At 36.1% G+C, this 60,948-nt stretch overlaps 2 protein-coding genes across 2 annotated transcripts; both read right to left on the bottom strand.

Moving 5' to 3' along the window:
- Window positions 1-2,677: 2,677 nt before the first annotated feature.
- Window positions 2,678-22,170, bottom strand: LOC127877525 (junction-mediating and -regulatory protein-like). The gene is given in 12 exon segments (XM_052423470.1): window positions 2,678-3,706; window positions 4,019-4,229; window positions 4,231-4,695; window positions 4,917-5,012; window positions 6,793-6,879; window positions 7,180-7,355; window positions 8,522-8,687; window positions 9,503-9,593; window positions 9,866-9,947; window positions 11,418-12,124; window positions 15,689-15,884; window positions 22,055-22,170. Coding segments are annotated over 11 exon segments (2,463 nt in total). The 5' UTR covers window positions 15,844-15,884; window positions 22,055-22,170; the 3' UTR covers window positions 2,678-3,479.
- Window positions 22,171-30,372: 8,202 nt separating this feature from the next.
- Window positions 30,373-54,466, bottom strand: LOC127877533 (tetraspanin-3-like). The gene is made up of 7 exons (XM_052423489.1): window positions 54,281-54,466; window positions 43,950-44,141; window positions 43,390-43,464; window positions 35,978-36,085; window positions 35,449-35,577; window positions 33,980-34,063; window positions 30,373-32,272 (listed from the first exon to the last, which is right to left on the bottom strand). Exons 1-7 carry the CDS (start codon window positions 54,341-54,343, stop codon window positions 32,177-32,179), a joined length of 747 nt encoding a protein of 248 aa, XP_052279449.1. The 5' UTR covers window positions 54,344-54,466; the 3' UTR covers window positions 30,373-32,176.
- Between the last annotated feature and the right edge of the window lie 6,482 nt (window positions 54,467-60,948).

Here is a 60,948-nt window from a genome sequence, read left to right as displayed (position 1 = left end):
CGCATAACGGGTGCCAATGCTCGGCTGCGGGTGCAGTTTTGAATAAATGAAAGCTTGTCAGAATTATTTTATTTTTAGAGGTCACAGTGACCTTGAACTTTGACCTAGTGACCCAAAAATGGGTGTGGCATGTAGAACTCATCAAGGTGCATCTACATATGAAGTTTCAAAGTTCTAGGTGGAAGCACTTTGATATTTGAGCAAAATGTCAAGGTTTTATCACCACGCGGACGGCGGACGACGCGCTGGCTATGACAATACCTCGGGTTTTCTCCGAAAACAGCCGAGCTAAAATTAACTGAAAGTTTTCATTGTGGTAAAAGGTCTTATTTGGCAATGTTTTTTCTGAATTAAAAAGAAAACCACAAAATATGAAACTGTGAATCCTTCAGTATACTGAAATACGCCAACATGAATCCAAGAAGAAAAGCCAAAACTGTTTGAATAGATTTATAGTTTACCAAAATTAAGTAGCTGGTATAAATTAAAATATAATGATCAGTTTTCCAGCTACATTATTTAACAATTGAATTATGCTAAATCAAGTACACAAAATTATATAAATTAACCAGGTAATCAACTAGATTTGAACGGTAAGTGCTTTAAGAATAAATATAAGTAATACCTTGTAATAATATTATACATATTGACACTTTACGCTTGCTATGAATATATGTGGAAATAAAAACATTTTCGAACATCAAAATGGTCACTTTAATACATTGTACTCATATAAATAAATAAACATATAACATTACAAAAAATGCACAAATAATCATTTTGAACCTTATAAATTATTACATGAAAATCTGAGTGAACAAAATGTTGTTGGTTTTTTCAACAACACAGAAAAACAACATAGAAGTATTACAGGGCATTCAATAGATAAACAAGGGACAAAATTGTCACAAAACCAGGTTTTCATTGTGAAAAAAAAATCTGATAAAGGGAGAAAACTCAAACTGAACTTTTGAAATGACCAAAAAAAATTAACCCCCTTTGTAAGTTTTTTTTTTTTTTAAATCTATTTTTAGTCGTGGCGACCTTGACATTGGAGATATTGACGTGATTCTTTCGTGCGACACACCGTCCCATGATGGTGAACAAATGTGCCAAATGATTTTAAAATCTCACAATGAATGACATAGTTATGGCCAGGACAAGCTCATTTATGGCCATTTTTGACCTTTGAACTCAAAGTGTGACCTTGACCTTGGAGATATCGACGTAATTATTTCGCGCGACACACCGTCCAATGATGGTGAACAAATGTGCCAAATGATTTTAAAATCTGACGATGAACGACATAGTTATGGCTCGGACAAGCTCATTTATGGCCATTTTTGACCTTTGAACTCAAAGTGTGACCTTGACCTTGGAGATATCGACGTAATTATTTCGCGCGACACACCGTCCAATGATGGTGAACAAATGTGCCAAATGATTTTAAAATCTGACAATGAACGACATAGTTATGGCCCGGACAAGCTTATTCCGCCAGCCCGCCAGCCAGCCAGCCAGCCCGCCAGCCCGCCCGCCAGCCCGCCCGCATTCGCCAATCTAATAACCAGTTTTTTCCTTCGGAAAACCTGGTTAAAAAGGACCAAATAAACTGATAAGGCGTGTACACACACATATTACAAACACACACAGTTATGGAAAAATCAGAAAAAACGGATATTAATTTTTGAAGTTCTTTGGGTGTCTGCATAAATATTCAATACTTTGACAATCACTGTTAAAAAGCACAAAGGAATTTTAGCACACACTTCAAGCTACATAAAATCTTATACAGACACAAATATATTTTAGAAACAAATATGATATGTTGAATTCAGACAGGCATTGCATTTGCATTGTTAATGAAATGGATTCACATATGCCTAACAATAACATATATTAAAGGATTGGATACCAGTTGTCAGTATTCACCATACTTACAAGGTCAGCAAGAACAGTCTCCAATGCTTTAAATTGACCAAATAAAACAAAGTATTTTACCAAAACATCATATTTCTGATTTGACCTTAGGTTATTTTGGGGATGTCATTGCAAAAAATTAATGTTACCCGATCGGTAAGACAAACAATATTTAGCGAAGACAAACTCCAAAAATTATCTAACACTTTGTGTAACATAAAAATATTCGAAATAGTTGGGTAACATGGACATCAAGGTAAACCTTGTTATAAACACACAAGCTCCATTAACAGACGATTGAATGAACAAGAATAATGCTGTCACGATGATCTTAATGATAAATTATTTATTTTATTCACCCTTCATGTTTTGCCAATGGTTTGGTCAAGTTTATTGATAACCCATTCCGCCAATTCATTAGATCAAACAAGGGCTGTTTGTAAAACATGCATGCCCCCCATATGGGCTGTCCGTTGTAGTGGCAGCCATTGTGTGAATACGTTTTTTGTCACTGTGACCTTGACCTTTGACCTAGCGACCTGAAAATCAATAGGGGTCATCTGCAAGTCACGATCAATGTACCTATGAAGTGTCATGATCCTAGGCCAAAGCGTTCCTGAGTTATCATCCGAAAAATCATTTTACTATTTCGGGTCACCATGACCTTGACCTTTGACCTAGTGATCTCAAAATCAATAGGGGTCATCTGCGAGTCATGATCAATCTACCTGTGAAGTTTCATGATCCTAGGTATATGCGTTCTTGAGTTATCATCCGAAAACCATTTTAATATTTCGGGTCACTGTGACCTTGATCTTTGACCTAGTGACCTCAAAATCAATAGGGGTCATCTGCGAGTCATGATCAATCTACCCATGAAGTTTCATGATCCTAGGCGTATGCATTCTTGAGTTATCATCCGGAAACCATTTTACTATTTTGGGTCACCGTGACCTTTGATCTAGTGACCTCAAAATCAATAGGGGTCATCTGCAAGTCATGATCAATCTACCCATGAAGTTTCATGATCCTAGGCGTATGGGTTCTTGAGTTATCATTCAAAAACCATTTTACTATTTTGGGTCACCGTGACCTTGACCTTTGACCTAGTGACCTCAAAATCAATAGGGGTCATCTGCGAGTCATGATCAATGCACCTATGAAGTTTCATGATCCTAGGCCCAAGCGTTCTTGAGTTATCGTCTGACAACCACCTGTTGGACGGACCGACCGACAGACCGACATGAGCAAAGCAATATACCCCCTCTTCTTCGAAGGGGGGCATAAATATACATATTCAAGATATTATTATTTTTTATAAACACTGTTTAGACACAAATGTTTTCTCAATAGTATGTTTCTTCAGTATTATTGACGTTGTTGCCCAAGCAAATGAGAATGCATTTGAACACGATTGCCTTTATTCAGATTTCATGCACTCCATACAAAAAGCTACAGAAACCTTTTCAAATATGCCATAGTCGAGCCTATATGAAACAAGTTGAAGAATCTGCTAAACTTTTTTCATGCAAAGGTTGAGTTGAAATACTGCAGTGGTCTCAGTCATCAAATTCTCCATTGTCGCTATCGCTGTCCGGTGAGCTCTCGCGGGTGAACACACTGATCCTGTTGAGACTCTCCACGAGCAGTTTCATGTGGTCCTCACTGGGTGTATGCAGTGTGTCGTGCCGGGGGGCATCGTCAATGTGGCGCTCTCTCATTGGACGCAACTTCACACCCTTCTTAATCAGGTTCACCATCTCAGCCATTGGGTCTGCTGAAGACACTGAAAAAGAACAACAATTCTGTTTTCTCAAACCTGCCTAAAAATGAAAACACTTTTAAGCAAGTATTACCTTTTTCTTAACATTTCTTCAAGTAACTCTGATGAATAACAGTTTGTTTGTTGTTGATTTGTTTAAGAGTAGTTCAGCCAACATGGAGATCAGTTAACCTACTAACACTTTAATGGGTTTGCTGGTTTACCAGAAATAAAAGGACATACTAATGCCAGTTACTGAAAACTCCTGTACCTGAATTAGATTAGTAGAAGGACTTATAAGGACTACATGTCTACATACTAGTAACATGTACAAACCTTTAGGTTGCTGCTGCTGAGGTCTATCTGTGGCGGGTTTGAGTCCCTTAAGGCCTTGTTGTATTGACTGAAGATCAGGGCGCTGTACCTCTACGTCAGATTGCTTCTTTTGATGAGCCCCCAAGCTGTTCACCTCTGACCTTTTCTTCAGTACTAGTGGCTGTGCAGGGCTAGGAGCATCTATAGGTGGGGGTGGTGGGGGTGGTGGGGGGAGGAGGAGGTGGGGGTGGGGCCATGAGGGGTGGAGGGGGTGGGGGTGGAATTGCAGGGGCACTTGTTGGACTTGGACTTGCAACAGATCCAGGACTGCCTGTACCCTGGAGGTTCTCAGGTAACATACTGTAAGGGGAGTCCTGAGAGTCAATATCACCATCATGGGAGGCCTCTGTCTCATATATAGGTGGTTGCGGGGATCCACTCACGTAAATTGTTACTGGGATATTGTCACCTGCAGAGTCCACACTGTCTCCACTGCCTTTTGATCCCTTGGAACGAGATATAGTTCTTTTCTTGTCTTTTATACTTAAAGCATCACTTTGGTCCTTGGGTGACTTTGATGCTCTAGTATGTTTGGCACTAATGCTTGAAAGACCTTGGGTAGTTTGAACACTGCCAGAACGTTTCTGACTGGGTGGTTGATAGCGTGGAGGCTTGATAGTGGCCGGGGTGGGGTACTTCTACAAGTAAAAAATGCAACTAAACTGACAGGATAAATGGTAATGACTGAAACAAAATTATGACCAGCAATAATGTTTCGTTATCATCAGATGAATGCAAAAAAAAACATTCAAAAAACGGCTGATATCTCTTTTTGAAAAGACAGACTAAACCTTTTGTATGTGTGCAAGTTAAATTGCTGACTTAAAACCCCATATTAATAATGTTACTTATATGTTACCACTCTAAATGTTTTCAGCCTGTCAATTGTACGCCTCCGTTCTTCCTCTATGAAGTCCAGCTTCTGCTCAACTTCCTCCTTCTGTCTCTCACGTTTCTATGGATACATTTACTTAAGCAAATTAACAATGTAGTTGTAAACAACATTTATATTATTTGAACAGATGAGATACTCAGCCTATGATACAGATAGATAAATTGAACAAAGTTACGCATGAAAATTATTGTATATATAATTGCTATTAGACTACTCCATTAATACATCAAATTATAGTCATAGTTTTTAAAATGTATACCTAAAATACTAATAAAACTAGAGCTTTGTCACAGACGTGACGAATACCACCACATTCCGCATTGACACAGAATATTTTGCAAGTTGTCTTCACAAAAAACAACGGACACCATGCTTAATGTTTAAAACACACTAAGTGACCCCGTGACCTAGTTTTTGACCCGGCATGGCCCATGTTCAAACTTGACCTACACATCATCTAGATACAACTTCTAACCAAGTTTGGTGAAGCTCTGATGAAAACTACTTGAATTAGAGAGCGGACACCATGCTCATTGTTTAAAACGCACTAAGTGACCCCGTGACCTAGTTTTTGACCCCGCATGGCCCATGTTCGAACATGACCTACATATCATCTAGATACAACTTCTGACCAAGTTTGGTGAAGCTCTGATGAAAACTACTTGAATTAGAGAGCGGACACCATGCTCAATGTTTAAAACGCACTAAGTGACCCCGTGACCTCATTTTTGACCTGGCATGACCCATATTCGAAATGTACCTTGACATCATCTAGATACAACATCTGACCAAGTTTGGTGAAGATCGGATGAAAACAACTTGAACAAGGGCTGTTTGTAAAACATGCATGCCCCCCATATGGGCTGTCCGTTGTAGTGGCAGCCATTGTGTGAATACGTTTTTTGTCACTGTGACCTTGACCTTTGACCTAGTGACCTGAAAATCAATAGGGGTCATCTGCGTGTCACGATCAATGTACCTATGAAGTGTCATGATCCTAGGCAAAAGCGTTCTTGAGTTATCATCCAAAAATCATTTTACTATTTCGGGTCACCGTGACCTTGACCTTTGACCTTGTGACCTCAAAATCAATAGGAGTCATCTGCGTGTCATGATCAATCTACCTGTGAAGTTTCATGATCCTAGGCATATGCGTTCTTGAGTTATCATCCGAAAACCATTTTACTATTTCGGGTCACCGTGACCTTGACCTTTGACCTAGTGACCTCAAAATCTATAGGGGTCATCTGCGAGTTATGATCAATCTACCCATGAAGTTTCATGATCCTAGGCGTATGCATTCTTGAGTTATCATCCAGAAACATTTTACTATTTCGGGTCACCGTGACCTTGACCTTTGACCTAGTGACCTCAAAATCAATAGGGGTCATCTGGGAGTCATGATAAATCTACCCATGAAGTTTCATGATCCTAGGCCCAAGCATTCTTGAGTTATCGTCTGACAACCACCTGGTGGACGGACCGACCGACAGACAGACCGACCGACCGACCGACATGAGCAAAGCAATATACCCCCTCTTCTTCGAAGGGGGGCATAATTAGAGAGCGGACACTTAATACGGACTGACAGACCGACCGACAGACAAGCTAACTCCTATATACCCCCCTAAACTTCGTTTGTGGGGGTATAATGATGAATAACAATAATTAATTTCCCATGTGTTAAAACACCAGAACTACAAGCCATTACATGTATTTTATAATTGTATAGGTTACTAGTATCTCATGAATTGGTGATACATTAAAATATTCATTTTATATTAACAGATTAATATAATTAAAATATTGTTATAAAAGATATTTAAACATGTTTATCTACCTTTTGAATTCTGTGGTGGTGATGGAATCGCTCTATTTCTTCGCGTTTCTGATTCTCTTTGAAATGCATCTTGGACTTTAAATTAGCCTAAAATACAAACAGTTGTGGAAAATGCTACACAAAGTCACTTCTACCTTCAGTATTTCACATTGTATAAGTGTGAACAATGATAACAATGAAGGATTAGCAAATTGCCTTTATCTAAATGTTAAAATATAACCTTCTGTAAACTATCTAATCCATGGGTCAGGCTATTTTTTATTGCTTTTGCCTCACTTTTGATACTCATTTATAAATTAGAAACTATTTTATTCTTTTCATTAGAGGTAAACAAAATTAGTTTCAAAAATGCCAAAATCGTAGGCACAACATCACAAAATAACTCACCTTTTTGGTTCGAAGTTTTGCTCTCTTAGTATTGATGACCTTCAACTTTTGATTTATGACCTTGAGCCTAGGATCAGAGGTCATCATGGATGGAAGGTCAAAGTCGTCTTCTACTTCTAACTCAATATCATCCACATTCTCGACCGCATCATAAAATATCACCTGTTCAGCTTTATCTGTTTATGTACAAAAAAATCTTTTTGAACTATTTATTCAAAATATGTTTTATATAAGGAATATTACAAAACTCTGGTGCAGGCTGTTGGAATATAACATGATCACAAAATTAGCTAAAGTGGTACAAACCAATCGGTCACACCAACCATGCAATAGTCAAATCATTATATACCTACTTAAAATTATAATATAAACAACACAAAATTAAAAAGTATTTACATGTCACAATGACATCATTATTATGTCTACAAGAAGCTTGTATTTCAAAGGCTTGGTTTTCTCAGACAGTAAATATAAATAGATTTCACACTGCAGAAAATTGAATACCTATCCTGTAACATATATTTTATAGCATAAATACCTCATAACTTGAAAAAATTTATCTAAAGGTATATAATAAAAATTACTATATTAGAAAACATTTAGACATTCCATCCTCAAACACTTTTACAGTGACTTCACCTTAATGATACATAGTACATTTTCAACAGTATGACAATTTTAAGTATAAGTTTTATATTTAACATTTTAGTTTAGTTAATTTTTCAATTATTAAACAACATTTATTACCACCATGGCCACCACAACATTCCATTGCAAGTAAAAACATTTGTTGAAAAAAATCAGTATTATTTTAGGATAAGGTAATCAGAATAAGTTCAAATATGTAGATCAGTGGGTGAAGGGGGAAACCATACATTAAACTCAATCGATGTCCTTTTTTAATAATAGATAATAGCATGGGTAAAATAAGATAATACTGCACTCATATTTCCTGATACAGCTCATTTATGACAAATAGTATACAAAATATTGAAAACTTATATACATAACATTTTCACCCATATAATAATAGTTCATGAAAAAAATAACCCCAGAATATCCCGATTACTTACCCTATTAAAAAGGGGGCAACCCCTCCCTTAACCCTTTCTCGCTCAGAAGTAAAGTAAAAAAAGTCTATACGCAACAAGCATTAAACCAGAACAGCCTGCGAGTAACTCTTAGTCTGTTTATGTGTTATGTTGTTTGGTGCTCATCAGTATATTAAGAGTTGGAAATGAAGTCTTTACAACTTGAATCTAGAATCAAAGGTCTTAGATTTTTTAAGAGAGTACAGATGTGTCTAAGTGAGTATCTGAGAGGTAAAGGGTTAACTACCAACCTTCTATAACCCTAGTAATGGCCTCCTTCTGAGTCTTGGCCAATCTCTCCTCCTCCCCAAAGATATCAAGGTGAAGGTCGTAGATTTTGATCTGCCACTCAAACACCTCGTTTTCCAGTCGTAAAAGGTCATTCTGCAGTCTTGGGGATGCATCCATACTAGCAATCTGAAGTGCAGGCAATAAGATGATGACAAACAACTAATTGGGAGTTCAAAATATTCTGTTTTCTGGAGTCTCATTTTAATGATTTCACTTGCAAGGAAAATGTATAAACTTAAAGTGATGCTGGATTTCAAAAACAAAAGCTTTGACATGAAAGTGATCCATAACACTGGATGAATATATAGCCTTCATATTTTTTTGTTACAAAGACAATGTTTAGGATACTTAAAAGCTCACCTGAAAAACTGGAGTTCAGTGGTGTAATACTTCCGGTTTGGGGCCAATTTTGACAACAGTAATATAGTTTGAACACATCTCAGGGGTTTTCAGCCTTATATATCAGGGGCCAATTAAAGGCCACTTCCCAATTGAAAATTTCTTTAAAATCATGCAGTTTTCCCAAAAATCCTAACTTACACCAGCTTTTTCATTTCCCAAAGCAGTACTTTTAGCGAGAATTCTTTCAAAAATGAGCAATTTCTTCCCAAAATCCATAGGCTAGGGCCTCTTCCCAATGAAGCGAGGAAAACCCCTGTATCTTACTATGTAACACTATATAAAACATTTTATTCAACCTCATAGGTGTGGCCAATTTTGACGCCAGAGGCATGAAACTTTGTAAAGGAACTCAAGATGATGCTTCATGCCGGAAATGAAACCTATGGTCTTTGCGGCATCATACAAGTGGATTTTTAAAGGTTTTCCATGTATTAGTCCATATAGTTAATGAAGATTCAAACTGTATGACACTACATATATTTTTTAGGAAGTCTTTAAAAACTGAGGAAAAAGGGAAAAAAAGATTGTATGCTGGATACCATTTCCTTGACTTTGTCTCGTTCCTGGACATATTTCTTCTTTTTATTGTGCAAAAACTGTAGATTTTCTAGAAAATAGTCTTCTTTAACTCTGTAAGCAAGAATCAGTTGATAATTAATGAAATAAATAAATCTACATATTATCCACATTAAGATATGAAATGGTTTACTTAATAAATGTATGACAATATCTACATATTAAACCAGAAATACTTTCAAAACACTGAATTGAAAGAAGAGAAGTATCATCTGGGGCTTTATTTACAGTATATGATGATGAACATGCTTAAATAAATTGTGATTAAGATTTTCATGAGGAAAGATTTTCCAGCTAATAAGAAGATTATCGGAACACAATTATACCTATAAAATCTTTCTTGAGCAACAATCTGAAATGATGTAGGACCAAATCTGTTCCTGTCTTCTTCTAGGCGCTTCAATATATCTACAATGTTCAACCACTTAGCAATGATTATATGAGCCCATCTCTTGGAAAACATTGCTTAATACATGTGCGTAGTGTTGTTCCAGATTAGTCGGTGCAGTCCCCTTATAAAAAATTCCATTAGAGCAGAAAGTTATGTCCTTTATAAGCCTGTGCTGACTGCACAGGCTTAGCAGGTACAAAACTTTCTGTTCTAATGAAAAGAAATTGTTTGAAGGAAGTCCCTTCTAGCAAAAAATCTAGTCTATGCAGAAAAAGTCAACCCTCATGAGCCTGTGTGGACTGCAAGGCTAATCTGGAACGATACTTAACACACATACAATAAGCCTGGTTTTCCAAGAGTGAGGCACATACATGTATTGTTTTTCTCCCTTGATGTGTTGCTTAAATTGTAATTGTGGTTTTCCACCTATCAACATAATCAAAGACTAACAGTTTTGTATAAAATATACACATTAAACTGACCACCACATGTGAAGCATAAATATATTCTGTAAAAGAGAGGTAAGCCTTTAAAAATATTTGTGAGATGACTCTGCACTTTTCATATGACACCTTGTATGACAAAAGCATATCATTTAAGCCAATATAATAGTAACAAATGTATCCATGATTAATCTCATGCTCTGTGTCCACAAAAAAATATAATTACGGTGTTCAGGTTAGAAATTATAAATCATGATTTATGATATACATCAATCAATCTTGCCAAAGTTCAACTGAAGTGTGATCTTACTAATATCCCATTAAAGCAATTATCAATAGCAATGACATGCATCATTGCTTCACTGTTTTCAGTGGCAATGTATCATTTGACTTTCTGATTAGATAGAGTCACTTGTTAACATTATACATGTATATACCTCAGTAACCAGACAGTAGACAAACTAGAGTGCTTACTTTAATACTATTATCCTTATATCAACCATAAAGTTGCACAATCTCTTAATGCAAGTGTAGTTGAACTATATAGCACATAGGTGCCTGCACTATGCACTCTAACACCTAGTGCAATTTAAAGGCTTAATTGCAAATATACATCTGAAAAATGCTGATATGTACACATGTAATAGCTTAAACAAGAGATTGCCAAGCAATATTGTCCCCTACCGGTGAAACTCCACCGTTGTCAGATTAAAAAAAATAAATTGTTGCCATAGCAACCAGAATTCTTGACGTAGGAACAAATGAAATGACGTGCATAATCTCCATATTGCCATCTATCCATGTTTCAAGTTTCATGAAACAATATGAAGAACTTTTAAAGTTATCGCAGGATCCAGAAAAGTGTGACAGACAGACTGACTAACGGACAGAGCGCAAACCATAAGTCCCCTCTGGTTTCACCGGTAGGGGACAATATGGATGTACAAAATCATGTCTTCAACTATTTTCATTATTTTTATCAATAACATTTCATACACAGACAAAAAACACAACTCAGTACAGAAAGGTAAAAATAAACCTTACCTAGTTGCACCTGTTTAGTCTTGCCATAATATTTGATATAGTTATCCTGTATGGTATCCAAGGCCTCCTCGTATTGAACCTGCCACTCTTCCAGCTGCTTGCAGAATTCTCGGCGCACACGTTCCCCGTTGTTTGGGTTTTGAATCTCCGATTTTGCTTCACGAACCTTCAAACATGCCACTTCACGCAAGTCTAGAAAAGGCTGTTGCAGATAGTTGAACAACTCAGCTAAAGCAATATTCAGTTTAAATATGGCTGTGTCTTCCCTACAATAGATACCTGCCATCTCGGTCATACCGCTAGCATTGTCACGCTCAAAGAGCACATTTTTAAGTTCCTCTTCCGCAAGCTTAATGGTGTAATCATAACCTTGTCTTCGCAGCTCGCTGATATTCTCAAAATACTCATCATCACAATGCTCCTCAAACATCGTAGACATCAATAACTGTTCTTTACAGGTCTCTAAAGCAACCGGAAAATAGAAGTTCTGCAGCTGGGCGCAGATTTCATCGATATTTTCCGGGGTCACCGGATAGCTAACATAGGCCCATATTCCCCAGGACTCTTCAGGTAGTTCCGGGAGGTAAGGACCGAGAGATGGGTGTATGAGGCAGAGCAAGTCATGTATCCCTCGCAGCTCCTGGAAACTGAACAATCCTGACCTCCCATGGTGCTCCTCTGTATCACTCACTACCCGGTTACGGAGTCTGCAAGTTGGTAGAACATTCAATACATAACTGAGCATTATTCTGGGAAAACTGGGTTTATTGCATGCGCATAAAGTGCCATCCCAGAACTGGGCTTATTGCATGCCCATAAAGTGTGATCCCAGAACTGGGCTTATTGCATGTGCATAAAGTGTCATCCCAGAACTGGGCTTATTGCATGTGCATAAAGTGTCATCCCAGAACTGGGCTTATTGCATGTGCATAAAGTGCCATCCCAGAACTGGGCTTATTGCATGTGCATAAAGTGTCATCCCAGAACTGGGCTTATTGCATGTGCATAAAGTGCCATCCCAGAACTGGGCTTATTGCATGTGCATAAAGTGCCATCCCAGAACTGGGCTAATTGCATGTGCATAAAGTGCCATCCCAGAACTGGGCTTATTGCATGTGCATAAAGTGCCATCCCAGAACTGGGCTTATTGCATGTGCATAAAGTGCCATCCCAGAACTGGGCTTATTGCATGTGCATAAAGTGCCATCCCAGAACTGGGCTTATTGCATGCCCATAAAGTGTCATCCCAGAACTGGGCTTATTGCATGCCCATAAAGTGTCATCCCAGAACTGGGCTTATTGCATGTGCATAAAGTGCCATCCCAGAACTGGGCTTATTGCATGTGCATAAAGTGCCATCCCAGAACTGGGCTTATTGCATGTGCATAAAGTGCCATCCCAGAACTGGGCTTATTGCATGCCCATAAAGTGCCATCCCAGAACTGGGCTTATTGCATGCCCATAAAGTGTCATCCCAGAACTGGGCTTATTGCATGCCCATAAAGTGCCATCCCAGAACTGGGCTTATTGCATGTGCATAAAGTGCCATCCCAGAACTGGGCTTTTTGCATGCCCATAAAGTGCCATCCCAGAACTGGGCTTATTGCATGTGCATAAAGTGCCATCCCAGAACTGGGCTTATTGCATGTGCATAAAGTGCCATCCCAGAACTGGGCTTATTGCATGTGCATAAAGTGCCATCCCAGAACTGGGCTTATTGCATGTGCATAAAGTGCCATCCCAGAACTGGGCTTATTGCATGTGCATAAAGTGCCATCCCAGAACTGGGCTTATTGCATGTGCATAAAATGCCATCCCAGAACTGGGCTTATTGCATGTGCATAAAGTGCCATCCCAGAACTGGGCTTATTGCATGTGCATAAAGTGCCATCCCAGAACTGGGCTTATTGCATGTGCATAAAGTGCCATCCCAGAACTGGGCTTATTGCATGTGCATAAAGTGCCATCCCAGAACTGGGCTTATTGCATGTGCATAAAGTGCCATCCCAGAACTGGGCTTATTGCATGTGCATAAAGTGCCATCCCAGAACTGGGCTTATTGCATGTGCATAAAGTGCCATCCCAGAACTGGGCTTATTGCATGTGCATAAAGTGCCATCCCAGAACTGGGCTTATTGCATGTGCATAAAGTGCCATCCCAGAACTGGGCTTATTGCATGTGCATAAAGTGCCATCCCAGAACTGGGCTTATTGCATGTGCATAAAGTGCCATCCCAGAACTGGGCTTATTGCATGTGCATAAAGTGCCATCCCAGAACTGGGCTTATTGCATGTGCATAAAGTGCCATCCCAGAACTGGGCTTATTGCATGCCCATAAAGTGTCATCCCAGAACTGGGCTTATTGCATGCCCATAAAGTGTCATCCCAGAACTGGGCTTATTGCATGTGCATAAAGTGCCATCCCAGTACTGGGCTTATTGCATGTGCATAAAGTGCCATCCCAGAACTGGGCTTATTGCATGTGCATAAAGTGCCATCCCAGAACTGGGCTTATTGCATGCCCATAAAGTGCCATCCCAGAACTGGGCTTATTGCATGCCCATAAAGTGTCATCCCAGAACTGGGCTTATTGCATGCCCATAAAGTGCCATCCCAGAATTGGGCTTATTGCATGTGCATAAAGTGCCATCCCAGAACTGGGCTTTTTGCATGTGCATAAAGTGCCATCCCAGAACTGGGCTTATTGCATGTGCATAAAGTGCCATCCCAGAACTGGGCTTATTGCATGTGCATAAAGTGCCATCCCAGAACTGGGCTTATTGCATGTGCATAAAGTGCCATCCCAGAACTGGGCTTATTGCATGTGCATAAAGTGCCATCCCAGAACTGGGCTTATTGCATGTGCATAAAGTGCCATCCCAGAACTGGGCTTATTGCATGTGCATAAAGTGCCATCCCAGAACTGGGCTTATTGCATGTGCATAAAGTGCCATCCCAGAACTGGGCTTATTGCATGTGCATAAAGTGCCATCCCAGAACTGGGCTTATTGCATGTGCATAAAGTGCCATCCCAGAACTGGGCTAATTGCATGTGCATAAAGTGCCATCCCAGAACTGGGCTTATTGCATGTGCATAAAGTGCCATCCCAGAACTGGGCTTATTGCATGTGCATAAAGTGTCATCCCAGATTAGCCTTATAAGAAACAACACTTTCTGCTTTTAAGGAATTCTTTGTTTCAACGAAGTCTCTTCTAAACAAAAATCCAGTTGAAGTTGAAAGTGCCGTCCCTGATAAGTCTGTGCTGACAGTCTTACTTGCTGACAACACAGGCTAATGTGGGACAACACTTTGGGCACATGCATTAAGCCCAGTTTTCCCAGAACAAGGCAAAATTGTTACACATAATTATTCACTGGCAATTTTATAAATTGTAGCAGTTCTTTATATATCACTTAAACAAAAAGATACACATGATGGTGCATAGTAAGGGATTTAGCCAGACTTAAAAATGGCAGAGTGACTTCTCAATGTGTGTTTTCACTGTTGTGGAAAAGGAAGCAAGACCTTCAAATGGAAAACGTTACGGAAAGGGACTTTTTTAGAAAAGCATGATTGCACAGTGATTTTTTTTGGCAAAAATTACAGCCTATTAGAGGCTGCTTACTAATGGCAAAAAATACATTGTTTTCCAAAAATCTGACCAAACTTTCCCCCCCCCCCCAGAACTTTTCCAATAAACTTAATAATTGGTTTATTGAGTTTATCATACAGGTATATAATTCTGTAACACATCATAACACTAACTTTAAAATGAAATAAACATTCACTCATAAACAATTGGAATACTGTTATACATGCAATCATATTAATAATTTTTCTTTTTTTTCCCAATTGCATGGTGTATCCCGCTATTTTTCCTAAGCCAAAAGGCACAGGCCGTAAGATATGAAGCCAAAAAAACTTACTGTTACATGTTTACATTCTACTTTGTTGAAAATCATTAATCAAGTTCAATGATACAGATTCTTAATTCAAATATTCTCAAACTTGGTTAGATAAAAATGTTGGCAATATTAATTAGAGCCAAAGGAACTGAATTGTTCTGAGCAGCTTATGTGAAGTTTCATAACCATTCAGCCTACAACTCATACAAATAAATATTCTGAGCAAAATGCATGATCATATAGAAAAAATATGACTAAATAATGCAAATATTATCCATAACAATTACATGTGCTATAAAAACTATACAGTATCCTTAGTTGAAACAAACTAGCACTTAAGATTTAAACAAGTTTTCCATTCACCTGCAGGTGACAGCAATCTTTCTCTCAACATCATTCCAAGACACAAGGAATAGCAGGCGTGGAGGGATGGTATTACACGTAAATGGGTCTTCTTTCACAGCCACCCAGCCCTCAAGGGAGTCCGGCTGGTCGATGCCATAGGCGACATTGGTCATACTGAGTGTTTAACTATGTGTGTGCCATCGGGTAAGACAACCTGAAAAGTATCAAATAAATACTTAAAACACTCAGTATGACCAACATTATTTAAAACTGTGTGAGTTGGATGAATCACCTGCAAAAAGGAATTCATTTGAGCCTTGCTCAAAGAAAACATGGTTATATTCATGTTCATAAGGTGCCCTCAAATATATGCCTGTGCAGTCTGCACAGACTAATCATGGACAACACTTTCCATTCAAACCAGATTTTTGCTAAGAAGAGACTTTTTTCAGAACAAGAGGGCCTGAAAGGCCCAAAGTCGCTCAACTGAGATAACAAGATATTATTGGGACAAATCTTCTGACCAAGTTTCACAAAGATCGGAAAATAAATGTGGCCTCTAGAGCGTTAACAAGGTTTTACTATAGCCATATAAGGAAAATGCCCCGCCCCCTAGCCGCCATGTTTTTCAACCAACGGGCATCATTTTTGAACTCGTCCAAGATATTATCGGGATGGATCTTCTGACTAAGTTTCATGAAGATCGGACAGTAAATGTGGCCTCTAGAGTGTGAACAAGATTTTACTTTAGCCATATAAGGAAAAATGCCCCCCCCCCCCTTGGAGGCCATTTTTTTCAAGCAAGCATAATTATTTTCAAACTCATCCAAGATATCATTAAGACCAATCTTCTGACCAAATTTCATGAAGATTGGACAATAAATGTGGCCTCTAGAGTGTTAACAAGGTTTAACTATAGCCATATAAAGCCATATAAGTAAAAATGCCCCGCCCCTGGTGGCCATGTTTTTAAAGCAACCAGAACCATTTTCAAACTCATCCAAGATATCATTGGGACAAATCTTCTGACCAAGTTTCATGATGATCAGAAAATAAATGTGACCTCTAGAGTGTTAACAAGGTTTTACTATAGCCATATAAGGAAAAATGCCCCGCCCCCTGGCGGCCATGTTTTTCAACCAACCAGTATCATTTTCGAACTCGTCAAAGATATTATTGGGATGAATCTTCTGACCAAGTTTTATGAAGAACAGACAATAAATGTGGCCTCTAGAGTGTTAACAAGATTTTAATATAGCCATATATAGCCATATAAGGAAAAATGCCCCGCCCCTTGGCAGCCATGTTTTTCAAGCAAACCTTACCATTTTCGAACTCATCCAAGATATCATGGAAACAAATCTGCTGAACAAATTTCATGAAGATTGGACAATAAATGTGGCCTCTAGAGAGTTAACAAAGCAAATGTTGACGCCGCACAATGGACAACGCACAACGGACAAAAAGCGATCACAAAAGCTCACCATGAGCGCGTTGTGCTCAGGTGAGCTAAAAATAAAGATACCATTATACAAGCTGGTATAAGTTGTCCCTGATAAGCTTTCACAGTCTGCGCAGGCTTATCTGGTAAGACAATTTACCCAAATGCAATAAACCCTTCTTAGGGCGAGGCTCATATAGCTTTTAAAGTAAATTGACATTACCTAATTTCACAGGTCTAGTTTATCATGAAAAATGGTGGGAAAAAGCCCTGTATCTGGTGGTACCTGGCAGCAATAGAAATTTTGAATGCCTGTGTGAATAAGTTACACAGTTTATGAGGTTTAAGTTAAACTCTTTAAAGGCCTGATGCTGAGGACCAGGATTGTGCTCCAGAACTCCTACCTATGTAACAAGACCCATGAAAGTTGGGACAATTAATTATTTTTAATATAGCTGCTATTTCCAGCTTTTTTTCTTTAATGAAAGGCATCTAACATGTAAGAGGTCCTGTGCTGTGGGGAAAATCAAAGTGCCCGGAGGAAAACCCACCTGTCTGGTATATTTATCAGCCATTTGCAATTACATCCAAGCACTTTTCAAGCATAAAATGCATTTTTTACAAATGATATTGTTGTAAGTGACATAAACAAGAGCACCGCATAACAGGTGCAATGCTTGGCTGCGGGTGCAGTTTTGAATAAATGCAAGCTTGTTAGAATTTTTTTTTTAGAGGTCACAGTGACCTTGACCTTTGACCCAAAAATGGGTGTGGCATGTAGAACTGATCAAGGTGCAGCTACATATGAAGTTTCAAAGTTGTAGGTTGAAGCACTTTGGTTTTAGAGCCAATGTTCAAAACCTTAACAAAATGTAAAGGTTTTAGCACAAATGCGGACAACACGCCGACGGACACGACGAGCATGCTATGACAATACCTCCGGTTTTCTCCAAAATCAGCCGAGCTAAAACTGGTATTAAAACAGATGCCCTTTTAAATGCTATATAAAGTCGGCTTGGACTTCAAACAAATATGCCTCAAGTATGGCAAAATTACGATGAAAACCACGCACTATTATATACCGTATTTTCGGGGTATAACACGCTACTTTTTAACAGTCAAAAGTTACCTGTGTCATAAATGCTAAAGCATCTTATTAATGGACAAAAAAAAAAAAAATTAACAATACCGGTACTGTAGAATCAAAAAGTGTGCTAATCATTACCGATAATTTGATTGCTATTTTCATTCAACACTTTTATTTTACACAGAAATCAATCAGTTGAGGAAGACCGATTTAACTTTGTAGCTTTCGATCAAACATTTAAAAAAAATTCTCTATTCACTATTAGACTCATCACAATACCCGTAATTATTAACACAGCGTATTTTACGGCCCCAAAGCACCCATAGATGGGAACAGTTGTGAATCAGATATGCATGAATAACCCAGTGTCACTATCAAAGGATTATTTCAGTGGTTTATTGCAGTTTAATGGCTTTATAATACCTAATAAATAAAGATATCTAATTACAAAATGAGCTTGTTCACACTTTGGCAATTAAATTAAATCTTCAGACAAAATTTTCATACATTCATCATAAATCGATGCTTGTAACAAGCAAAATACAATTCTTATGTTAACAAGAAACCGTCGGAGACAGGTGATTCTCCCCAAAGGTTTTTTTGTCACAATATTGCACTAATATTCAGACAAGAGCACCGCCTTGCGGGTGCAGACAGCTCATCTATTTTTCTTTTTAAAGGTGTAGGGACCTATCTCAATTTCAATCACAAAGGAGGGAGGGGAGGAGTGGAGAGGGGTGTATAGTGTGGTGGTGTGGTCATTTATTACATAATCTTCCAAAAATGCAAAAAAAATGCAAAAAAATGCAAAACAAAAATTATATACAAAACTTTGGGGGGGGATTCTTGGGTGGGATGGTTGGACGGTACTTCAAATAAATTAATAAAAATAAATATTTGTGTTTTTTAACCATGTTTGAAAAAAACAAGAGATGTGATTGTCAGAACACATCAATTTGGTTTCTGAGCATTCTTACTTTTGTAAAGGACACATAATACTAAAATATTACATCAATGAACATTATGTTTACCAAACGAAATCTGCAAAATTCAAGAAACCATTGGTCTGCACTTTTCTTGTTGTCACAAAAGTGGATCTAAACACAAAATGTAACCATATATTCAAAGTTACTAAGTCAAAAAAGGGCCATAATTCCGTAAAAATGACAACCAGAGTTATGTAACTTGTCCTTTACTGTCCTCTTATGATAGTTTGCGAGTGTTCCAAGTATGAAAGCAATATCTATGATACTTTAGGGATAAAGTGGACCAAAACACAAATCTTAACCAAATTTTCAAGTATTAAGGGCCCATAATTCCGTCCCTTTTCCCCTCTTAAGCGCGAATTTTTCCCCCTAATGGGACCCGACCCCCTTCCCCCAAAACTGAAGAAAAACACTGTTGACCATAATATTTATGTTATGTGGTTCGAATATATGTATTTTGTAATATTTCATTAAACATGTTGCATGTAAAATGACTTTTGTTAATTACATATATCGGGCAGCGAAATGGATTAACATCGGATAGACATTGGGCTGATTTGCCGATATACTGTTTTGCTACCGATATCTATCCGATAGCAGGGCTCGAAATTAACACTCGCACACTCGTAAAAATGCGAGTGAAAAATACGGATTGCGAGTTAACTTTTAAGCCACTCGTATTTTTTTGCCAGTAAAGAAATATTGAAAAAAAAAACACAAGTAATATTGCTAAATGCGCTCCACGTCATGAACAATAAACCGTAGGTCAATTTATAGAATGTCCAAATACCCGCATGCGGAAGCACGCACCTTGTATGTAGACTGGTATACTTAAAGTACAGATATGCGGATGGTATTGGTACACAGAACGTGAAACAGTCTACTCTACTATAGGAGGTTTTTGTGTGACGTCACAAGAGGGGTTTTCCGTTACTAAAAATAGATTGGCCGTCAACTTCTCGATCGCGGCCTATTACATTGTATCAGAGTAAAGGTCGTCGGAAGACTTAATACTTACAATTTCACAAAACAAAACTATAAATACCCGTATTCTTTTTTAAGTAAGACTTTAATAAATGATATTTCAAAAATTATAAAACATATTAATTTGAATATAATTATAAGTGATGGTGTTATTTTTCATCAGAGATTGAAATTTAGTGTAAGGAGTGTATTGAATCAGTTATAAAACAAAGCCATTAAATAGCTCAATACATTTGAATTTTCAATCTTGAAATGTAGTTTTAATTTTCCTTTACATTGAATGAATTTTCGCTTCGTTAACATTGAATGAAAATATTAATAATTTAAGCATTCAAGAAAATTACACCTGCATATTTTGCAAATTGAACTGTCTTTGCATGTACATGTATATTGAAAACTCTTTTCTAGTGATAATGAGCGATACAAATCTAGCATTTTATGATACCATATATCTATACATTTAATACATTTAATTTATTTTACGCAAGTATTTTATAGCCCTACTATGATCAAACCTGATTGCTTGTTTTCATGATGATGTTTCATACACCGCAGTAACGCACGATCTTTACACGTTATAGCAGAGTTTACATTTGCAGTTGCCCGTTCCCGTTAAATACGTTAAGTGTGTAGCAGTAAATTAGTACAATATTTTAAATTTATAGTTTTTAAACACTTTATTGTTATGCTTAAACTGGCTAATATATATACCCTGTACAGTTCCTGTTAATCCATTTATGACAAATGTATATTTTTTTAATATGTTCAATTATTTTATTTACGCAACTGTTAAGTATTTGGCTTAAATGACTGCTCAATATGCCAATAATGACCTGGAGGTATCATAAATTGTGTTTAATGACCAGACACATGTGGTTTATTCAGGGTATATGTCCTCGGGTTTATGACACTCTGTTTTCTTAGTAATTGTCTGGACAGTACCCGATTATAACGAGATAATCGGTTTGTGATGAACAAAGGTGCAATTAAACACTGGGGTATAAATGCTGAAACAAAGAGTGTCCAAATTGGTGTGAACAATTAAATAAAAACAGTTACATTTATCAAGAGGATTTAGTTAATCTTTAACAAGGTAAGTTTTTACAGGTATATAGGTTCAAATCAGTTTCTATATGATGATTACATTAAATTAATCTATTGATGTTTATTTTCGTCCTTATTTGTGTTCGTTCATTGAATTGAATATATTCTGAAAGAATTTCAATTTCTGAGTATTTTGTTGTTCTTAAAAAGGGTCGCAAATATGTGTCAAGTAGAGATTGTTATGATAATCTAATCACGATGCGGTTCATCTAATGCAAACAATAGCGAAATGGCCGCAGTGTTGACGGCCAAAACTCGAGCATGCGCAAACGTGACGTCATTATCGGAATCCCCAAAACCTCCTATTCACAAGTGTTCTTTTAACTTAAACAGACATGGCTACATAGCAAAAAAATAACTAGTTTCTTAAATATAAAACTAAAATTTGCAAGAATGTTTTTGATTTTGCGAGTTGGTATTAGAGCTGCTCGCAATTTTTTGCAAGTAGAAAACAAAGTTAAATTCAAGCCCTTGATAGTGGTGTGCTGGCTGGGGATCAATTTAGAAAATTCCCCATCACTTACTTTGAACAAATAAATTGCGTAAAAAATGAATCCTACCTAGAATTGACCGTGCTGTAATTTACGATTAACATTTTGCGGCTTAACATGAATCAAGGCATAAATTGTACATTTTTGTCAAACCGTGAATGAATAAATTATCGAGACCTAGTGTGACAGTTTAAAAACAAAGTCAATGATCTCATCATAACATGTTCGGAAAATGATAGCTTATTTTCAAACATAAATTCAACATTGTATTTGAAGTTCCATGTCATTTACCAGCAAAATTAATCCAGATTAAAGGCTCTTTAAGACAATGCGTATTAAGTCATGAGAAATTCCCTTTGTTGTTGTTATTGTTTTTGTTATTCAGCTGACCTGTCGGTTCAATCGGGACACCTCGGACAATTCCGCCATATCGGCGATCGTCTCTCGGGTGTATTTGGTGGAAGGATATGTCTAACGCCTCTAGGCGGAAGATATTACACCGAAAATATAGTTCGGGTTACAAACCATTAAATTTGCACTAAATTAACTGATAATATAGATATAGAAGGACCAATATCTCTGAGGAGTAATATAATAGAATATTTGTTTCTGTTATTGTTAAACATTAGTTGTCATTACACACAAAATATTCAAATGTTAATTAATTGTTTAGAAGCTTATTAGTTGTTTCTTGAAGTGTAAACAACACCATTATTCAAACTTAAAGAACCAGTATTTCTTAAATTGCATTAATTATCGGTACAACATTGCGGATGTTCTGAAGGGCGACAAACTTTGAGATTTAATCCATATGTTTAGGTTCTATACCATAAACAATCGTACAACACTGTACAGTGGTACAGGGAAAAGTCTTCGGTGTAATATAAGAAATAGTAAAATCCACTTAGATCCCCCCCCCAAAAAAACAACATTATAGTGACAAGTAAGGCAGTCACAAACTGTATACAGACAAAAGCCATATGGCTCTCAGTGGGGTTTACTATTACCAGTATTGAGACACCTAAAGGGTTTCGCAGGATGGAATAAGTGGAGAGCTTGATTGAATTTGAAAAACAATTCTTTCTGTGCATTTGATGATGGCAACCATACAGTATGGCAGATATTTTTTATATTTTAGCCTAAGCAACTCAATTCCAAATGCTGTTATTCTGGCCAGGCCGATACTCTTTAGCTGGGCAACCAAAACACTAAATATGGTCAACTGTGCAGGCAACAATTGTAACTAGAAGTGGCGCGGCAGAGGCCGACGCGTATCCCCATGCCGCATGTTTGACCCAGTAAGCATTTTAATGAACCTCGTGGTGAATAAAATGGATCAGCCCTGTTTTAGCCTTAAGTGTAAATTGGTTATTCCAATACTGTGGAGACACCAATAACACCTATAAAAAAATTAAGAATACAGTTTTTTATGCCCCCGGTAGGGTGGCATATAGTTTTTGAACTGTCCGTCAGCCTGTCTGTCTGTCCTTCCGTCTGAAAACTTTAACATTGCCCTAACTTTTGCAACATTGAAAATAGCAACTTGATATTTGGCATGCATGTGCATCTCAAGTAGCTGCACATTTTGAGTGGTGAAACGTCAAGGTCATCCTTAAAGGTCAAATATATGGCTTTAAAGCGGCGCAATAGGGGGTATTGTGTTTCTGACAAACACATCTCTTGTTTTTAATTGAAAAACCAAAGACATTGTTGGAATTTGACTAATTTAAGGCATCCTGTATACATTTTAAAAATAAATTTTCCACAATATGAAACAACTTTTTTAAAAGGCACCAATAAAAGCTCCTCCATCCCCTATGCACGCTAAACCAAGAATCATTTTTTTATAAGATTATCGTTCAAAATGGGCAAAAGTCCGGGGCAATACTGTCAAAATGCCCTTTAACAACTCTTGTGACATGCAGCTGTAGTCTATTTTCTCTGTATTTTTTTTACAGCGAAACACATAATGGCATCATCATAGATGTATAGCTCAGAATTCATTTTATACTATATAAATATGTTATGTGGTCTTATTTATACAAAATAACCTGGATATTTATGAAAAAACACCTTCTCCCTGTAAAGAGAGATGGCATTTGTTCGCCATAAACATTGATATATTCAGTAAATTGTAAGCAACAAACATGAAAATTCAGTCCCCCAGTCATCAAGTTTTTAAAGAGTTCAACTTTGCTTAAGTAATAATGCATCAATGTTGATTCTAACAAAAAAAGGGTAGTCATTTATGCCTAAACTGTTCTGCTTTCCAGAAGCAAGGACGTCAAACACAAACTTTAAACCATTTATAGTCTTAATTATTAAACAAGAGGGCCATGATGGCCCTGTATCGCTTCACTGCTGAAAAAAGACTGAAACAAATATTCTCGGCATGTGCAAATACTTAAATATAGGCATTATTTAAGCACATGTACACTTTTGTGACCCCCTGGGCTGGGTCACATTTAACCCCAGGGGCATAATTTGAGCAAACTTTGTAGAGGACTACTATATCTCACTACATACAAAATGTGGTAGCCCTAGGTCCTAGAGCTAAGGACGAGAATATTTTTAAAGTTTTCACAAAATAAGCAAGATATAAGCGTATATAATGTTCAATTTTGTGACCCAGTCAAATTTGACCCAAAGGGCATTATTTGAACAAACTTGGTAGAGGACTAAAAGATGCTACTGCATACCAAATTTGGTAGCCATAGTCCGAATGGTTTTCGACAAGAAGATTTTTAAAGATATCACAAAGTAGGTGCTTTATAAGCGTTAATTCAATTTTGTGACCCCTCGGGGCAGGGTCCAAGTTGACCCCAGAGGCATTATTTGAACAAATTTGGTAGAGGTTTATTTTAGATGTCACTACATACCAAATTTGGTAGCCCTAAGCCCAATGGTTATGGACAAGATTATTTTTTAAGTTTTCACAAAATAGGCCTTATATAAGCATATGTTCAATTTTGTGACCCCCGGGGCAGAGTCAAATTTGACCCCAGGGGCATAATTTGAACAAATTTGGTAGAGGACTATTAGATGTCCCTACATACAAAATTTGATAGCCCTAGGCTCAATTGTTATGGACAATAAGATTTTGAAAGTTTTCACAAAATAGGCCTTATATAAGCAAATTTTCAATTTTGTGACCCCTGGGGCAGGGTCAAATTTGATCACAGGGGCATAATTTGAACAAATTTGAAAGAGGTTCACCCCAGGAACATTCCTGAAAAATTTCATCAGAATTGGACCAGTAGTTTAGGAGAAGATGTTTAAAGGAAAAGTTAACGCGCGGACGGTCGCACACGCGACGAACACAGGACCATGACATAAGCCCCGCTTGTCTTTGACCAGTGGAGCCTAAAAGATATTCGGCGTTTATCCTGATTTTGTAATATAGTACGAAAAATAACAATTTTATTTGATTCTGTAGTAGAAACAAAGAAGACCCCTTTTCTTTTCAAAGTAAAAGTTTTATAATAATTTTTATTTTATTTTTTTTTTAAATTTTTTTTTATTCAATATAGAACATACAATGTATACATGTATATGATCATACAACAAAGTGATTGTACAAAGCAATAAAGTTCAGACATGTTATACAAGATATGCTAATATATATACTTTTTTGGTTTCCTTAAGATTTAGAAAAAAACAAAAACAAAAAACTGGGTTAATATGTTTTTTCTTTGGTTGTTTGTGATAGGTGTTGTTTTTTTTTAAAGAGAAAAGAAAAGAACAACAGAAGAACAGTTATGAAAAATGATGAGTTGTATAAAGTGGGAAGAAAGCATAATGGACTTGTGTGTTTTGTTGTATGTTCACAATGATCTTATAAGATTGAAAAAAAATATACACAAATATTTTAGAAAGATAAACTAACATTAGAGTAAAATGTATATAAGTGGACAAACATTATGAGAATTTTATCAGATTCCATTTTTGTTCAAAGATTTGTAATGTGTCATTACTGAGGGCTATTTCTTTCTCAATCTGGATTTTTAGTTTAAGACTATGGACAAAAACAATTAAAATTTGGTACTTGTTTTTTGTACTTCATGTTAAAGATAAAAGATGTTTAAAGGAAAAGTTAACACGCAGACGGACGCACGCACACACAGCGAACACAGAACCATGACATAAGCCCTGCTGGTCTTTGGCCAGTGGAGCTAAAAAGATATTCGGCGTATATCCTGATTTGTAATATAGTACAAAAAATAACGTTTTTATTTGATTCTGTAGTAGAAACAAAGAAGAACCCTTTTCTTTTCAAAGTAAAAGTTTTGTAATTATGATAAATTGCCAGGACATAATTATGGGCCTTTGTTTTTGACATCTGATATCTTGTGAACCAAAGAATGGTGCTCTAATACGAATGATACATAACATGAAGTAAAACAAAACAAAATTACTGCGTAAGTGTGTGTGAGATAGAGAAAATTATCAAAAAACAATGAAAATTTTATTTGCATATTAAATACAACACACTTTGACAACAAAAAGTATTGTTTGTATAATCAATATGAACATAATCTAAGTTGCTGCTAATATGGGATCCCCACCAGGATTTGAACCTGGATTTCCTCTCCATATAGAAAGGTGTGTTTGCTTACACTATAAGGATGTTCCAATTAACAGCAATAATATTGGTTACAATTATTTCTGTCAACTATATTAATTGTTTAATTAAGTCTTGACACAAAATGTGTAAATAAACGTTTTAAGGTTTTTAAAAACAATTTATTCTCCATCAATTTTTTAAGGCAACTGTCACATTGATAATGACATGTATCATAAGGGCACGCCTTTAAAGCTACTCTGGATCAGGAACTCATGTTTTTCCACAAGCACTTTACCTGAAATTAGAAAAAGATTATTTAAAACCACTTTTTTTGTTATAGAAACAATTAAATGCCTTTTTTATTTCAATAGATTATTGATCCCCATAAAAATCTGGACACATAACCCAACAACTTGTTGAAAATGTGTTTGCTTATTTACATCTGTGAGTGCATGTGTTGGTACATGTGACAGTGAGGCAGTAAGAAACTGCAACAACTAAATCGAAACAAATATTCAAATAACTACAATGGTATGTTTCTTATGCTAGCAATTAAGTAGCAAATAATGAGAATAACAAAATATGACATTTTGGGCTGCACTAACTATTAAGATCCATATAATGTTCAATGAACTTTATTTACAAACAGGGCTGAGTTGCAACATTTTACAAGATAAAACGTTTGATTACTTGTACGGTAAGAAATAACACTTTTTAATTGATGTAACATGCATCAAAATAATCCCAAATAGTTTGAACAAAAAACACAGAAATATTAATTGACTAGATAGTATATTGACATGAACAGACAGTAAAATAGAGTTTTGGAATGGTCATGTTCATCAGATCATGTACAAAATTGGGACAATCATAGCTCTACACAGTTTCCAACTAGTATTTTAAATGTAAAAGAAACAGATAAAGAAAAAAAGATGTACACCGAACATATGCTTGGAAAGTTCTGGGATTCATTCATCAAAATTTCTTCAAGAAAGTATAATGTACTGAAAAGTTTAGCTTAATAAAAAAAACACTTCACAATATATATATAATATTACAGATATTCACATATAAACATTGTTACTGAACTCAACAGAAAACACTTTAAAAGTTTCAATGACTTAACATATCGTTGTTGAAAAAAATGGGCCCTTGCTGCACTGGTATCAACACAATTATATAACGCGATAATTTGCTCATAAAATGTCCATAATCAAGAATAAGGTAAACATTGTGGGCAGTCAATCGTTTGGCATATGGGTGTTTGAACTAAATTGCATCCGATAAACAAAATGGCAGCAAAAGCTATTGATGTAATGTACATTTAAAAACCCGCAGAACTAGATATAATAAGCGCTTGGTGAAATTTACAATTAATTATGCTCACCATCTTGAAATAAAAAGTTCTTCAGCAAGCGTTGATTCTTTCTTGGGTCTGATGCGCAATACACAACTTATTGATTATTATGCCACTTGAAGTGATTAATAGTAATAACACATTAAATTAATATATCAGTGAACTAAATCTTGCAATAGACTAACACTAGTGTAAATTATTACATTTTTTGACTTGATACATTGACATGTTTAACTATGCTGTTTACAAATTTAGATACCAGTAAGAGTGGGTCTTACTAAACACTGCAAAGACACACACAGTCTAGCAAAGGCTACAAAGACAAGTAAAGTCAGATCAAAACACAAATAAGTTAACCAGTGTATCCTTTATTTAATAAATTTAAGACTATTAGGGGAATATATTTCCAGGCAAGGTATAACGAAGGCAATCCAAGAGTTACAGTGGGTTTATTGGACCTTGCAGCATGTGTTTGACTTTGTGTACCTTTGCTACACTTTGTGTGTGTGTGTTTTTGTAGTGTTTAGTGTGAGCGTTACGGCATGTAAACAATAGCTTCTTTTAATTTTAGAGACATGTGATTAATGCTATAATGCTTCTTAAACTAAGGAAAAACGTTTCAGTGTAATGTTTAGATAATGTTTTTAATCATGTTTTTAATTTATTGTAATTAACATGTACATGTTCTTTAAAATATATTCATATTTCTGTTTAAATGATATGCATCCATTGTTTACAGTGATTTTTGTATTATTAGCTAATGTACAATTCGGATGTAATCATTTGGGACCTACTGGCGGGAATTTTTATATAAATTTGACTGGTCATGATTAAAGGTAAACTAAGGTCAAAAGTGACGTTAAACAGCTATGCTGAAAAAAGAAAGGAAGTCTTCCTTAACTGGGCTCAATCCACTGACCCTTGGAGTAAAAGTCAAGCGCTTAAACCAATGGGCCATCAGTGCTTCCATAGTCAGTGGTTTATTTTATACATGTATAAGCATTCCTTGAAATATCACACAATCAAACTTAACAATAAAAAAAGAACTCTCCCAAATTATTTGTGTCATTAAATGCAATATTGATAAATGTAAACATTCGATCTAAAAAGCTCCAATAAAACACAAGAATAAAATTTAATAAAATAAAAAAGTAACCCTCATTTTGGCTAGAACCATTGACTCCTGGAGTAAAAGTCTACCGCTTAAACCACTTGGCCTTCCATGCGTATTCAATGAGTGATGTATTTTAAACTGGATGTAAGCAATCCTTGTAGTGTCACAAATTATAACGAAAACAGTCAATTTAAAGGTGCCAGTTGAAAATCAAGGATAGCTGAAATTATTCGCGTTCAGAATAAATCTGAGCCAAGAGTCTGCCAAAATAGAAATTATCAAAAGACTATTGCTGCAATTTATATTGACTACATGAAGTCATCATTGATAATTGATAATACTATAGGAGTAGTCAATGTTAATATCCCGGTGTGACCCAAATTCGACGATGTAACAGTTACATAAAGCAATATATAGCAAATAATGAAAGAAATAATGAAATGTTTAATAGCACAAAATAATATTTTAAACTCGGCTGTATTACTTTGAAATGATTCCAAGACAATAATCATCCATTTAATCAATACAAATAGAACATCGTCGAATTTAGGTGTCGTCGAATTTGGGTTGGTACTGGAAACTTTCCATTTAAACAAGTGTAATTATGTTGTGGGAATTCACAGATTTACACTTAATATTATTAAAGGAATGTAATCTTGAAACAGACGAGCTACAAACAACACATTTAAATGTTTCTTCTTTACGCCAGGTTTGAAACCGTCGGGCCGCCATCTTGTTTTCAAAAGTAGTTCCAAATCCAATATGACGGCCGCCTACGTACATCAGAGAGACGGTGTGGTGTAGCCCACTGTCCGATGCGTTCAGATTGCTGTCGGTTCAAAATTAATCGACTTCATGAAAACAACAAAAGGTTACACACAGCTAACTATCCATCTATCTATACTGTCTAACGGGAGCGCAGTCAGTGCAGATAGTGTTAACAGTGAAAAATTGTGAAAGATAAAAGTATGTAAGTTTTATTATAAGGTGAAGTGATTTAAGGTACAAAAATTGATAAAAACATGTCTCCCGGAGTTCAAAGGGCAGAAGGGGAAAGCAGGGACTGCTTAAACCCTTCAAGATCAGGATCTAAAACAGGTCTCTTTAAAAAAGAATGTATGTCTGGTTTGCTTATCCAGAAAGTTAACGCAGATTTTCAATTACTATAAAGATGAAGTAACCAAGCACTATCTAGTCATAAGATAACTATAAATTGTCTAGCATGAATGCAGTTTGAATTCAACTGCTGTATTGTTCACTGCTCTTTTATTCATACATTCTATACATGACCATCAATCACTTGATGTCTTTGTAAAATTTTGATCATCAAGATCTCGCAATCAGAAAATATACTTTATCGAATACAAAAATGAGCAATCATCAAAACAATTCATGGAAATATGTATGTATATGGTTCATGTTTTTTAGGTAACCTCATGCAGATTTCACCCAACAAATACAGTTTGCAACAACATGACAATTTCTACATGCCACTCGCATCCAGATATCTGAAGGATAAAAGTAACAGTTTGTCATACATTTTTTAAAGAAAAAATAAAAACAAACACAACATATTTTGATATCACAACTCTTTATTCATAAATAGATAAGTGCACAAGCAATAGCAAAACAAGACAGGTGAGTTTTGTTTTTGACATGAACAGTTACTAGTAATGAGATTCGAAAAATTGGCAAAAGATGGCGACTACTGATCTTAAAAGAATACAATACACGGGCATTGATATAGCAGAATCAATCTTTTTTCATTAAAGTTGTACTAATTTAACAGACTTATTGATATGCCTCACACTTTGCTTTTTTTGCTATTCTGTATAATGTAATCTGTATATTGTAAATAACCTGCATTTATACCCCAATACTTATGTAAAATGAACATTGTGTTATTGCCCAAATGGTACACTCATTTCAAACAGTATCGGAAGCAATTCAATTTGTAAATTAACTATGGATTGCATATTTATGTAAACCTTACAATATGTAAGCAGGGACTTTATTGAAACTGACATAATACTGAAAATCGCCGGTTTTAGACTGAATAGAAGAGTTAAAGCAATTATCAAGTTAAAACAATCACATAGTGTCGCTTATGGCAAAGCATGTGTGGTGCTTTGTTTGAAAAGCTACATCATTTTTCTATTTTGTGTGCAAGCTACAAAATATGAAAAGAAGAATGCAGTTTTTAATCAAAACAAAACATTTGAATAAATAGTATATAAAAAGTGTGTACTACAAAACTTGTCATTACGAAACAGTTCTTTCATGCTTTTATGCAAGGTTTCTACAATAACATGACCAGAATAGTTAACTTTTCAGTTTGTTACACTTAAAATATACAAAAGAAATCATATTATTATATGTTAACTTTTTAGTTTGTTTCACTTAAAATATACAAAAGAAATCATATAATTATATAAAACTCAGTAAAAACATCATCTAATTGCATTGTAAGTACATGTACTGTTAAACAACTATTTCAATTAATTTGATTATTACACAATAAAGATGCATCAAAATCAATAATGCAACTGACATGATTCCTACTCCACAGAAAACAGTAAATTAAATTCATAATCTCAAATGTAAAAACAGCATATAGCACATTTGTTTAAACACTTAAATGGTTAAATACGTAAAAGTACTCGTTGGCAATGCATATACTTGTAAGTTATGTTCTTCACATCATCTAATATTACTCAGATTTTATATTTATTTCATACACTTTAAAAAAAATCATAAAAATTGTCAGTAGAATGCTGTGAACCATTAAAACAAGACTTGAAGCATACAATTTTTTAGGAGTCAACATGACAGTAGTTTAAACACATTTGTCATCGGTGTTTTAAAACCTTTTGTCTACAGTAAGGAGTATTTATTTATGTTCTGTCCAATAAAGATGGAGTACACAAACATTGACATATCTACACAAATCTCACAAACACTGTCTGGGTTCTAAACAGAGATGTTATAGGCCATTGTGCATGTACAAATCACTACGCCAAGCATACATGGCAGATTTTACCAAAATGTCGTAAGTGCACAAAATAGACCCGAAATATGTGTGTTTGTAGATTACAACTTAATTATAAACATGTAAATTACAAAACACTGGTTTGTGAAAATATGCAGAGAATATGAATGTCTGATTTATATTTGCCAACCAGTACAAAAATCCCTAAAACTAACACTTATATGCAAGACATGCAAAAACACGGAAAAAAAACACTGCTAACTGAATAAACTGTTCCTCATTAAGTAGAGCCAAGATAACATCAGACAGCATCTAGGCTACTCTAGCCTGTGTAGATCTGTTCTGACTGCCTGTTATGCGATTAATGGGGCAGGCTGGTGGTGTCAGATCTACACCCGTAAGCCGGAGTTTGGTCCTCCCAGTAATTCATAGCGGACCTCCTTGGTGCGGCACATGAGAATGCAGCTGCAGATCATACCCAGCAGCTGTAAGGCAGTAATAACATATCAGCTATTGCATAAACGTTCTAGCTGTAAGGCAGTAATAACATATCAGCTATTGCATAAACGTTCTAGCTGTAAGGCAGTAATAACATATCAGCTATTGCATAAACGTTCTAGCTGTAAGGCAGTAATAACATATCAGCTATTGCATAAACGTTCTAGCTGTAAGGCAGTAATAACATATCAGCTATTGCATAAACGTTCTTATACAAATGAAGCACAATATCACAGATATGAAAATTTTCTGATAAAAAATAAACTTCAATATCACGGATATGAAGGTTCTTAAAAAATGAATTTGTATTACATACAATTTGTGGATGAAAAAAAAAGAGTTTTGATGAAAATTGTAAATATCGATCAAGGATTGGAAATGGGCAATTAAGTATTATGTAAGATGTAGGGTAGACACAGATTACTGGTAGCTAATAATCTAATATTTTTATCATATATACGTAATTTATTACCAGAGCCCTCACACTACTTTGGGGGAAGGGGTCCGCAGCCCTAAGAAGGGTGAATTTTTTGTAAATGGGGGAATTTTTATAAAAAAAACAACAACAACTGTGTTTAACTGTTATAAACATATATTTCTATATATGTGACTGTCTATAGGACAGAAAGGTGGACTTTTACTCAATCTAATGACTATTAATAGTAATCTAATTTAAATGTGGCTCGGTAGGTAGGCTTTCTTAACTCAATGAGAACGTCATTATTTTCAGGTATCAGCAGTGTGAAATGCAGTACTAACTTTCAGATATAGTTCTGAATTAGATGTTTGATCCAGATTGTCTTTATCTGTAAATTATTGTACAAATAAATATTCTTTGAAAACTATTTTGAATAAAGCATTTATTGACTAGAATAAATGTAAATGAAACAAAACATTATTAAAAATAACAGTTCTGAACCATTCAGACGCTTTTCTCAGTTGCGTAAATTTCGAACATAAAATTCGGACGCGGATTTTGTAACAGAAAAAGCTTTGTCTTTATCTGTAAATTACAGTAAAAATAAATATTCTTTGAAAACTGAAGACTGCATTTTGAATTAAGCATTTAATGATTAGAATAAGTGTCAATGAAACAAAACATTAACAAAAATAACAGTTCTGAACGATTCAGATGATTTCCGCAGTTTCTGTAAATTTCCGACATTAAATTCGGATGCAGATTTTATAACAGAAAAAACGTTGGCGGTTAAAAACAGGGTCGGTCGGGTAACCGAAAACAAGACTTCTTTTTCGTAAGGACTATATTGGACAAAGCGATATAACAGACCGTGATATATTGGAGTCAATTTTCAACTATAATTCAGCAATTTTTTTTTACATTTTCTGAGGGGAAAAATTTCACTTTTTGGGGGAAAAAAATATACTTTTAAGGTGAGGGACTGCAGCCGAAATTCGGCAGCAGATTTGATAGATTGAGGGCCCTGATTACACATATAAAAGTACAAGTTATAGTTCCAGTCTTTATCTCTATAAAATAATTGCATGCAAAGAACAGTTAACAGTTGAGTCTACAGTCAGCAAAATGTAAAGTTGACTGAGAGCCTTAATTCTTACAACAATGCTTAAAAGCAAGAAAACATTTTATTTAATAATCTGATAAGTCATATTTAACTTTGCTTAATTAACTTTTTTAAAGTGCTAATCCCTATCACTGAACACAGAAAGCCACTTACTATGATGATGGCAAATGCAATTGCCACACCTCCAACATACTTCAAGTTCTTCACAAACATGTCCTCCAAGCTGGCTTCACATCCCTTAAAAGTCAAATTACTATAAAATATAGATAAACAAGTACAAGTTTCCCTTAAAGTTTTACTGCAACAGTTTATGGAATAAGATTTCTGATTACATTGTTTTAGGGGTGGCCCGGTGCTATTTATATTTTCTTGCATTATTTAGTATCGTCTTTTAAATTGTTCCTTTGGAGTTAAAAAGTGTGAACTTTGTAACATAACCTTTTGAGTAAAATAGTGCAAACTTTGTAACACACATTCACATGTCTGTGGAATCCTACCGTTAACTATAATACTCTGTACTTAGTATTTACCATTAGGCAACTTGTCCAAATAATGTTGAAATGACATTTTTGTCAAAAATTAAGAAAACAAAAATGAAGTGTCATCAGATAACGAATTAACACTACTGAAGAGGACCAATAATTTACAAACATTCTGGTTTATACTTAATCATCACTTTAAATCAATACAATTACAAAGCAATGTTCATGCAAAACGATCCAATAATTTGGATTGTATCTGTTATTTCCTACCATTGTGTGACAACACATGGATTGCTTATATTAACTATATAAATGCAGACCATAATACAACAGTCAGAATGGGCAATTGGATAGGGCAATACACTGTTATTACAAAGGATACTTCATCAAGTCCCATTAAGGTAAACATTGTTTCCCTTTTTCCCCTAAAGTCTATGCTTGTTATTATATATGACCTCTATAGTTGCAATCATAAAGTCAAGCCACTAAAGGCATTTAAAGAACCACTTTCTTTAAGTCCTAAATCTGTGAACAAGCCCCTTTAATGCTAAGAAACTGAACAACAACAAAGATATGCCACAAACAGGAGCATTACACGAAACCATGACAACCAGCTGATATTACAGAAGGTGGTCATGAAAAGGAATCCAAGATTTATTCACTGACTGATCTTTAAATATAATGGCAGGTGTTTGAGGATCATAAATGCATGAACAAGATCAGCTATAGATTCAATAGATTACACATGGTCCTTGGATGTGGTCGGTTTAATTGATCCCAATTGGTTTCAAAGTATCCACATAAAATGCCTACTCAAGATCCATACATTTACTCAAGCACAAATGTAGTCAAAGGATCACATATCACTAAAATGTACGGATCACAAATGTACTCATTAGATCACACCTTTACTTTTCAACTGAGTATTAAGTCAGAGTTTAATGGATGACAAGTGTGCCTAATGTTATCGAAGGGATTCACTGGCATATCTTAGGCTGTGGCCAGTGCTAAAGGATCACTCATGTTCTCATGATAACAAATTAATTCGAAGGATCTCTCACTTAATTTTTAGCTGGTATTAGAAATGGCTCTTTATAAAAGCATTTCAATATAACTTAAAATATTGTGAACATTTCTCACCATATTGTAGTAGGAAGTTGCAGGTGTTGAAGAATTACAGTGAGACTCATTGATGCAGCAGGACTTCGGGGGAATAGGATGGCGGGTTGAATTCCAATCAGAGTAGTTCTGGGCGCCACAGCATTTCACCTGCAATAATGTGAAGATTCAAATTTAAATGATACTTTTCTTTCCTTTAAGAAAAAATAACTGATTACAATAATATTATTTGAATCAGAATTCTTTAATACATAAATCAGCCACTTTTGTATACTTATAATACAAATTATATAAATAATGATTAATGATAATTATAAAGGTAGACAAACTTACATAGAAAGAATGGTAAAAAAATTGAATTTGCTAAAATAAAAGCTTCTGACAAACAGACCATTCAAATGCAGTTGATATTGTTGTTGCTTAATTGCATTAACAATACAAACTGAAGAAAAAGCCCTGCTTGATTTCACAATAAGAATGATCTAAAAATTGTAAAAAGTATAAATAACAATTACAAGTATGTAATAAACATAACAATAATAGATCTTACTTCACGTTGCAGGTAGTCAATCTGATCTTTCTGAGAGTTGGTCTCATTGTCATTTGCTGGATACTTGTTCATAGCCTGCTTGAAACCATCATTCACAGCTGACCGGATCTAAAATAGAAACAGCTTCTTTAAATTCAACAATAATAACAACAAGTAACATGGAAATCCAACAATAATAACAACAAGAAACATGGAAACACCGCAATACCAGGTTGACAACATTTAGTTATTAATTTAAACAAGAAGTTGTCACAGACAGTGTATCCCTTGCCACGGGTGGATGGTTGCACAAGAGCTAATTTACAATGTACATAATTTATACAAGAAAAATAACTCCTTAAAACAAGAGGGCCATGGGCTCTTAGGTGCTCACCTAGGAACCAAAGCAAGTTGACAATTTTCAAACAGTTTCAGCTGATTCATGAAGATTGGACCCCCAAAAAAAGAATTCTAGAGTATTAGCATGTTTTTTAAATGTCCTGACCAAGTTTCATGAAGATTGGCCAAAAATGTGGCTTAGCGTTAACAAGTTTTCACTTAAGCCATATAAGGAAAACTGCCCGCCCCTTCCCTTTGCAGCCATGTTTTTCACCAAACTAGAAGATTTTATTAACTTGACAGAGAATTAAGTCATTAGAATTAGTGTTCTATGTAACAATCACAGGCAGCAGTATCATAAATTTGCCCCCCCCCCACCCCGGGACCCTCCCCCCCCCTCCCCCCGAGTTTACCCCAGGGTTTCCAGATTGTTAAATGTACACCTATTGTGTATGGTTTTACTTTTCAACATAAAATGTTGACAAAAATACATTGTTTGAAAAAATAACCCTCGTATAGATATTATATATACACAAGGTATGAAACCCACTATATATATGCCTATTGCTGAAAGATTGTGGAACACTGGACGTGACCTTTTTCATCGAAAACACAAATGTTCCCATGCAGTTGCTGACAAAAAGCAACTGGATTTGTTAAAAGACAGTAAAAGCAACGAGATTACACTACTAACTGATCTCCTGTTCGGTTAATAACTTTAATATTCAATACCCGGTACCGGGGGGGGGGGGGGGGGGGGGGGGGGGCAAATTTATGAACAAAAAAAATGCCCTGCCCCTGGTGGCCATGTTTTTTTACAGACCAGAATCATTTTCGAACTCTAAGCTATTGTTAGTACAAATGTTCCGACTAGGTTTCATGGAGATTGGACTATTCATCTGACATTTAGAGTGTTAACAAGGTATTGTTATAGCTTAATAAGGAACAAGAAATGTGTTCGTCAGAAACACAATGCCCCCTACTGGGCTGCTTTGAAATAAAATTTCTAATTATCATTTGGCAGGTATAGAAATCATCTCCCTTTTAAGCTTATGACTTCCCTTGGATTTTTTGTCCAATCCAACCGGGGGGGGGGGGGGGGGTCTGTAGACAGTCAAAAATGACCAAGTCAAACATCACTGACAACCAAGGCCTGTGGTTTATCAAAGAGATCATAGCCAGAGTTCATCATGTATGGACATAAGTCCACAGGTATGTAATCAACCCTACCATTCACAAATTAGTACAGGAAAGAAATGATAATTATATTATTTAAACAAGAGGCCCCAAAGGGCCCTGGGTTGCTCACCTGAGAGACTTAGATGGAAAGAAACAAAGATTAAAACTATTCAGCAAATATTTCAAATTATTAGTATGACATGACTGACTTTAAAAATAAGGTGTTCCGAAGTATTCACAATAGGTCTTTATAGAAAATTACCCCACCCACCCTGGCGGCCATGTTTTTAATCCCCAGATTTTTTTAAAATATATATATAAGGAAAATGCTTCTTACAAACATATAGAGAAAACTGCCCCATCCCCTGGCGGCAATGTTTTTCCACTGATCACGAAAGATGTGATAAGTTGTTGTTTTTTACTACCAAATTGTTCACATTTTTGACAAAGTGTTTTTAAACAACTGGAACTATTTTAGGACTCACCTTGCATTGATATTTCCAATTGAAACAACAATAAAACCTGCTAAAATCACAAATCTTTCATAATCACACACACACACACTACTGACTAACTGAAAAGTGTAGAGGTAAAACATTTCAAGTTGTAATGTCTTATCCATCTTATGAATGGTTTTCATCTGACATCAACACAAAGGTCTTTGATGAAAGTGCCCAGTTAATTGGGGTCAATTTCCAGGAGTGTTACACAATAACCACCTGGCAACAATGCAGGCACATGTATAAATCAGTTTTATAGAGAGTAGCCTAGGATAAGTGAATAAAAAGTCAAATAAGATTCATATGCAACACTTCTTGTTGTTTTATTGATTTTACCACTATGTTAAATTTCTGCAAAGATATAGATATTATCATCATCATTGTGCACCAACATCCGCATTACAACTAGAGTTTGGTTTTAATATAGTCATATTATGAAAACTGCCGCTTCCCTGGCGGCCATGTTTTTTAACAAACCGTAACTATTTTAGAACTCAGCCAAGCTATCAATACAACAAATCTACAGACCAAGTTCCATTGAGATTGGGCTATAAATGTTACTTCTAGAGTGTTAACAAGGTTTCACTATAGCCATATAAGCAAAGCTGCCCCGCCCCCTGGCGGCCACATTTTTCAACAGACCAAAACCATTTTCAAACTCAGCCTAGCTATCATTAAAACAAATGTTTAGACCAAGTTTCATAAAGATTGGACTATAAATGTGACTCCTAGAGTGTTAATAACGTTTAACTACAGCCATATAAGCAAAACTGCCCTGTCCCCTGGCGTCCATGTTTTGTTACTGATCTGAACCGTTTTCAAACTCAACTCTCCTATCCAGGAAACAAATGTTCTGACTAAATTTCATGAAGATTGGACCATAAATGTGACTTCTAGAGTGTTCACATGTTTTCACTATATACATATAGAGAAAACTGCCCCGCCTCCTGGCGGCCATGTTTTTTCACCGATATGGACCATTTTTGAAGTCGTCCGAGATATTAATATAACCAATGTTTTGACCAAGTTTCATGATGTTTGGGCAAAAATTGTGACTTCTAGAGTGTTCACAAGGTTTCTCTATAGCCATATAAGGAATACTGCCTGGCCATGTTTTTCAATGAACCGAAACCATTTTTGAACTCAACCAACATACATGTATCATTAAGACAAACATTTTGACAAAGTTACATGAAGATTGGGCATCAAATGTGACTTGAACAGTGTTCACAAGGGTTTTCTTTTTTTGACCTAGTGACCTAGTTTTTGACCCAGCATGACCCAGTTTCGAACTCAGTCGAGGTATTATTGGGACAAATGTTCTGACCAAGTTTCATGAAGATCGGACAATAAATGCGGCCTCTAGAGTGTTCACAATGCACGACGGACGCACGACGGACAAAAGGCGATCACAATAGCTCACCATAAGCACGTTGTGCTCAGGTGAGCTAAAAAAAACTTTGACAAATGAATCATTTGAGTTATAAATAATCAAAATAAAAAATCTGTACAGTAACTGTGAAAAGATCTTAAATTCTTGGTAAGGAAATATATAATCTGATATTTATAATTATAGAAATTACTTCCCTTGAAAATAATTGTCTCTAACAAATCTCTATTCTAGTAGCAAAATAATAAAAAGCCACTACCATGACTGTAGATTCACCACTCAAAATGTGCAGCTCCATGAGATACACATGCATGCCAAATATCAAGTTGCTGTGTTCAATATTGAATACATGTAATTATCTCCCTTTAAAGCTTATTACTTCCCTTGGATTTGAATTTTTGACTTTAGACCTTGAAGGATGACCTTGACCTTTTACCATGATGTGTTTGTTAGAAACACAATGCCGTCTACTGCACTGCTTTGATTTATTTAACAACAAAGGACAAAATTGTCACAAAACCAGGTTTTACATATAAAAACAAGATGTGTTTGTGAAACACAATGTCCCCCTATATGATGTTTGACCTTGAAGGATGACCTTGACCTTTTGAAGGATGACCTTGACCTTTCACCACTTCAAATGTGCAGCTCCATGAGATACACATGCATGCCAAATATCAAGTTGCTATCTTCAATATTGCAAAAGTATTCATAAAATAAGTGATTTGGGCCACATATATTTGACCTCTGACCTTGAAGGATGACCTTGACCTTGACCTTTCACCACTCAAAATGTGCAGCTCCATGAGATGCACATGCATGCCAAATATCAAGTTGCTATCTTCAATATTGCAAAAGAATTCATAAAATGAGCGATTAGGGCCACATATATTTGACCTCTGACCTTGAAGGATGACCTTGACCTTGAACTTTCACCACTCAACATGTGCAGCTCCATGAGATACACATGCATGCCAAATATCAAGTTGCTATCTTAAATATTGCAAAAGTATTCATAAAATGAGCGATTTTGGCCACATATATTTGACCTCTGACCTTGAAGGATGACCTTGACCTTGAACTTTCACCACTCAAAATGTGCAGCTTCATGAGATACACATGAATGCCAAATATGAAGTTGCTATCTTCAATATAACAAAAGTTATTGCAAAATGTTAAAGTTGGCGCAAACAGACCAACAGACAGACCAACAGACCAACAGACAGGGCAAAAACAATATGTCCCCCACTACTATAGTGGGGGACATAAAAATTGATAAAGGGAGACAACTGCAACTCAAAATGTGCATTGCTACTGATTGTTCATCACAATTACCCCCTTGTTTCAAAATCAATTTGTTTTTCAACCCCTTGACCTAGTTTCTGACCCGGCATGACCCATATTCGAACTTGACCTAGATATTATCTAGATTCAACTTCTGACCAAGTTTCGTAAAGATTGGATTAAAACTATTTGAATTAGAGAGTGGACAACATGCTCAATGTTTAAAACCCACTAAGTGACCCTGTGACCTAGTTTTTAACTCGGCATGACCCATATTTGAATTTGACTTAGATATTGTCTAGATAAAACTTCTGACCAAGATTCGTAAAGATTGGATGAAAATTATTTGCATAAGAGAGCGGACAAGCTTGTTCCGCCCGCCAGCCCGCATTTGCCAATCTAATAACCAGTTTTTCCTTCAGAAAACCTGGTTAAAAATATATAATTTGGCAGGTCAGATAATTATGTCCAATTAAAGCTTATTACTTCCCTTGGATTTGTTTTTTGATCACATGACCTAGTTTTTGACACGGCATGACCCATATTGGAACTTGACCTAGATATTGTCTAGATACAACTTCTGACCAAGTTTTGTAAAGATCGGATGAAACTATTTGAATTAGAGAGCGGACATGAAAAGTGTTACAGACTGACAGACTGACTGACGGTGTGAAAACTATAAACCCCCTTTTCTTCGAAAGGGGGCATAAAAATGCCCCACCCCCGAGCGGCCATGTTTTTCAACAGACCGTAAACATTTGCCAATTCATCCAAGATACCATCACAATAAATGTTTCTACCAAGTTTCATGAAGATTGAAAAATAAATATGACTTTTAGAGTGTTAACAAGGTTTTATAAAAGCAAAAATGCCCCGCCCCCTGGCAGCCATGTTTATCAACCAACTGGAACCATTTTCAAACTCCAATATATGAATTATTGGGACAAATATTCTTACCAAGTTTCATGAATATCGGACACAAAATGTGGCCTCTAATGTGTTAACAACGCAAATGTTGATGATGCACGACACACAAAAGGCGATCACAAAAGCTTACAATGATAACCTTGTGCTAAGTCGAGCTAACAATCGCATGCAAAATGAAGGAAGGATTTTTCATGTAATTTAAAACTAAGGGCAAAACGTCCTGTAGCACTTGGATATACTTGTTCAGGGCTCAACATTAACGCTAGTCCGACTGTCCGGGACAACCATATTGTTAGTCCGGACAAGTAAATAAAGAATCTAAAGAATTTGCTAGTCCGACAGGACAAGTGGTCATTATAATTTAATAACTTAAAAAAATGCCTTTAAATCCGTAATTTTTGTGGAGTAACCACAAAACTTTTTCTATTATGTTTTGTTTACGTTTAAACGACAAAGAGCGATATTCCGATAGTTCAATGTGATACTACACCATACTGTTCACAAGGGAAGCAACCCTTAACAGTTTTCTTTGCCAAGATAACAAGAATATTCTCCCTTGTAAAGAATATGCATTTTACGACACTGCACACACCGATGTTACAGACAATTAACGTTGTGACGACCTATTTTGTAAATGTCCCTAGGCGAGGGGAAATTTTCAGGGAACATTTGGTCAGTGAGTTGTGTTAATGTTGTTTAACATATCAGTTCAGTACTGTACATATACATCTGACACTTGAACATTTTCTGCATTATGGTGGCAGTTTTTTGTCAGGTATTTGTATAATGTTTTAAAATCAATAATCTCGAGTTTTCCTGTTATTCTAGTCAGTTCTTTTTGTATTGAAATTGCCTACAATTATGTTAACATGTATTTTGAACGATTAAAGTCTTTATGACTTGAGCATTTTATATTATTTCATTATTTTGCAAAGTACTGAGCAGAATAAGATATAGTCAAGACAAGTTGCTTTTTGGTCAAGACATGTGAAATTTTGGTCTACTTGTCTGACCGGACAATTGTCTTCAAAAGTTAATGTCGAGCTCTGCTTGTTGTGTAAACGTTTGACAAATATCTCATGCAAAATTTAAGACTACATGTAGTTGCGCACAGATGATTTGATAGATGGAAGCACTAAAGCATGGATGGAATGAAGTTTATCGTTTCTTTATCCCTACTTATTTTGGCGATAGGTAATAACAGTGTATTCAAAAGCAAGGTCTGGATGCAAGATTCTAACACACACAATTTTAATCTTGACCCAACTGGTCCACGAGAACATCACAAGCTAGGTATACATGTAACTTAACTTCACAAAACATTTCGACACTATAACTCCATCTATATTCCTTGTTACTCTGCTTTTTATATAGGTTGATGCTATACATCCCCAAAAACTAGTACTGCATATAAATGTTCTTTTACAAACATAAAATGATAATTGATAATTATAAGTAACTATGTTGCTGACTGATAAAGAAATGTACAAGGGTACATTGTTGATCCAACATTTTAATAAATTAATCACTTCTCAGTCTGCACAACTAAATGATCAATGATACTCTTTTATGGTTTCAATGTGCCATCTTGAAACACCTTTAGTTGTGTGAACACTTCTACAAAATGGGTCTTGAGGAAGAAGTCATTTCAAGTTATCCCAAAATTGTTTCAAGTTATCCCAAAATTGTTAACCTAGCTAGACCTATGAGCAGAAGATATTTTAAATTGTGATGGTCAAAACATTATAGTGCATTAATCATCATGTGAAACATTGGCATGACGTTTTATTGTTTTAAATTTACAACATACTTACATTTGAGCGTAGAGCATACCCAAGGACTCCTGCCATGACAAGTGTGGTCAGAACAATCAACATCAGCGAGAAAAACTGAAAACAAACAACAAAATAATGTATGAATTTTAAACTTTTGTATACTAAAGAAGATAAAAACGTTTAGAAAATGCACAAGTGTTCTACATATACCTAACAATAATGTTTGATCTGGGGGGAAAAATCCTGTGTAACGAGAGGATCATTTAAAAGTCAATATATACGCTGGAAAACTTTTTCTGTCTAAGCATGGCATGGGGCGAATTATTTGTCCCTAATGTACTTCTTTGTCTTTTTCCCCTTTTTTCGAACTAGGCAAAGGTCCTTTGGATTGAGAAAAATAGAATCATTTTTACTAAAATTGGTAAATTTGGAGCTTTTTATTCGCTAAAAAATATTTTCAAATTTAGAATAAGTGTTTCTTATATTATATTTATTAAGGTTCAACCCATAAAAAACTAAATATGCATTTTGTTTACAAAAACATAACAGCCCAAAATTTGACCAAAAAAAATCTGTAAAATGGAAAATATGATTTATACCACTGCCAGGAGGCATCTGTTCTCCTTGCAGGCAGAGCAGCACCCGATGGCACCCAGTATGAAGAAGAAGACGCCCACCACCATCACAATGAGGGCCGGTATGAGGGTGAGGTTGGCCGTGGTCAGGTCATTGTAGTTATGGTAGGTACGGAACACCCATGCTCCTAGGAATATCAAGCCACCTGCAGCAGCCTGTAAATACAGGTTGCGTAGCATGATAAATATTGTGAAATTTACAGGGCAAAAAGATCCACAATCATTTAAGAAATTTCTGTAGAAGGTAATTGTTTGTTTAACAAGGGCTGTTTGTAAAACATGCATGCCCCCCATATGGGCTGTCCGTTGTAGTGGCAGCCATTGTGTGAATACGATTTTTGTCACTGTGACCTTGACCTTTGACCTAGTGACCTGAAAATCAATAGGGGTCATCTGCGGGTCACGATCAATGTACCTATTTAGTGTCATGATCCTAGGCAAAAGCGTTCTTGAGTTATCATCCGAAAATCATTTTACTATTTCGGGTCACCATGACCTTGACCTTTGACCTTGTGACCTCAAAATCAATAGGGGTAATCTGCAAGTCATGATCAATCTACCTATGAAGTTTCATGATCCTAGGCGTATGCGTTCTTGAGTTATCATCCAAAAACCATTTTATTATTTTGGGTCACCGTGACCTTGACCTTTGACCTAGTGACCTCAAAATCAATAGGGGTCATCTGCAAGTCATGATCAATCTACCCATGATTTTTCATGATCCTAGGCGTATGCGTTTTTGAGTAATCATCCGGAAACCATTTTACTATTTCGGGTCACCGTGACCTTGACCTTTGACCTAGTGACCTCAAAATTAATAGGGGTCATCTGCAAGTCATGATCAATCTACCCATGAAGTTTCATGATCCTAGGAGTATGCGTTTTTGAGTTATCATTCAAAAAACATTTTACTATTTCTGGTCACCGTGACCTTGACCTTTGACCTAGTGACCTCAAAATCAATAGGGGTCATCTGCAAGTCATGATCAATGTACCTATGAAGTTTCATGATCCTAGGCCCAAGCGTTCTTGAGTTATCATCTGGCAACCACCTGGTGGACGGACAGACCGACCGACCGACATGAGCAAAGCAATATACCCCCTCTTCTTCGAAGGGGGGCATAATAATGATAATAAAATATCAAAAATAAAGCATGAAGATTCAAACTTATAAAAGGGCATAATGCACTTAGTCATGACATCAAATTTAAAATACTGTCTGATTTTGTTTTGTTAAAAGTAAGTATTAGATAATTATGATGTGTACTTTGGTACTTTGGGCTGCTTACTTTTTAGTCCTGCTACCAATGTACTAGAGATAGTTGCCAGTCTGAGCAACCACTGGAAAAAGTTAGTTTCTCACAATGAATAAAGATGATGTTTCACAAGCAGGTGCTCGTTGTTAAAGTAAAGACTAATCACATTAAATGGTTTTACTGACAGGGCCCTCAATCTATCAATTCATGGCCAAAATTCGGCTGCATTCCCCCACCTGAAAAGTATACTTTTCCCCTTTTGGGGGTAAAAATTCCCCCCCCCCCCCCAAAAATCTTTTTTTTAATAGATAGATGTGTCTCATGATTATTATATCTCAATTCTATTTTAATTTAATCTTGTCAAACATACTTAATTATGAAAAAAGCAATGAATATAGTGCAAACATGTACAAATGTAATAATTAGAGAATAAGTAAAAAATCCCCCAAAAAGGGGAAACGCCACGAAAATTCCCCCTGCTATGGGTGGCGACCCCCTTCCCCTAAAATGGATTGAGGGCCCTGCCTGATGAAAATCTATTATATATATATACATCAGCTGATTTATGTTTCTTTATTAACTGTACTTATAGCTAAATATAGTAGGGCTTAGTCGTGAGGGTGACATGGGCGATATTTTTACCCAGGGAATATTAACTGTGCACATTAATTTCATGAAGAAGTGAGTAGTGACTTCTCCTTTTTGACGATGCGAACAGCATCGTCCAAGGTTTGATAATCACCCTAAAAAATTTCACAATGGCGGCCTATGTAAAAGACCGAGCCAGTCCGATTGAGATAACTCGATTTTTCAGTTACTTCCCTTTTGCATACGCCACTGCGTAGGAGCATTGATAACATTCTCCTAGCAGAGTTGTCGTTCGTGTTTCAACATTCAACAATGGCCGCCTTAATGAGTCTTGATTACAAACTTTCTTACTGCATACATTGGATTGAATCGCTATTTAGAAGCTGTCATTTAGGATATATAAATTATTTATTTACTAAATCTCCGCTTATGACAACAATAGTTGGAATTCGAAGGATATATACTCGATGTGAATGAAGGACTTTCTGGATCGTTACAGCTTGACACGGCAAAACTGGAATACTGATACTGGTATTTTTAGTTATCAATATAAGTCACATTGTGCTTTATAAATTGTATTCGAGCATTTTGCGACTTATTGAATGACTATGATACCCGATATCAACATTTCATCGGGGATTTGCAGATCACCAAGCTGTCTTGAGATTCAACATTGATTTCAAACTCTTTACTGGTTTGTACTCTTTCTTAGTGTTTGTACTTTTTATCATTTTAAAGTTAAATGAACTGTGTCACAGTAACAGAAACATTAAGCGATTGTGGCCAGTTTTGATCTAGATCAGCCTGCAGTCGCTTGAAAGCTGTTTGCTTAAAAGCGTTTTTCTGACAATAACAAATAATTTAATTGGATACTGATTTGACTGCGCTTTTCCTGTGACCTGGCTCAAATAATAGAATTGTCATTAATCAAATTATTTATTTTGAACATTAATCAATTGTTTTTCTTGTCCCTCGGGATCAATGACTCCAGCACTTTCCTGTTGAGAATTGAATACTGCTTAAGGGGATGCTAGGAGAGATGTTGCACCTTCCAGTATCGCTCGATTGTTCATTGTCAGCTCGGGTACTATGTACATGAACCCCGGGTACTCTTAAGTATACTTACATGTATCCCGGGTACGGTAAATATACTAAAATGTACCCGGGAAATTTAACCCTAAATCAGTTGTTGTCGACTATTTTTTTGTAATAACAAGGGCTGTTTGTAAATTGCATGCCCCCCATATGGGCTGTCCGTTGTAGTGGCAGCGATTGTGTGAATACGATTTTTGTCAGTGTGACCTTGACCTTTGACCTAGTGACCTGAAAAACAATAGGCAGGGGACAAAAATACCACTCTTCCGCTCGTATTGACGAGTAAAATCTCGAAAGGACGAGTGAATTTCCCTAAAGCTCTCGTCCTACAGGACGAGTGAAAAAGGCTGAAAATCATTTTCTTAAATCATATCTATTCGGAAAGTAGATCGCGAATGAACCGGAAATTGTAATTGTAAATTTCATACAGCAGGTGCACGTTGTTATGCGAGACTGTGTCCCCAGTAAATATTGGCTTTTTGGTGTAAACTTTGCGCGTCCATGGTGACAGGGAACCAACCTATGCATTCACTGTAAGTATTGATTTTTAAAGAATTATTTTAACGCGAAGTAGAATCTACGGTTTCAAACCAGTCTGAATTTCGTCAGAAAAATGTCTGACATACGAGCGTTCTTTAAAGTTGGCGGTAGCGATGTTCAAACGTCCGAAACGGAAAGCACGCGAGTATTAGAAAAACGGCAAACACAAAATTGTCTTCAATTATTTATTGTGTGTTCCTCATAAATAAAGTAATTTATTTCACTGCTTAACATTTATTTTGTGATCAGCTGGCATGAACAACTGAGTAAGCAGCAATTTAGCAGTGATACAAGAAACTTTATTAGTCATATCAGCCCTTTGCAATCTTCATTTCACCCATATTTTAAGGACAAGTGCATGTGTTTGCAGGACGAGTGAAAATTTTAATGCACTTGTCCTGCAGGACGAGTGCAGTTTAGAAATATTTTTGTCCCCTGATAGGGGTCATCTGCGGGACACGATCAATGTACCTATGAAGTGTCATGATCCTAGGCAAAAGCGTTCTTGAGTTATCATCCGAAAACCATTTTACTATTTCGGGTCACCGTGACCTTGACCTTTGACCTAGTGACCTCAAAATCAATAGGGGTCATCTGCGAGTCATGATCAATCTACCCATGAAGTTTCATGATCCTAGGCGTATGCGTTCTTGAGTTATCATCCGGAAACCATTTTACTATTTCAGGTCACCGTGACCTTGACCTTTGACCTAGTGACCTCAAAATCAATAGGGGTCATCTGCAAGTCATGATCAATCTACCCATGAAGTTTCAAGATCCTAGGGGTATCATTCTTGAGTTACAATGTATCATTCAAAAACCATTTTACTATTTCTGGTCACCGTGACCTTGACCTTTGACCTAGTGACCTCAAAATCAATAGGGGTCATCTTCGAGTCATGATCAATGTACCTATGAAGTTTCATGATCCTAGGCACAAGCGTTCTTGAGTTATCGTCTGACAACCACCTGGTGGACAGACCGACAGACCGACCGACAGACATGAGCAAAGCAATATACCCCCTCTTCTTCGAAGGGGGGCATAATTATATATACACATCAGGGCTTAACACTAACTTTTTTTCAACTAGCCCGTTCGGGCTAGTAAATGCAGAACCTACTAGCCCTGACCAATATTTCATGTGCCCTGACCCAAGTATTATAAAAGCCTTTATATTTATCATTCAACTTGTATTTTCTTGTGCTTGGAGATGCGCAATTATGATTAAATCATTCTTATTAGCTTGCCTTACTATATAATGCTATTGAATTCAATATTCATCTATTTAAGACAACTATTTGTAATCTTCACGCCATTTCTGGAGAAATTTTCTTGTTTTTTTATTTCCTCATACTTTCTCTTACTTTCCTCCTTCCCTTTTCTTTTCGTATCCGAGGAACCCCCATGCCCACCCGTAAAGCCAAACTTAAACAACGACATGAACGTTAAAACCTTTTTTACATAGATTGCCGGGTTACCGTCTTAAAAGAATTGGTAAGTGAATCTTAGCAAAATAAATAACGTGTTACGGTAGTTGTAACAATTGTACAGGGTTAACTCTCTACTTAAATCCGGGATCGACCATTAATATTAGTTTTGCTAATTGAATTGCGTAAAAAATATTGTCAAAACACTTCTAATCTAAATAAAGTCTCTATCTTCCTCTAAATGGATTTATTAATCGTCTAAAGGATGGAATAACTTTTCCATAATGACAACAAATTAAAATTATTTTAAATTGATAAATAACTATTAATTTTATAGTTACTTTGTGTTAATGTCGAGTTTTATACCTTCATCATTCCGGACGATCCTGGGCGATCCCGGCTTTTAGTTTCAAACGTATTTTCATTGAGAAAACAGGTCACTTTGAGGAAACCAATCAAAAACCGTGTCTAGCGGCATTCCGTTTGAAAATAGGTACTGACGTGTTTTACCAGGAAAACCGCCATGGATTTTCTGAATTGTCGGCTTCTTTTTGATTGCAATCAGGGGGTTCCGAATCTATTTCGAGATACGATCCGTTCGTTGTCTCCGAACTCACTCTGGGATTTAATTGTCATCTGATCGTACTGTATCAAGATTTTAGCATCTTTGAAAAGCTTATTTAAAACGCAGTTTATTGATATAGAACATATAATCCCGCCAAAAATACACACGACCAGTCGGGCATGTTCCTGGGACATTGGCTAGCCCGGACCAAAGTACAGGCAGTGAATGTCGTTTGGACGTGCCTTAGTGTTAAGCCCTGCACATTTATGTCAATTTTCTGTAGAATGGCCTCTATATTATCGGAACACATACTCAAAAAGCATGTTTATGCAGTGTTTTTTGGAGAGAAGTGTGTATAAGATAATCTGTTGCGCGTTTTACGACATCGGATTTTGAGTGCGAATACAACTCGGGTACAGTCTAATATGGACCGAGTACAATTACGTTTATTTACCGTACCTGGGGTACATGTAAGTATACTTAGAGTACCCAGGGTACATGTAAGTATAATTAAGAGTACCCGGGGTACATGTAAGTAGTACCAGAGCCGACAATGACCAATCGAGCTCCATTATCCCTCATGAACCGACTCCAAAAAAATCGAGTCGGCAATATTTGACTTAATTTTTGGTTTGGTTGCTCTCGAGGGATCAAAAATTTCAGATTCTTCCTAAAAGCCCTACGGGTTTGATCCCCAGAAGCGACATTGAAAACTAGCACTCTAAAAGGCTGCTAAACCTGATATACAATGATAATGTGAATTTTCTCTCACATGATGTTCATCAGTCATATTATATAAAAACTTACAGCAGTAGTAAACAACTGGACAATAATTAATGAACGCATCTTTCATTTGTCTTTGACACTTTGATTTTGACATGGCCTAGATTTAAATATGTGACTGGACTTTACCAGCACTCTTGTAACAGAGCTAAAGTTTAAATGTACCATTGAAGATCACCTAAATCCAGATTTGCTATTATAGACGTGTGGAAAGTTTTAAGGGTGTGACAAGTAAGCAAAAATTGGTCATTACTTAGAGGCCACAACTGATCTATGACTGTATTAAAACAAGAAAAATCAGTGCCTGATTTAGATTTCCTTAGATAGTTCAATAAAAACTAAATTCATAAGCCTGGTAACAGTTTAACGGTAATGCTACCAATGTGTCACACCAGGGCCTTGAATTTGAAATCTAGGACATGCCTGGTCATTTCTTCATGAAATCAGGACACAAAATTGTATTTTAAGTCCTTTATTGACCTGGCTATAGTTCTCAGATTATTATAAGCTCAATCAGTACATTTATATCATTATTTATGCTAAATGTGTATTGTAAACATATACACAATCATGCAGTTACATGATAGCAATAAATAATATCAAAGCTACCCATACTATAAAGGTCATTGACAAAGCCTATGGTCAAAATGTGAACACATTGAGTGTAATCGCCCTCTCGTGCCAGCAAAAACAACACGTTGACAGGTTGTCATTTTTGACAGTTCTACTTCACTTTCATTTTGTGATATCAAACTATTAACAATTATGTGGCTGAGAAAAATATCGCCATTGCTTTTTATGCCCCCGGTAGGGTGGCCTATATCAGTTGAACTGTCGGTCAGTCAGTCAGTGTGTCAGTCTGTCCGTCCGTTCGAAAACTTTAATGGCCATAACTTTTTTAATATTGAACATAGCAACTTGATATTTGGCATACATGTGCATCTCATGGAGCTGCACATTTTCAGTTGTGATAGGTGAAGGTCATCCTTCAAGGTCAAATATAAAGCGTCTGTCTGTCTGCCTGTCCAAAAACTTTAACATTGGCCATAACTTTTTCAATATTGGCGTGCATGCGTATCTCATAGAGCTGCACATATTGATTGGTGAAAGGTCAAGGTCATCCTTCAAGGTCAAGGTCAAATTTTGCAATATTGAAGATAGCAACTCCATATTCAGCATGCATGTGTATGTCATGGAGTTGCACATTTTGAGTGGTGAAAGGTCAAGGTCATCCTTCAAGGTCAAAGGTCGAAAATGTGCGAGTGTGGGTCAAGTTCCTCACAGGTACTATTTTCCCGTTCCCCCAATTTTTTTTCCGTACCGAAAATTTTTCGTACCCATTTTTTTTTTCATCCCCAATTTTTTGTTTGTACCTAATTTTTTTTCGGTCCACATTTTTTTGTTCCCAAATATTTTTTCATACCCAAAATTGTTTTCATACTCAAATTTTTTTTAACAAATTTTTTTTTTTCGTACCAACATACACAATTGTGGTGATTGTGGTGATGTAGATAAACTTAACTTGATGCTTTTATATCCATCCTCTCAAAAGCATCGTCACACCAGTACTGTCAGTACTTTGATTTAAATGATTCAGTTTTTGCAAGACATTGCATGATTAAAATCAATTAGATGAGCAGAATTGCTGGACACGACAAGAGTCTCAGACTTTAGTGGACAGATTTACATGTGGTGCAAAGTTGTAGTTGAAAAACATTGAAATTAACAGTCAGGAGACATAAAACTTCTAAAAAATTTTCAAAGAATCTGCCTTGATTAATTTCCTTTTGGTGGTTACCTGCAATAATTATGCTTCATCAAAACAATACTCGAAAAATTGTTAAATGGAAAGAGGTAACCTAGCACTAGCAATAAATATGAGGCTTGCTTACAGGTCAGATTTGGAATCTCTGCTGTTAAATGAGATTTTATACGATTTTTTTTATTTAAAACAAATATGTGTGTTAAAATTGAAATTTGATACAATGTTAAATTGCTTATTATTTAAATGGAAGTAAAAGATATGGAACATTACAGTTTACTGCAGTCTGATTTTGTTACAATTTAAGTTGTATTTAATATACTTGTACAAGAAAAAAAGTAACACCATAATCTACAATCAATGACAAATGAGAAATATGTAGGTTGTATGCAGCTATACATGTCTTATTATAAATTAAATGAAGCATTGAAATTGGCCACCCATTTCAGCCTCTATTTTAGAAATTATTTCAGCAGCAATGAGGCTTTACCAGATATAAATACATCGCATGTTATTAAAGGTGTAAGCACTCTAATGGGACATTGATTTTCTCTTCTTTCTTCGCATATTTCTTAGTGCTGTGGTATTCTGTCTTGATAATTAAAGTTTAAATACAGTTCACCGTATCAATTTTTTTGACATTTAAAGTTTTCAACACCCAAATTTTGTACAATTTTTTCTGGACCATGTATTTACAAGTATTAATCTCATTAATCCAAATATTGAACAAACAACACTTTGTGTCCATGATATCTATGTGCATGCTGTTTGTGGCTCAGAACAAAAAGTTGATAAAAAAACGTTATCAAACCATAAACCGAAGTTTTGAATTGACGATTTGAAAGTCAGTGTATTACGATTGGTTGATTAGACACTCTTGAGATCTATCTCACGGGGATTCCGGAGATAATCGATAGCACAGGTGATTAGCATGTGGCTATGATATTACTTAGCGAAAACATCATTTTGAATGATAAATAATCATATTATAACAAGAAATCAACTTTTCTGAAAAAGAATATTTTCACTATCAAATATATATATAACAAGGTATTCAACTTGAATTCACCTGTGATCGATAGTGTATTTTCGACTTCGGAATATTCGGCTTTTTCCATTGCAAAACTTACATTTTCATGAACTGTTGATTATTTGAAACTTTGGATTAATATGATCAATGTGCGAGCACACCACATCACGTAAGTGTTTTTAATTTGCGCTTAGGTGATATATATGATCTGTTTGTGTTTATGCCAGAAAATAGTTTATGTTGCTAAAATTACCAATCAAAGTACCGCCCAGATTCCGCGCGGGAGACTTGACATGAAATATGCCGTAACCAGTTGCAACTCCCAGCAACATGGACAGTCGATAGCTGGCGGCCTGGGAGTTGGATTATTGTTCTACAATGTTGGTCTCTGAGTCTCTCTTAAAGAGTTGGTAATTCAATTAATTACAGTGTTTATGGTGGACGAACCAGTTATCGAACACCTAAGAAATTACGTTAAAATTGAAACACTTAAAATGACAAACACATTTTGTTTTAACAAATAACTAACAGTTCAATCATTGAATAACTTATTTGTAAAGTTTTCCAGCAAATATCCTTCAAAAATTCATAATAATGATTCCCTGTTTATTGTCACCTCTAGCAGACAAAACAAAATGGCGGCCAATGTAAACATGACCTATTACCCGACACTTCATAAATACTACTCCAGTATATACAAAGTCACATGACTATCACGTGACCCGGTGTGTAAATGCATGGTTTGATAAATGCATTCAAAAAGTATTAGCAAAAAAAACATGAAACCGTGTACATGTAAATAACAATAAATGCATTCCTTTAACTTGTTTTTGGCGCATTTGTTTCAAACTAAGTAGGCAAGTAGGTCATGGACTTCATGTGCTACCATTTGTTTATCAATGTGACGCCATGGGCACTTTTGCGCATGTGCATACAGAACCAAAACAAAACGTCAGATAATAGGTGCTGTTCGATAAGAGGTACTTACATGATACAACAAAGATTTAGACAATGTCAAACTATTAGTATTAACATAAGAATGTATCCATGACCCATGTCTGGTGGTTAGTTCTTCTTGAATACTCTGAGCTTTTATGAGTACATACGTACAGCTCAGACCCGGAGGGTCAATATAGCTGGGAGTTGTATTATTGCAACTAGTCTGGTGGTTGGATAATAAAGCCTCTTTTCTTTATATTATCTTTCAATATAAACATGATTAAGAAACTAAGGTATTGACATTCTTACCCAGAAAAGGAATCCAAGAACAGTCAGAACAATCTTGGAACTGGCAATGGAACAGCTAGCCATCTTTCAATAAAGCACTGATGTGTTTACTGGATACGCAAAAACAAAATTAGAATCACTAATGATCATGTGACATTGACTTTTCAGAAGAACAGTCGTGATAAATCGACTATCTCCGTAATTAATCAATCGTCTGCTGATCCAGAGTGAGCAGATAATTGGAAAAAGACGGAAAGGTTACAATATAGTAAAAGATTTCCTACACAAATTCAATGTAAAAGCAATAACTTTAACGAAAAATAAAGTCAAACTTTTGCGCATAGAGACCCTCATAACCATACCTTTTCTCGAAGAGCATTCCAAGCCGAATTGATTTAAGCAATAAAAAAGATAGGTCACGCGGTATGTAAGAAAGAACTCGTCACGAATCAAAAGTCACTGTTTTACGGCCATCTATTTACCGGCTTCTATCAAGTTCATGAGGGTTTCCCGCGGGTTGCCGTTTCCCGCCAATCGGGACTCCTCGGACAATTCCGCCATAACGGTGTGGTGAAGCCCACTGTCCGATGCGTTCAGATTGGGTTTCCCGCCTTCTGTCAAAGTCTTATGTAGTCTCCAATCTTCAGATAAAAGAGTGAATTTCTAGTAAACAACAATGTTTTCCCTGCCACATGTACACAGAAATATACTAAAATAAAGTCATGGCAAGTGACCTTACAGAGAACCGTGTCTTCAAATAAATGATGTTCATGTTTTTAGAGAGTATAGCCGATGTATCACGATTGGGAAAGAGACGGTTACACTACAGTAAATACATTCAAATGAAGTTTTAAATTCAAGATGCAATAATAATGCCAAAATATTTAAATAAAAATAATAAAATGAATAGCATCGTCATGCTGATTTTTATGTTTAAAGATTTCATTATTCAAATTATGAAGTTGTTTTAGAGTCATGCAGCCTTAAGATTTAAAAATTCATAAAAATGGGTCTTGTTCACAATCATATGCCCCTAACATTTAATTTTCATAGCCATGGTAAACCAAAGACCTATAGATAACAATTATCTATAGGTCTTTGGGTAAACGAAGATCATGGTGTTCATATTTATGCTGCCTAAAGATCTGCTAAATATATCCATTATTCATATATGCCTGACGCTTAAAGGGGCCTTTTCACAGATTTTGACATTTTTTAACTTATTCATTAAATGCTTTATATCGATAAATGTAAACATTGGATCGTAAAAGCTCCAGTAAAAAATCAAGACTAAAATTAAAAAAAGGAAAAGCACATTGCCCGGACCAGGTTTCGAACCAGTGACCCCTAGAGTACTGCCAGAGTCCTGAAGTACAAACGCTTTAGCCTACTGAGCTATTCCGCCGAGCATACATATACTTGAAGTATTTTATACCTTATATAAGCAATCATCGTAGTTTCACAAAATTTAACGACAAAAACAGAACTCTCCAAATTATTCAATCGTTTCGCGTTGCAACGCTTTATAATTTTTAGGTTTTAAAATCGTCAAAAGATGCATATAATGGCTATATTAGACCATGGTAAATGTTCAGTATTACTGTTTCCTCACAAATATCATAATTAAACGAAAATTTGCGATTCTGAAACAACTTTTTTCAATTTTGTCAATTTACCAAAGCGTGAAAAGATCCCTTTAAAATGCATGTGGTCACAGCTTATTAAAAGCAAACCGGTCATGTAAATGTGTTATGCAAAATATTGTAGTTCATGAAAATAGCGTAGATTCTTTTGTGCAGGAGTTTGGAAAATAAATGCAAAGCGTATTATATATATAGACAATAATGCGCATTTCTAAGACAGGCCCCAGAGAGAAAGAGTAGAAACTACTCCCCCACTATCTTGTATCAATTACATGTTAATTTGATGCAGTGGTCAGCCTTCCAGCAGGCAGTCAATGAAAAGTAATAAATCACATGTAACGGGGCTGATAAGCTCAGGCCATATGTTTCATTGATACCTTGAATGCTGATAAAAAGACACTGTGTTCATTTTACTGTGAATATTGTCAAGTTTTAAGCAACTGATTTGAAGTTCTAGTCAAAGTTATTAAGTTATTCTAAGTGTGGACTTTGTCAGATTTTCAAGAGGGGTCCACATTGCACAAGATCCTTCTCAGAAAGAAATGATGGTAAGTTATTTTTTTATTTTAAGCATTGATTAATTTTGAATATCATAAATCTGGATATCAGTCCGTTGTTTGCCGATTTCTTTGAAATTTAATCAGAAGTTACCAAAATATTCTTATCCCCACGCTTTTTGAAAAAAAAGGTGGGGATATTGTGGTTATCTCCGCCGTCCGTCCGTCCGTCCGTCTGTCTATCTGTCTGTCTGTCCGTCCGTCCTGGCCACTATCTCCTCCTACACTAAAAGCACTAGAACCTTGAAACTTACACACATGGTAGCTATGAGCATATGTGCGACCCTGCACTATTTGGAATTTTGATCTGACCCCTGGGTCAAAAGTTATAGCGGTTGGGGTGGGGCCGCGTCAGAAATTATCACTCATTTTTTTAGGTTATTTTACATTTACTTCTTTATTTCTACACCGATTCACTTCAAATTGATACTGGACCTCTCTTATGACAATACGATCAATCTCAACCATGCATGGCCCCATTCCCAACCCTGGGGCGCCCCGCCCACATAGGCCACACCCACCAAAAATTTCCATTTACTATAATTTTTTCATTTCTACACGGATTCACTTCAAATTGATACTGAACTTTTGTTATGACATTAGGGTCAATCTCAACTATGCATGGCCCCAATCCTAACCCTGGGGCGCCCGCCCACATAGGCCACACGCACCAAAAATTTCCATTTACTATAATTTTTTCATTTCTACACGGATTCACTTCAAATTGATACTGAACTTCTCTTATGACATTAGGGTCAATCTCAACTATGCATGGCCCCATAACCAACCCTGGGGCCCCGCCCACATAGACCACACCCACCCAAAATTGCCTTTACTATAATTTCTTCATTTCTACACCGATTCACTTCAAATTGATATTGAACTTCTCTTATGACAATACAGTCAATCTCAACTATGCATGGCCCCATTACCAACCCTGGGGCGCCCCGCCCACATAGACCACACCCACCCAAAATTGCCTTTTACTATAATTTCTTCATTTCTACACCGATTCACTTCAAATTGATACTGAACTTCTCTTATGACAATACGGTCAATCTCAACTATGCATGGCCCCATTACCAACCCTGGGGCCCCGCCCACATAGACCACACCCGCCCAAAATTGCCTTTTACTATAATTTCTTCATTTCTACACCGATTCACTTCAAATTGATACTGAACTTCTCTTATGACAATACGGTCAATCTCAACTATGCATGGCACAATTACCAACCCTGGGGCGCCCTGCCCACATATGTCACACCCACCCAAAATTGCCTTTTACTATAACTTCTTCATTTCTACACCAATTCACTTCTAATTGATGATGAACTTCTCTTATGACAATACGGTCAATCTCAACTATGCATGGCCCCATTACCAACCCTGGGGCCCCGCCCACATAGACCACACCCGCCCAAAATTGCCTTTTACTATAATTTCTTCATTTCTACACCGATTCACTTCAAATTGATACTGAACTTCTCTTATGACAATACGGTCAATCTCAACTATGCATGGCACAATTACCAACCCTGGGGCGCCCTGCCCACATATGTCACACCCACCCAAAATTGCCTTTTACTATAACTTCTTCATTTCTACACCAATTCACTTCTAATTGATGATGAACTTCTCTTATGACAATACGGCCAATCTCAGCTATGCATGGCCCCATTACCAACCCTGGGGCACATCTAGGTCAAACATTCGGCGTGGGGATACGCGTCGGCCTCTGCCGCGCCATTTCTAGTTTGAATATGCAGGGACTTGTGTTTTAGCTTCATGGTATATGATAGAAGTTACTAATTAAGCGAAATTTTAAAAAAATCAAGAAACCGGTAAAGGGCGGTTTTAGCTTCATGGTATATGATAGAAGTTACTAATTAAGCGAAATTTTGAAAAATCAAGAAACCGGTAAAGGGCGGAGCTACCATGGTTTTTTAATTGTTTCAATTTCACCAAATAAGTATTGATCTATTTCAGTGTTTAACATCAGTTGACCTTATATGAATAGCTGGAATGTAGATAGCAGATTTACATTCAGTTTACTCATGCACATTCATCCCGAACTCTTTTAATTATTTAGTGTTAAACATTATTGAGTGGCCAATCAGATCGCAGTATTTCAAATAAACAGTTGCAAATTTATTGTAATTTAAATCAGCTAGTGGGCTACTAAATCTATTAATAGTTCTCTGATCAGCATTAACAAATTAAATACATCCGCATTTGCTCAGTATATGGTTAACAGTTTACTATAAGTCTATGTTCTGAAGAAAGATATCTTTAACATATAAATTGTGATATAAATACACAATAGTTAAAATTTTAGACTAATATACGGAAAGTATATTTACAGCTCTGATTCTTCGATTAAACACCAATTTGTCTTTCTAATATTTTGTTTAAAAAATTATCTATAAACATAATTTTATGATTTTCAAGTATCGCCTCCCACCAGTATAATCGGGACGCTCGAACTCATTTATCTAGAGCGATCAGCTTATCTTCTAGAAAAATTTCAAATCTAACGTATTAGTTTTATTACATTTAATAATAGTTCCTCATCTATTTTCAAAAACAGTTTTTTATAATTCTACTTATATTTTTATTATCCTTTGTGCATTTTAGGAAACAACGGGAATCTGGAAGGCAAAATTTGAAAATATCTAATTCAAGTCGGACAAATGGAAAAAGTGGCATCTATAAAAAGCTTAACATAATTAACATTTGTTGACATGAAAGGTACAATACACTTAGAGTATAATCAGTTTGTGTTATTCCTACAAAAGAACAGATAAGAAAGTGAGGCACATCTTTCAACTAGTAACATTCTAAAGGAACTAAGAAATCACAAAAATGGGATCCGCGACGCAAATGGACAGCGTATGTACAAACAGTTCTTTCATACGTTACATTTTAAAACATTATGAGAACTCGGAGTTACGTAGACACATTTTCAGTGACATTATATCAGTGCTTTTTATAAATGAAATTCAAGTACAAAAATAAATGTTTCATCCTTGCCCACACTGCTTGATTTATATCAGCAGATTGCAAAATATGACTCAAACATTTGGTGTGAAGAAATATTGAAGGACGTGAATGTAACAGAAAGTAGAACCTTGTACACTGATTATCAAAGCAAATTTACTGAAACTGAGTGGAAAAAGATATGTATATTTGAACACTATTTCGTCAAAGATGCGGTGACGTTTTAACGTTATGAGGAGGAAATAAGCCAAAAGCAATCATATTTGAAACATTTAATACAAATAAAATCAATTTCTAACTCTTCTGTGATAAAGTGTGAAAAAACAATACAAAGTAATTTGGATCGGAAAAGAGCAGCAAACGAAGTTAACGGAGTAAACTTAATCGACGGAGAAATAACGCATTCGTATCAAAGGATTGACGACACACTGCATAAATGCATTGAACAGTACACAAGCGAAAAAGTAAATTGTGCAACTGTTCCCTGTCCTAAAAGTAGCTGCAATGAACAAGCCTGTAGAGTTCATCTTTTTGTTGAAACCGATGATAAACAAAACTTCACAAAAATAGGGAAAATATTAAAATGGGAACTTGAGAAAAGTCATGGACTAATTTGCACTTATATAGTTTTTGTTCGATGGGGTACATTCGAATTATATTGTTGTTCAAACTGTGACACAACCACCGGGGTTGGACATAGGATTTAATTGCAAGAGACGTTTCTTGACAACAAATTAGCAAGAAATGTCGTACACGCAGTGAACGATATTGATGATGAGAACTGTATAGAGCCAGACACTATCGATTTACTTTCTGGAGTTATGTAAACTGTGTTTCAACGGTGTAGAACCCTTGGTAACGGATACCCTTGATTGGCGGCAAGTGAATACAGACACAGAATGGCTATTGCATGTTCCGCTGGAAGTTCAAGCATTTTTCGTATCCTGCTTCTTAAATAAAGACAGTGTTAGGAAATGTCAAGACAAGGAGCTTCTACTACGAAACAAGATATCGAAATTGTACAGTCTTTTCGATACTGCTCTATCCATTTACAACAGGAACTACACTGGTGTTCTTCAGCAGTTAAACACAGAAGCGCTTGCAATTAATTACCATTAACTTACTGTATTTAGCATCACATCTAGCCCTGGTTGCACACAGAGCCTTAAAACTGCTAAAAGATGGTTAAAAATGCTTCAGATCCAGACATGTCCTACTATGAGACATATCTTAAGCAGTATCCTCTAAATTACCAAGCAGTTGATGATGACGAACAGAAAGTACACAACACCAGTTTATGTGATTGCTACGTGATATTGTTCATGGACAACTTGTTACGGCTTTCAGTGCATGAGGACCTCGACCCCGGAAAAAGCCTTACATCACAGATATGCATTCTGCCAATAATATTAAAGGGACTGCCAAAAGACCACAAACTGATGAACTCCTGGCAAAGCGAAGACTGCAAAGAGAAGGCCCTCACAGATTCC

This window comes from Dreissena polymorpha, chromosome 4 (assembly GCF_020536995.1).
Source record: "Dreissena polymorpha isolate Duluth1 chromosome 4, UMN_Dpol_1.0, whole genome shotgun sequence".
Taxonomy (NCBI): Eukaryota; Metazoa; Mollusca; class Bivalvia; order Myida; family Dreissenidae; genus Dreissena; species Dreissena polymorpha.
This window is presented reverse-complemented; position numbering and strand designations above follow the sequence as displayed.

Excerpts from the sequence above, each read along its gene's own strand:
- LOC127877533 (XM_052423489.1), bottom strand. The coding sequence starts at position 54,343 with ATGGCTAGCTGTTCCATTGCCAGTTCCAAGATTGTTCTGACTGTTCTT. Across the intron at positions 43,465-43,949 it reads ACAGATGCCTCCTGGCAGTG|TTTTTCTCGCTGATGTTGAT; the intron begins GTATAAATCATA and ends GTTTGTTTTCAG. Across the intron at positions 36,086-43,389 it reads GGTATGCTCTACGCTCAAAT|ATCCGGTCAGCTGTGAATGA; the intron begins GTAAGTATGTTG and ends TTTCTATTTTAG.